General features: G+C 37.2%; 3 protein-coding genes across 3 annotated transcripts; 2 read left to right on the forward strand and 1 right to left on the reverse strand.

The window, feature by feature from the left end:
• Positions 1–10,756: 10,756 nt before the first annotated feature.
• Positions 10,757–19,004, reverse strand: LOC142619036 (linoleate 9S-lipoxygenase 6-like). Its single transcript, XM_075792109.1, has 9 exons — positions 18,710–19,004; positions 16,326–16,600; positions 15,673–15,913; positions 14,874–15,215; positions 14,705–14,790; positions 13,145–13,234; positions 12,403–12,701; positions 11,919–12,182; positions 10,757–11,610 (listed from the first exon to the last, which is right to left on the reverse strand). The coding sequence occupies exons 1-9, from the start codon at positions 18,909–18,911 to the stop codon at positions 10,848–10,850; spliced, it is 2,562 nt and encodes an 853-aa protein (XP_075648224.1). The 5' UTR covers positions 18,912–19,004; the 3' UTR covers positions 10,757–10,847.
• Positions 19,005–25,580: 6,576 nt separating this feature from the next.
• Positions 25,581–26,318, forward strand: LOC142619930 (uncharacterized). The gene has a single exon (XM_075793318.1). The coding sequence runs from the start codon at positions 25,665–25,667 to the stop codon at positions 26,127–26,129; it is 465 nt and encodes a 154-aa protein (XP_075649433.1). The 5' UTR covers positions 25,581–25,664; the 3' UTR covers positions 26,130–26,318.
• An 8,519-nt stretch (positions 26,319–34,837) lies between these two features.
• LOC142619397 (uncharacterized) lies at positions 34,838–36,593 on the forward strand. The gene has a single exon (XM_075792486.1). The coding sequence runs from the start codon at positions 34,838–34,840 to the stop codon at positions 36,584–36,586; it is 1,749 nt and encodes a 582-aa protein (XP_075648601.1). The 3' UTR covers positions 36,587–36,593.
• The last annotated feature ends 35,496 nt before the right edge of the window (positions 36,594–72,089 follow it).

Below are 72,089 nucleotides of genomic sequence, written 5' to 3' on the forward strand. Positions count from 1 at the left end.
GGGTATCCAGCAACCTGGACGACCTCGTCCATAGAACGGATTCACCATTCACAGCGTTGGTGAATTCGTGCCCCGTTCCTCCAAAGTTCCGCATGCCCCACGTGGAAAACTACGACGGATCCAAAGACCCGTTGGATCACCTGGAGTCTTTCAGAACCCTAATGCATCTTCAGGGTGTACCGGATGAAATCATGTGCAGGGCTTTTCTCACCACCTTGAAAGGGCCTGCGAGAGATTGGTACGAGGAGTGACGCCTTTAATTCCATCGGCACTTTTAAGGAACTAGGCGCACAGTTCGTATCACACTTTATTGGAAGTCATCGACACAAGAGGTCTATTGCATGTATACTGGGTATTAAGAAACGCGAAGGCGAGACATTAAGGTCTTATATAGCCCGCTTTAACAAGGAATCCCTCTCGATTGACGAAGCAGATGACAAGATACTTGTGGCAGCATTCACGAACGGGTTACGAGAGGGTAAGTTCTTGTTTTCTCTATGCAAGAATGACCCAAAGACAATGTCCGATGTATATTACAGGGCGACGAAGTATATGAACGCGGAGGATGCCTTGCTGGCCAAAGACGACTATAAGCCAAGAAAAAGGGAAAGACAGGAAGATATGAAACCAGATAATGGACGAAAAATGGCAAGAACCAGAGATCGACAAGAAGACCGGAGATCCAAACCACCTTCAGGGAGGTTTACAAGTTTCACCCCCCTCACAGCCCCAATTGACCAAGTGTTAATGCAAATCAAAGATGAAGGAAGCTTGACGTTCCCGGGCAAGTTGAAGGGAGATCCGAACAAGAGGCCAAGAGATAGGTACTGCCGTTTTCATCGTGACCACGGCTATGATACGACGGACTGTTATGACCTGAAACAACAGATCGAAGCCCTTATAAGGCAAGGAAGGTTGCAGAGGTTCGTAAGGAAGGAGAGAACGGATCAACCCCAGGAGCAGAATCCTAGACGAGAAAATGAACGTCCTAGACCACCGGTAGCAGACATACGGATGATAATAGGGGGCAGTACTTCAACGGAATCGTCCAAAAAGGCTAGAAAGACCTATTTACGGACGGTACAAAGTGTCCAGTCGAAGGGCCCTTCACTAGAAAGAACAGGACAGAACAACTCCCGTATCGAGTTTTCTGAAGAAGAGGCCCGACGCCTTCACCACCCCCATGACGACGCGCTTGTTGTTAGTATACAGGTAGGAGACTTCAACATCCACCGAGTCTTAGTGGATAACGGGAGCTCGGCGGATATCCTTTACTACCCCGCGTTCCAGCAGATGGGGATTGCCAAAGAGCGCCTGATTCCGACATGCACGCCCCTCATTGGCTTTGGTGGAACTCGGGTCTATCCTTTAGGGTCCGTCACATTGGCAGTGACAGTAGGAGACTACCCGCAGCAAATAGTCAAGGATGTTTCCTTTATCGTGGTCGATTGCTCCTCGGTGTATAACGCCATAATCGGGCGACCCACCCTTAATGCATGGAGGGCCGTCACTTCTACCTACCATTTGATGATCAAGTTTCCCACCGAATATGGAGTTGGAGAACTGCGCGGAAATCAGGTGGCTGCGCGGGAATGTTATGTTGCCATGATGGAGATGGATGACCATGTACAAGCAATGAACATCGAAGAACAGGGAGCAATAGCAGAACCCGTGGAGAAATTGGAAGAGGTACAACTGGATGATTCGAAGCCCGACCGGACCACCAGAATAGGGACCTCGGTCAACCAAACGGTTCGACATGCGCTCCTACTATTCCTCAAAGAGAACCAAGACGTGTTTGCATGGAGCCATGACGACATGCCGGGAATAGATCCAGCAGTCATAGTTCATAAATTGAACGTATCACCTTCCTTCCCTCCAGTTCGACAAAAGAAGCGCGTGTTTGCCCCCGAACGGGATCGAGCCGCAGCAGAGGAAGTGCGGAAGCTACGAGAAGCGAACTTCATACGAGAGGTGTACTACTCAGACTGGCTGACAAATGTGGTAATGGTCAAAAAGTCAAATGGGAAGTGGAGAATGTGCGTTGACTTCACGGATCTGAATAAAGCGTGCCCTAAAGACAGTTACCCGCTCCCACGCATTGACGCCTTAGTGGACTCCACCGCAAGACATGAGTTGTTGAGCTTCATGGACGCCTTCTCGGGGTATAATCAGATTAAGTTGGAGAAAACAGATCAAGAGAAAACATCATTTGTGACGAGCCAAGGGCTTTTTTGCTACAAGGTGATGCCATTCGGGCTCAAGAATGCAGGAGCCACATACCAACGATTAATGAACAAAATGTTCGCGCACCAGATTGGCCGGAACGTCCAGGTCTACGTAGATGACATGTTGGTGAAAAGCGTAAAGGTGTCGGATCATCTGAGGGACCTCCAGGAGACTTTCAACACTCTTCGAAAGTACAAAATGAAGCTGAATCCAAGCAAATGCGCATTTGGAGTAACCGCTGGAAAATTCCTAGGATTCATGGTGTCCTAGCGGGGCATTGAGGTCAACCCCGAGAAAGTGAAAGCAATTATGGAGCTATCTCCTCCGAGGACGGTGAAGGAAGTACAAAGCTTGACAGGGAAGATAGCAGCCCTAAACAGGTTCGTATCGAGAGCAACGGACAAGTGTATACCTTTCTTCAGAACACTAAGAAGATCTTTCGAGTGGACGGACGAATGCCAAAGGGCATTTGAGGAGTTAAAAGCATCTCTCTGCCCTGCCATTGCTTAGTCCGTCCACGCCGGGGGAGGAATTGTTCCTGTACCTTGCCATCTCATTAGTAGCGGTAAGTGCAGCTCTCATCAGAGAGGAAGGGAAGATACAAAAGCCCGTGTACTTTGTTAGCGGCGCTAAGAGCGCAGAGAGGAGAGATACCCATGGATGGAGAAACTTGCCTTCGCTCTTGTTCGGCAGCTCGAAAAGCGAAGCCCTATTTTCAAGCACATACTATAGTCACGACGGATCGGCCCTGCGGAGGGCAATGAACAATCCTGAAACTGCCGGACGGATGGCTTTATGGGCTGTCGAGCTGAGTGAGTACGATATCCAATACCAGCCACGAACAGCTGTGAAAGGACAAATATTGGCAGACTTCATCGTGGAATTCACTACACCCGAGGAGCAGGGGGCAGAAGAGACGCCCACATGGAGAATTCACATAGACGGATCCTCCAATAAGCAAACAGGAGGAGTCGGAGTTGTACTCCACACCCCGGAAGGAGATAAGATTAAATGCATGATCCGTCTGGAGTTTCCTACTACGAATAACGAAGCGGAGTATGAGGCCCTGATGGTGGGATTGGAGCTTGCAATAGCGGCTGGGGCCAGGAAGGCAGTGGTCTACTTCGATTCCCAAATCGTAGCTAGCCAAGTTAATGGGAGCTATGATTGTAGGAGTGAACGAATGAGAAGGTACCTCGGAGAAGTGAAGGGTCGAACGAGTGAACTCCAATTCACGATAGCTCAGATCCCGAGAGAAGAGAATCAAGAGGCGGATCGACTCGCAAAGGCTGCTTCGGCCGAACCTATGATCGTCCCAGAGCAGGTATTGTCCTTCGTCCAACATTCATCGCTGCTAGATAACGTTCGAGTGCAGGAATTAAGCACTAAAGACGATTGGATGGTTCCAATTGTGGCGTACCTAAAGGACGGCAAGCTGCCAGACAGGAAGGAAGACGCAAGGAAATTGAAGGTTAGGGCTGCCCGATTCGTATTGATAAAAGACGTCCTCTACAAAAGAGGATTCTCCTGACCATATTTGAGATGCCTTAGCCATGACGAAGCAAACTACGTGATGAGGGAAGTTCATGAAGGAATTTGTGGAAACCACTCCGGATCAAGGTCTCTGGTGCACAAGCTACTCCGAGCAGGGTACTATTGGCCGATAATGCAGAAGGATGCCCACATGTACGTTAGAGCCTGTGATAAATGTCAACGGTTTGGCAATCTTATTAGACAGCCAACGAAGGAACTCACAACCATGACGGCCCCATGGCCGTTCGCACAATGGGGGTTAGACATCATGGGTCCATTTCCAATAGCGGCAAGACAACTGAAGTTCTTGGTGGTTGGTATCGACTACTTCACCAAGTGGGTGGAAGCAGAAGCTCTTGCTACTATCACGGAGAAAAACATTCGCAACTTTGTATGGAGAAGTATTATTTGCCGATACGGGATCCCGAGAGTGCTCGTTTCAGACAATGGGAAGCAATTCAACAACGATGCATTCCGAGACTTTTGTTCTCAGCTGGGAATCAAGAATCACTACTCGTCGCCCGCTCATCCACAGGCCAACGGACAAGTTGAAGTCACGAATCGGTCCTTGTTAAAGATTATCAAGACCCGGCTCGAGGGGACAAAGGGCATATGGCCAGACGAACTACCAAGTGTGCTATGGGCGTACAGAACAACGGCAAGAACGCCAACAGGATAGACACCGTTTCGATTGGCGTTTGGTGCAGAGGCCTGCGAGCGAGAAGTGGGATTGACGAGCTACCGCGTGGAAGGCTATGACGAGAGTAAGAATATTGAAGCATTACGTCTGAGCTTGACCTTGTAGATGAAGTTAGGGCGAGCAGCCCGGCCAGTCGGCACGGTACCAAAACATGATGGCAAAACACTACAACTCCAAGGTCCGGAACCGAGACTTCAAGGTTGGAGATCTAGTGTTACGAAAAGTGCTTGGCGCTACGAAAGATGCATCATTAGGAAAGCTGGGTCCTAACTGGGAAGGCCCATACAGAATCATCTCATGGCGCAGGAAAGGAACATACTACTTGGAGACATTAGACGGAAGGAAGTTGAGCCACCCATGGAATGCAGAGCACCTGAAGAAGTACTACCAGTAGTACAGAAGTCATCAGACGGATGCCTATCGCCTTATTTTTAGTTTAATTTTAGACAGTCATGGTTTTTACTTTTTAAAACTCAAGTTTTCTTTTCCATTGACAATTTGGTTTGTTGAACTTATGAGAGGAATTTTTATTTAGACGAAATGCATGCTGTTGGAAAATCTATAAGTCCACAAAATGGACGGATCATCCAAAGGATGAAAACCTACAAGTCCACAAAGTGGACGGATCATCCAAAGGATGAAAACCTACAAGTCCACAAAGTGGACAGATTGTCCCCAAAGGGATGAAAACCTACAAGTCCACAAAGTGGACGGATTGTCCCCAAAGGGATGAAAACCTACAAGTCCACAAGGTGGACGAATCATCCAAAGGATGAAAACCTACAAGTCCACAAAGTGGACGGATCATCCAAAGGATGAAAACCTACAAGTCCACAAGGTGGGCGGATCATCCAAAGGATGAAAACCTACAAGTCCACAAAGTGGACGGATTGTCCTAAAGGGATGAAAACCTACAAGTCCACAAAGTGGACGGATTGTCCCAAAGGGATGGAAACCTTCAAGTCCATAAAATGGACGAATCACCCCAAAGGGATGAAAAATCTAGTTCACTAAGTGGACGGGTCTTAAAAATACATTTGAAAGTCCAAGTCCGAATAAAGGACGGATGCCTAAAATTTTCTTTGTAGACGGGTTATCTGAATGAGATAAACGAGCATACAATATACGACGGATAATAAGCAACATGCAATAAAAGATTTGATAAGTTAAATTTAATAATTACAAACGATGGTTCAACAAAGTTCTCTTACAACGGTAAGAATTTTTTTTTACAAAAAAGAAAAGTATCCTACTCATTCTTTGGAGAAGAGTTCCCGACCAATGGACCGTCGTTTGGCTGACTAGGAGAAAGAGCTTCACCTTCGTCAGCTGGAGCAGTGACGGCAAACACTTCGTCTGTACTTTCTGAGCGGACGGACTGTGCAAGTGTTTGCCCTTGAGCTTCAATGGATATGTGGGATACGTCCAGATCAGGATACAATGACTTCACCTGACGGATGGCGTCATCGAATCCGTCAGCAAAGGAGCTCCTAAGCTCCGTCAGAAGGAGTTCAGAATCGCGATATTCCTGGACAGCTATCTCTTTTGCGTTGTCGAGTTTGGACATTGTCTCCGTCAACTGCTTCTCCTTGTCCTTCAAAATCTCGCGCAAATGCCCATTCTCCTTTTCCACCTCACTTCTGACTTGCTCCGAGCACTTGACCTTTCTGTCCACATTGATCTTGTAAGTTTTCAGCTCGTAAAGCTCATCCTCCATCGTCTTGTTTTTCTTTCTCAGACGGTCCATGGTTGTCTCGTGATTGAGACAACGGCCAAAGAGCCCTTTCATCATCACCATGGCCTGGAAGCGAAATACAACGTCATGATAATGACGGGTGTGAAGGAACTTAGCAACACTAGTAGACGGATTCAAAATTACCTGTGCAAGGGTGAAAAGGCCAGTCTCACCCATCGCCTCTGTTGAATGGTTGCCAAGGTCTGCGTAGTCGTCAGCTGTCAGGATAGACGATAGCTTCTCGAGGGCATAGCTTGAATCCTCCCGGAAGAGAACGGGTGGTTTCTCCCCGGAGGGTACTGGACCCTTCATCAAGCCTTTGCCCTTTCCATGCTTGACGGGCGTTTTCTCTGCCTCCAAGGCCACGACGGGTTCAGTGGTGGTCTTTTGCTTCTTTGGAGGACGGTCCATTTTTTCATGTTGAGTTCGTTTTGACGGTACAGGTGGGACTGTCCCCTTTGTTTGACCCCCCTCTTGCTTTTTCTTCGCTGCCTGTTGTTTAATGAAGGCTCTCCTCTTGGCGGCGTCCATCTCTGCAAATCAAAGACGGATGTGAACGGAAAGGTAAGGTAAAAAAAAAAAAAAGAGAAGAAAGACGGGTAGAGTTTCGACGAACTTACGTTTTCGAATTCTGTTATCGTATCGACGGGCAGCGGATAAAGGTTCGGGTCCGTCACAATACCAGTGTAGAGTATCAAGTGTGACGAGTTGAGCCCAAGTCCTCTCTTGCAGTTTTGTCTTGTTAAAAATTTTCTCCAGAAAACTCCACTGCTCCAAGTTAACTTGTGGACGGTCCCGAGCTGCAGCAAAAAACGGTTAGACCTTAAAAAAATAAATCAACTCCGAAGACTGACTGGACGGAAACAAAAGGGATACATACCCGACGGAGGCATTATGCCCCATGTTGTGTCGACGGGCATGTAAGTTATATCTCCTGGACGACACATCCATTCGTCCCCTTCCAAAAAGAAATAACGACTCTTCCAGTCTTTGTTTGAGTTTGGAGTATCACTGACGAGCCTCAATAATGGGCTTCTAGCCGCAAAACTATACATCCCCTTGGACTTGACAATCTCCGTTGGATGATAGCAATGGAAGAATTCTTCCACCGTCAACCTTCGGGCATCGTCAGACATTGCCCCATACAAAACTTCAACCCCAATGAACACCCTCCAGGCGTTTGGGGAGATTTGGGTGATGGACAGGCCAAGGTACTGAAGAAGGTGACGGTGAAGAGAACTTAATGGAAATCTGAGCCCCGCCTTTAAAGCTTGCTCGTAGATCCCAACACCGTCTACCCCCCTATGGTAACATTTTTAGGATTTTTCGGGAAGATGTAGATGGATGTTGTCTGGTATTTGGCACTTGGTCCTAAGTGTGTTGAGTTGAGATTCAGTCATAGATGACCTAAAATCATTTACCGTCCAAAGAGGTAGCATGACGAACTCTCTAAGGCCATCTGGGCCGATTACTGACTGGAGGGGGGGATCCACACCGTTCAAGCTACTACTTGACGACTCTGAACTCTCCGTCTCCAGACCACCATCAAGGGAAGAAGAGGTACTGGACGGATTCCTCTCTTCACTTGAAGTGTCAGGATCTCTTGGACCTGATGGAAACTTTTCATCGTAGCCCGCCTCCTCGCGGACAAACGACTGGTTACTTGACGCACTAGACATTACCTACATTTATGACGGTATAACCTGAGACACCGACGGATCTAAAGAAAGCGCATATATGTGAAACAATGAAATTAAAAGAAAGACGGAGAAAGGTTTGGAATACATACCGGATCGAGATGGTTTCTGACGAGGAACGACTGACGGATTTGCTGAACGACAGGAAGGCACGATAGCTGTGACGGTTGCGCTCTGCTCACAAATTTTTGATAAGAAGAAAAAATGAAGGGAGAAATGTCTGGCTTTTTATAGAACAAAGGGCGCGGGATACGAAGCGACGCCTCGTTTTGGGGAAATAGCCAATCCACAAGGACCACGTGTTCTTCGTCAGAAATGCAGGCCACGTGTCATCCGTTATGGTATACTAAGACCGTCCCCTCTCAATACATTGCTTTTAGTCATTCCATGAATCCGTCAGGTTTCAAAGACGGATCCAAGGACTGAAGGGGATAAAAATAGGAGACGGGTATTCCCATAGAACACGAAGGGACGGAGGGCATGTAGACGGATCGACACCGTAGGTGACGCAACTATGACGGTTAAATTTAACTGAGAATCCGTCATGTACGAATTAATTGAAGATTCCAGGTTGTGTGTCATCTGATATGCTTTAAATCAACTTTTGCTTTATTCCCACGCAAGCGTGCATACTTGGACTTCTTGCGACACACGTTTGAAAAGATTCCTATATGGAAAGGAACTTGAGGGGGAAGTTGTATCCTAAAAGAAAGGCAATTCTACCCAATATAAATACCCCAGAAACCCTAGATATGAAGGTACGCACAATATTCTTAACTCTGGCACTCTAGGGTTAAAGAAACAAAATTCTAACTTGACCTTCGGAGGGTTTTTGGCCGGCACCACACCGGTGCTCTCTTTTGGGTCTTTTATTTTCTTTTTGCAGGTATTGCTTTAGTTTGAGGAGTGCTAGCAACTCACTGGTGATATTTTCGGCATCATCAACCTATATATTTGTTATCTTTTTCTCATGTTTTTTATTTTTGTATTGGACAAAGGCTTTCACATTTGTTGTGAGCTTTAAGGTTGACTCTTTTACACAACATAGGGTAATTGAGCCTGGTGTAATCAGATGGTGATTTTATGATAAGTTGCTACCATATGCATTTAGTGGACCTAAAATGGATGTATCAAATTGCAAATATGGCAGTCCTGCTTTCCCTCTTTAAACCTCTCTTCAGAAATATAAGGGTCTGCAATATGAATTGTTGGTTCTAAATTAAATTTATCATTATTATCATTTGGGACAAATCCATGCATGTCACCACTAATCATCGATCCAATTTCTGTGTTTACAGGAAGCAGCCAACAATTTGTAGGGTTCAGCTCTGAAGTGGATGAGTCAATCACTAATCATATATGGAAGTGGGCTGGGGAGGTTTTTTTTCCAAAATTACAAGATTTTCCCCTTTCATGTTTCAGTAAGAGCAGAAAAGTGAGAATAGGGTTAAGACCTTACAGTGAGTCCCAATATCCCTCAAAACCTTGTCAAACAGAAAAATGTATTTTAAATAGTTGAGTTTTGGAGATGCTGTCGGTCAAAGAATCAGTTGGAAGCATTGCTTCTTCGTATTCTGTTTGATTGGTCCTGTGTGTAGGGTCTTACACTTAGTAACACTTTTTTTTTTATTTATAGATTTTACAGTATTGCTTCTATTTTGTGCATAATTTTGTTGTAATTCTTTTAGGTTACGGAATGCTTGTCATCATGAGCATTAAGTAATCAAGTTTATTAATCAAGACTATATATATAAACATAGTTGAGTTTGAGGATTTGAAATGACATATAAGATATTCCTGTTCAGTGCTTGATGGAAAGCCAGTGATTGGCTCGGTGCCTGGCTTGTCAAATGTGTTCCTTGCAACTGGGCATGAAGGAGGAGGACTTTCAATGGTAAAATTCACTCTCTCTCTCTCTCTCTGGGTAGTTAATTTTCACTCTCTTATTCTGCTAAAAATTTAAAGGAAATCAAAAAAATTGCAGAGGAATAAATTGCCCTACTATGCATGCAGGTCTATCCACATTGTTGGTGGGTATTGCCAAAGTGATTAATCGTGTGTTAAAAGTTAGACTCTATTTAGCAGATGCCATAATTTATTGCGAGTTCCATCATGTTTGAAAGCAACATAAGAACCATTCATTATTTTTGTCCAATTTCCAGGCTCTAGGGACTGCTGAAATGGTTGCTGATATGGTGTTGGGAAATCCTGGGACAATTGATCATGCACCCTTTGTCGTTCAAGGCCGATGTTGTTGAGAAAATGTGTCAATCAGGATAAACATTGGAAAATTTGTACATCAGCATACTGGTTCATTTTCTGGGGCAGTTGTATAGTCACTCCTTCACAGATGCGCAGTACATTTCATGTGTTATGTACAGTCATATCTGCCTGCAGGTTGATGCTCAGTTCCCATGTTTACTGTGTTTCTCTCAGTCATCATATTTCGGTTAAGCATGCTTGTTTCTTGCTTTTGTATTTTAGCTTTAGTTATTAACATATCTGCAGGTTTCTTACGGTGGAGTGCTTCTTGTGTGGTCTAAATGATTAAAAGTTACAGAAGCTCCCCCCTCACACCCCAAACAAATAATTTTTTATTTAACCCAAAGGTAGATTTTATAGTGATTTTAGGAATAATATTGAGACTGTGCAGCTAACAAACTAATTAAATGAAAAACTGTGATTCAGTTGGAAGAGAAAAAAAGAAAGAGAGAGGGAGAGAATCGGTGTATTACACACAAACCTGTAGAGCTGGGGGCAACTCTTTTGCAGGAAGTGGAACTTTCACTCCTGTAGCATGAGGTATTGATCGAATAAATTGTAAACTAATACATATTAGCTTTACCAAGCAAGTTCATGGTATTAAGGTAATCTACTTATTAAAATAAATAAGAAAGGATCATTTGCAAGGTAATGCTCTTTGAGTCGATATGGTATAATGTCTCAAAACATTTCAAATAGATATACTGTTAGGGATTCCCTTTCCCGTTATACCCTCTTTGGGTCCATTACTGGATGTGTCAGGATACAAAAGTTGGTATGGAATCTTCACAGGACCGTATCTGTTCTTAAGCCTGGGATCTTTATTCCTCTCCATGATTTTTCTCTCTATCTTTTGAAGTTCAGCATTGAACTTGTCAAATTTATGCTTAACCTCCTCATTGTCTGTCCACTCTGATGGCCTCTGACCCAAGTACACTTCATCTGATGTGTGCTGAGAGAGGACCTCTACTAATGCTACAGTAAGGCTCATCTCAAATCTTTCAGGCAACATCTTAAAATAGTATTTGTCTGGATCCTCGAGGAACTCGGCATATTCAATAGTTCCTTCCTTTGGAATAAACTTTCGACATAGTGTGGGACGGTTCAGAGGGTAACCAGCATATGCATATTGCCCAAAGTTCACTGAAGCATGGAGGGCAGATGCAATCCATATGAGAGTTGTCAAAGCCTCTGTTAGTTCTGAAAATTCTTTCATTTTGTACCACCATGTCTCATTACGCTTATCACCATGACCCGTATTTTTTATTTCTGACCACCATGCTTGGAGTTCAATGTCAGACTTGACAGAATTATCATCTTTATAGAAGATTGAGCAAAAATCTGTGACCCAGGTCTTGATGGCGGTCCATATCTCAAGTCCATCTGCTCCATAGGGATAGTCCTCAAAGAGGAGCCGAACTCCAGTGGGATTTGAATCTTTTATGGCCATGCCTCTGGAGAAATTTTGCCATGAAGGTCTGATATCAGAATATGATAGTGTAGAAGTTACTGTGTATCAAAATACTTGTAGCTTTTTCCCATGGCATTCATAGGTTGAAAAAAAAAATACTTTGAACTTCGATCTCATAGATATTTAATTAGACTCACTAGAATGTTAACAAGAAAGAAATTCAGCAAACAGATATCAAACCTAGGAGGTACTAGAAAAACAGAGTTTTTGGGTGCTATGTCCCAGTTCTTGTAAATTTTCTTGCAAATTAAGCTTGCACATATGTAAAATCAATATAATTGTATGAAATACCTCTTGATTAGATCCTCGGGAAGGCCCTGCTGATCAAATCTCCACTCCTTGTAAACTTCAGAAGACAGCTCCATGGAGATATCACCAGACAGCAATATTTTCTCAAGGATTCCTCCAGAGTTAATGAGGATACTCCGAGCCAATGCATTTATGTGCATGGTGTCTTTGAAATGAGGATCTAGTAATCGGTGGATTGGATGCATCACACTCAATTGCCTCCTAGTGGCAATGATGAAGGGTTCAACTACTGCATGGGTTTGTAACCTAAACAATGCATCACATAGCAACTACTCACTATTATATGGTCATAAATATCTTATTAGAAATATTTGGCACCAGCGTACAATGAAGGATAAAAAAATATATGAACCATTAGCTGTGAATAGCACTGCACACTATGCGGATGGACAAGCATAAAAGTAGGAAATATATCATGAGTTTTCTGAAATTTGGATTACAGAGTAAACAGAATTGTTCAACTCACCAATGGCTGATTAGTTGATGATGAACAGAGTCATTAGCTACAACATGAGCTTTAGCAAGTTGCCACAATGCTGCTTCGTTGCCATGACTTGCTGGAAGAAGCACCATATTAATTTCACTGGCATAAGAGGAGCCAGGCATGCTAAGTTCTATTGCTATTGGCTTTAGTGTGTCATCACTTCTTCGGAACAGTAGCGTTCGAGATGCATAGGCACAAACACCCTTTGTGTTTATTCTGTTTAAAAATGGCATCAGGTCGTCATGATGATCCAGGATGAGTATCTTCCATCCGTTCATTGCCTGTGACACATTGGAAGTCGAAAAGAATAAAGTCAATGCCTGAAAATTTACTTGAAAAGTTGATATAATTTTCTGAGTCAACAATTATTCTCTATTAATCTGCTATAATTTTACTTTGAAATAAACTCAGTAGACTTTTGAGACATCAGACCTATTCTTTGAAGGCTTTAAGCCTTGCTTCAAAGGAAAGATGCTCCAAGCAGTCTATCTGCTCTAATTATAAGGTTGGCAATTTGGCATGTTACATTGTCTCCTATTAGTATGTTGAAGAAAATTGGATGGAACCCTTGGTATTTGTATTGCTTTCTGTGAAATAGTAGCTAGCTGCCTCATCCATAACATAAATAGGTTGTGTTTATCCATTGATCCATTAATTTGACAGGCAGACTGGTCCCATGCAGGGGTGGGGGGTTAGGAGAAGAGAGCCAAAGTGATGTTGGTACCTCAGTAAGACTCAGGCCATCGAGGTTGTTCTCTATGTCTGATTCCTTTATTGAACTACTCACTCCATTTTTGCACTTTGGTGGAAACACCTGCAATGTAAAAGTCATATAGAATATTTCAAACAATCAGGCATACTTATAATGCAATACCCAAGAGTGGTAAGAATGAAATCAATCAATTTAACCAAATTTTGAAAGCCAAGAGCCTCGTAGCTCAACTGGCATAGCTTAGTGTTTTCAATGGAGACGTCTAAGATTCAAATCCGCCCTCCCCCTTTGTGACTATCATATTATCAAAAAAAAAATACCCAAGAGTGGTGAGAATGCCAAAGAGTATGGTTGAGATACTTCTAGCCTCTAGAAATTGTTACAATTGTATAAATCTAAAACAAGCATAAATTTGATAGAGGTTTTTTTTTTTTTTTTGGAGATGGGAGAAAAGATCTTAGTTTGATCTTTGATGGCTGAATTGGCATAATAGAAGAATTCTTAGTAGTTCACACCTTAATTCACGCACCATTCTTGAGGAAAAAATGTATGGAAGTGTAGTTAACCTCCTTTTAAGTGTTCATTCCCAATTAAGGAGAGTTAATAAATGTTTTGTGGGGATTCAGACTAAGTTATAATACCTAGTGTATTGCTCCCGGTAAAATACTTTGGACAGCTGAGGAGTCCTTTTTTATTAACTTTTCTCTTCAGCTGTCCGACCAGAAAGATAAAGTAACTTTTTATTGTTTTTTGCATAATCAAACGGGCTGAGGAGTCCTTAGCCATCCATATGTATTGCATCAAATGCAATACACCAGGTATTACAGCCGATCTAGGTCTGTTTCTTGGACATTCTCAAGGGAAAGTAGACTTTTATTTAGCATATATATTTTTTGACAATGGTTATTAGAAGTAATTTAACTTTTTATTTTCAGACTCAGAAATCTTAATATTAGCAAGTAAAAAGTTTAAGAATGGATTAAATTTTGGCTTAGACCATATATATATATATATATATATTTTTTTTTTTAATTTTTTTCTTTCTATAATAGAGCTCAATAGATCAAAATTTCATTAATTCAGTTGACAGAAAAATTATCAGATTTTTAAGGAAAATGGTTTCATAAGAGTATTTTTAATTGATAAATTTGTTCTCAAAATTTCCTGCGTGAACCGTTTTCATGCAATGAATTTCCTAGTAAAGTATTCAATTGCATATATAGGTTCACTCCATGTATGTTAACTATTCTGATGTGTCTTGACACAATTTATCTTTTCTATTGTGTGCAAACTGATTTCCTCTATTATGTTTCAATTATTGGCTGCACTACTCGCTCCCATTTTCTGGTTGCTTCCTTTTGTGCTCTCTAACTGTTAAAATGATCTTGAAAAGAATTAAGTTCCAAGCTTAGTTTTTTGCATGCAATTCATTCCCATTGTAACGATATCCCTTCTTCCTTATTAATATTTTTAGGGCAGGTAAGTGTGGGTGTGACATTGGTGGTTCTGACCTAGGCCATGACCTGAGCTTACAATTGCTCAAACTTTGTCCCTAGAGGGGGTAGAAGGTACCTCCAAGCACTGGATTTTTGCTGGATTAATTCCTGCAATCATTTGTCGCCCAAACTCTTCGTCATCCAACCATGCCAATTCGTTTTCTGAAAATAGAAAACAATATTTAATGAAAAATGAAGTTTAGTAATTGTGCTAGCTTATAAATTGTGACAGTTATGTTATTCACCTGCAATAATTTGAGGCAATGGAAATTTTACTGGGTTTTGATTGCTTGCATGAATTACTTCATTGAAAAGCTTTTCTGGTACCATACTCTTCAATACCTCTTTAACCTGTCCCTCCACCACTTGGTTTTTATTGCCGGAAAAAAAGCTACTTGTCTCTTCAAATGAACGGAAACTACCAGAATCTTTTCTGAACAGTAATTTTGCTTCAGGGATAAGCAAATGTACAGTAGCCTGGATTGAATTTGATATAAACTCAGATAGTTTCTTCGGGCTGAACCGCTCATCCGGAGGAACATATATGTCTAAGTTGATTTTTTCTGGCCGGCTCTCGGTTAAAGGATCTACAGATTAGTCATTTAGAAATTGCAACATAATTTTGCATTAGAGGAGTATCTTATTACTGTGAGAAAGGGAAAAAAAAGGACATTGGGTGTCAAATTTTGACCCATGGTAGAGATAGAGCATCAATATCTGAAACCTTGCCTAGAGTTGACACAACAATATTGTGCATCCTGAATTCAAGAACCCTCTTCTCCTTTTTTGCCTAATATATTCATGTACAAATTAGTTCTCCATTGATGCTAATTAGAATACCTGGAATACAGACTTGGTGACCTTAAACATTCCAATAGACAGGGTAGTTTTGGCCTAATGACAAATGATAGCACTATGTAGCAGTTCAAATCCTATTGTTTAACAAGGGAGGTAATTAAAAAGCAACATGCATTTCTCATGCTTCACTTTAGTTAATTCAATGCCTTTTGCCAACCCTGAGAAGAATTATGAAGTAGTGTATACCTGCTTTGCAAGGAGGACGACCTGTTCTTCCTCGACGAGGATATGGATGTGATCTAGACCCACCCAAGACAGGTCTCACATGTTCTCGACCTTTATCAGGATTGCCCAGATCATTGTAAATGTCATAGTCGTAGATTCGGTCCCATTCCTTCCTCTCTCCAGTTTTATTGCCCCTCAAGCTTTTAAGTTCCTCCTGCCTCAAATGTCTTAGACCACCTGGTGTTTGGTTTGGAAGATGACTCTACAATAGCAACATCATTTTTTTTTTCCATTACTTATTAGTACCTTAAGATGATAAAGCAGTCTGATAAATGAAAGGTAAAAATTATACAAACCCCACGTGGTTTCTCTTTAAAACACAATTCTCCCTAAGTTTTTAATGTAAAACTTAACCTGTGGTATTGTTTTTTGTGTAAACCGGTAAAACATCTGTGAAAATAAAATGTGAGTGGTTCATGTGATAAACACTTGTCCATAGTTAGTGTTGCATCTTTTTCATATAAACCAATACATGCAGTTTTTGTGTTATACTCAACAACTCCAATAGGAATGTTATATTCAGAACTTCAATGGGGTTTTGTGTTTTACGGAGAAACCATAGAGGGGTTTTGTATTTTTTTTTCCCCCTAAATTAAATTTGTTCCATGACTTACTGTGTTTGAGAAAAAAACTCGATCAGCTTTGGTCAGTTGGAAAGGGTATATCCAAGAGTTGCAGTGGAAGTGGATCTGATGCAAAGTTTGGAGAGTTGCAGACAGAAGGAAGAATTTTTGCTTATTTTGGCTTTTAATGACTAAAGCTCCTGGAATTCCAAAATCTAGCTCAACCCGGAACTTAATTCTGTATTTTGTGGCTTTCATGCCATTAAAATCGTAGCTCTTTCCACCTTTGAGGCTCCTCTGTTCACTCATCTTCCCTTTGCCAGATCCTGTAGGATGCCATATGAAGTAAAAAAAATTAAACTGTCATGTGAAAGAGTAAAGCTGTGTGTGTATTCAATAAATTTGTTTTTTAACGACAAAAATTCACTTGTAAGTAAAATTTAATTAGCCCAATGCTGCAAACCAGCTCAAGACTAGCCCAACAGTGCACAATACACTTGTGAAGTGGGGGAAAAAAAAAAAAAATACCAGCCAAGAATAGGTAGCTTGTTAGAAGATAGCAATAAGTTTCTTAGAGCACTTGTAGCAGTGGAGCTAAATAGCTATATAGCTATTTTAGCTCCACCAAAACACCAAAAAGAAGCATTGACGGTTTAAATCTATATTTTTTTAAATTCATTGCTACAGTGCACATCTATAGATAGATGTGCACTGTTCATGAGAGCTAAAAAAAAAATTAATTTTTTATTTTGTGTTCACATTACCTTTTTTATTGTAGTGTTTTTATTGTAGTGAGATGTATTATTTTATTGTGGTAGATATATTATTTTATTGTGATGTTTATATTGTTTTATTGTATTGAAAGCTAAAATAGATCCACTGCTGCAGCATGTGTGTAGGTAAAATAGATAAAGTAACTTTTAGTGGAGCTAAATTGCTAAATTTTTAGCTCCACTGCTGTGGATGCTCTTAGAGAACAATTGCAACTAAATGTATCTTTTTCATCATAGTAATGAGCACTGAAAAATCTTGGTTTTTCCTTAAAAAAAGAAACAAAGAATAGTTAGTTTGTTTATAAGGTGCTGTAAATGTCGTTAGTTGGATAAAGAACCAATCTTCAAAGTTCTTTTTTATGCTAGCCTTGTAAAATCTGAGTATAATACTAGACACCCGAGTATTCATTCTCATTACTCATAATTGAACTTGATGTGATTTTCTCGATTTCCTATTTAAGTTCTCTTTTTAGTCCCTCTTTCTTATTCTATAGAGGGTGACTACCTTGAAGAGCTCCAGACACTAGAGGGAATAGTGAGGAGATCAAAGAGGCTCTAAACATATTTTTTAATTCCACAAAAAAAGGGTCAATTTTCCTTATCTTCCATGCATTTACCCATTCCAAATCAATCATGTTCTCTTCCCCATCCTTAAACCATAATCATGTTTCTCATAGAATTTTTTAGGAAGAAACTAGGATAGGAGGGCATGTCATCAAAGTGATATTATGGGTTTTTTCTCTTCTAAAAAGTTCATAAATGAATGAAATGAAATGTGTAAATTATAAAGAAATGAAAATGAAAACAATAGAATGAAATGTATTAAAGTAATGGAAAGAATTGGAATAAAGAAGAAAATTAAGTAATCTTATTTGGATGTTTTAAAATAAATGAATTGAACTCCGATCCTTATCTCTCACATCTTACAAGTATTTATACTTATGAAAGTATTTCAAGTCTTAAGATTTTTTCTTTCCTCTCTATTTTTCTTATCTTGCTCTAATAAAAAGTCTTTAACTTCTTTTTTTCAACAAACAAATACACACATACTTGGTTGTCAAGGAACGTATCCCAAATCAGTTATGGTCCCGTTTTGATGTTCAATTCTCAATTAAAACATTTTTAATCCACATAAACATATAATAATGCAATATATTTGCCTAGCTAGATCATGGAAATTTATTTTTAAAAAGGAAAAAGAAGATATCTGCCTTGGAGAAGTTGATTTGTTTGCTCAGCAACATAGACATTTCTTGGGGTCCTTTTGACATAATAAATCACAGCACTGTAAGTTGATATTTGGCCAAATTAAAAGTTCCTAAGATCCTTTCCCTCCATTTTAATATAAATAGGATTCATTTTGTGGTTAAGAGATAATATTCACATATTTAAGGATGGTGCTTCATCATTTAAAATTCTATTATGCCAAAATAACAATGATAAATAACTTATTTTAAATTACATGTCACCATAGAAACTCTTAAATTCCAAAAAAAAGAAACTAAATCATTACCATAAAATAGATTGTCTCCATCCTAAAAACAAATTGAGAGGACTCTTTTATGATACAAAAAAGAAGGCATTGTTTTCCATTGATTTCTAAAAGAAACAAATGCAGTCATTTTGAGATAACATATAGCCTAATGATTAAAATGAACTTACCTGGCTTGTCCTCAGTGCAACTACAGATCTGAACGAAAACTGATTTTTCAGGATCCGATTCCCCATGACGGATGATAACAACTTCCCCCTTGATGATGGTAGTCGAAGATTTAGTTTTTCCACTTGACTCACTAGTAACTTTGCCTCTAATAGCACTTACATAATCTTGTAAACAAGAGCATAATAAGCATTTGCTTACCATGTTGTTTTACCTGGTTTAACACAATCTTTCTAGTTGGGGTGTCTCTCTCAGAATGAGTTTTTGTATTAACTCTGGAAGAATTTGTGATGTGGGGAATGACTGCATGGAAAAGTTAAACATGTTCTTACCTTTGTTTTTTGGCTATGCATTTGATTCTATACCTTTCTTGCGTGTGTGGTTTATCCCAAAATGCCTAAGATTTTAAAAACATTTATGGACAGGACTAAACATGTTATATTGTAGTTGGTACGGTGCAGAAGGTTTGTGGTACAACTTTTTGGGCTAGTTCACGTGAAGTCCTCTTTTACAGAATTTGTCTGAAACTCATGTTGATTGGGAGGGGGGTATATACAAGCAAACAAAGAATACAAACATCAGTCTCACAGTTGAGGTACTGCATCATATTTCAACAGTATAGTTTCTGATAAGGATAATTTTGTAATTAGCCCGTGACGAAACAAAGAGCAACGGATATAATAAGGTCGTCAGCTTCACTCCTATGAAACTACCTTCTTGCAAAGTCTACAGCTTCACCTCATACTTGACAGCTGCATCTTGGGCATAGTAAGCTTACAATAGTAAGTTGAAGGATAAGCTGAAGACATCAAGCTGAAGGTAGTAAGCTGAATGGGATACATGAATCTTCGATGAGTCTGACGTCGAGCCCAATGATTCCGTTGGGCTTGCTTGCCGCGAGGGACTGCATCTCAAAGTCTACAGCTTCATAATAGAGGAGATGACTTTAATTATAAGCTGACGACCCTGAAAATGGACGATGTTCTAGGCTGATGAGAATAAGCTGAAGAGGTCAATTAAACTTCCATCCATAGCCTTACTTGATCTCCACACATACGTGTATAAGGAGAGTTCTTGCGCTACACATCTAACCCTAATTAAGAAGATTCCTATAAGAAAAAGAACTCTAAGAGATACACAAAATCCACGAGTTACTCTCCTAGAAGGAAAGAACTTCTTGACCAATGCATGAATTTCGGCCCTACACTACTATAAATACCCCAAAACCCTCACAAAATAAGGTACGCATGATTCATCACAGCTCTGGTATTCTAGAGTTGTGAATAAGAGATTTCTCTAACTTGACTGTCGGAGGGTATTTGGCCGGTACCACACCGGTACACCTCTTAAGGTCTTCAGCTTTTGTGTTGTGCAGGTTCTAGTCAAAGACACGTGAGGACCGTGTGGCTTACTGACGATTTTCGGCATCTTCAGTTTCTATTAGAGAATTATTCTCGTACGAAATGTTTGTGAGTGTAAGAAAGAATGATTGTGAGAAAGAGGAGTGAACATTTTGTTTGAGAGATGTAGTGAAGCTCAAACATAATAATATATGGGAAATGTTAACAAGCACCTTGTGGTGCTTGTTAACATTTTTCTTAATAGGTTGTGTTAATAATAAAAAAGACAAAATGTTATTAAAAAAAATTGCTAAAAAATGATCAAAAATGACAAAAAGCTATAAAAAGTATAAAAAAAAAAAGACATGTAAAAAGCTGTCGTTAATGGGCACCATAAGGTGCCCATGAGCACAACCCATAATATATATGTCTTCCTTTTTGTTTCAAGGCTTGCTTGTGGATGGCTTTTTTCCTTTTCTATTTTTGAGTATGCTAATCAAGATTGATGGGGCTTAAGTTTCTTGCTCGTGCCCCCATTTTCTTTTTTAAAAAAATTGGTATTGTATCAGATGATGGTAGTGTACCACAGTTCATATATACCATTTTCGCCTTGTTCGCAGTAGCTCATGGTAGCTTATAATTTACAGCCCATAATGATACTTCCATGAGCACACCAAGCATATTTGAGATTACTTGTCACTTCATTTGGCATCATTTTGAGCAGGGTAGTCTTCACTTGCACTCACCTTTGTTGATGTGTTCACCAAGTCATATCCATTGGAACTCCTTTGTGATCTTATCTTCAAACTCAAGATAGCATCATCCATGCAATCTTGAGTTTGAGAGGAGATATTAGTATTAGTATATCACATGTATTTATCATGTTCAACACAGGTTGATATTTTTAATTGAGACTTATTGTAAGGAATATTAATTGTCCTTAATTTTAGTCTGATCAAGATCCTCTAGGCTAATATAGACCATAACTATATGCAGGGACGGAGGCAAGCTTTGACCATTTCCACAGACGGCACCAATTGTGTGCACCCAAAACGGTCTCCGCCAAAGTAATGGGGTCATAATTTATTTATAAGTGGGATCACTCTCAATAGTCAATCCTATGACTTAGGCCCAAAACATGCATTGATTCCTCTGTGTTTCCCCCAGTGTTTCCTAGTATTTTCCCTCTCTATCTTCTAACACTCTTACCCCCCATCAGTTTTTCAACCCCCATTCCTCTTACCTCTTCTCCTTCTTATAGTCTTTTCTTAGTGGGATTGCGATCATTATCTCCCCACTTATACACATGTTCTTATGTTCATCTAAATCCTAATGGATCCTCACAAATTTAGAGGATTCCTTTGGAACTTATTCCACAAAAAATTTTAGTATATATTTGGGTATTAATTTTAGCAATTTTGTTCTATAAAATTACACTTTGTCCCCCTTTAATAATATCATTAATTCTTTTAAGAATAATGCTATTGCCACAAATTTTTTACAATATTTTTACAAATTATTGAGATAAAAAATTCATATTAGTTCACGCTTGGCCCACTGCTTACACCCTTTTTTGACTTACCAATAACCACTCACTACATTAGCAATTTGTAAAAAATTTGTAGCTTTAGCATTCCTCCTCGTAAAGACTATAAAAAAGTCAATAGATCTAAAATCTAAAACAAAATATACAAGCCCAAAAAATTAGCACAACAACAAAAATTTCCAATAGTAAATCTAAAACAAAATAAGCCCAATTAACCAATTTTACCCAACACAAAAAACCCGGCCGCCCTTTAAAAATTTTAAATAAAATTATTTTGTCCTTACCCAATCTCAAAGTCACACACACCAAAAACAAATTCCTCAAACAGCTAAGTAGTAGTAGAGCCAAAGGTTGGAGCCGCCGCACATAGCCAACATCAGACCCACCCCCCTAACTCTAAGTCCTAACTACATCCCTGACTATATGTGCATTGTTTTATAATATTATCACCAGAAACTGGATTACAGTTAGTTTAATTAGTAAATTTTTTGATGGTTAAATAAAAAATTTGGGGTTCAATTTTCTTTTACACCAAAAATCAATTGGTGTCTTGGTCTGATGATAAAGAGCATCATTAGGAGCGGACGTCATAAGTTGAAATTCTTTCAAAAAAAAAAATTGTCACCAGAAAATATATAGATTCTCTTTCATCCTTTTTTTTGTTAGTCTACTTGCAATTGCTCATCGTCTCCAGACTCCAAGCGAAGGAAGGCCCCAAATTTTAACCCATAGAGATGCTATGGATATGACAAATTTTATAACACAGAGCTTAGAGATTAATGTGTTGTTTATTTTAAAATAAAATTCAAATATTTATTTATTAGTTACTTGAATCTAACCGATCACATTTATTAACATGTCAATTTGTCAACTTTATGTAGTAAAATATGTAGCAGCTTTATTGCTTTAACATTTTTTTTGAAAAAAAAAAAAATTCTTTTTGTTGGATGTGCTTCTAATCCTTCGTTTTCTCTAGAGAATTTGTAAGACTTTGAAACTTATTAATCTCCCACACAAGAAACTGAAAAATCACAACAAAATAAAACTGAATTCAAACATCCAAAAAAATATTTAATCCTAAACCTCAATTTTTTTGCCACAGATCACTGGAAATTTTGACACTCTTCATTTAAAGAATAAAAAAGAGATTTTTATTTTTTTAAAAGCTCCTTTGTAGCTGCTACAGTTCAGACCTTCTTCTCCAATTAGCATTGCGTCCGTTCTTTAAGGTTTGGAATTGGCACTTCTTTAAAAGCTTTGTTTCTTCCTTGCTTTACTTTCTCAATTTCTCTTTGCTTTATCCTTGGTACTTTGTTTAACTTTCTCATTTTTTGTTCTTTATACTTTCTTTACACTCCAGACAAGCACAGGAGTAAGCTCATTCTTGTTCTTTCATCTAAAAATTGGGGTGGGAATGGAACGGGGCATAAGGCCTTTTTTGCTATTTATTTGATTTTCACAAACAATTTCTTTAAGTAGCCTCAAACGAAATTATTTCATTATGTAATCTCATTTTGAACCTAAGTTTTTTTTTTTTTTTGATGAAGAACCTGAGTTAATATATATATATATATATATATATATATATATGTGTGTGTGTGTGTGTGTGTGTGTGTGTGTGTGTATGGAAAAATTATTAAATACCTTGGAGTACCATAAATGCGTACTCTCTCCTCTTACATGAATTGTGGGTCTCACAATAAATTTAATTAGTGAGACCCAGAGTTATGTAAGAGGGGAAACACATATTTATGGTACTCCGAGAATACTTTCGGATACTTGAGTTCAATTGAGATTACTTAGCAAAATAATTTTGGTTGAGACTATTTAAAGGAATTATTTGCAAAAATCAAATAAATGGTCAACAAAAAAAGGCCAAGACATATAGTAGCATAATAGCCTTTTTGTTAAACTTTTTAAATAAATTTTTACTTTCAATTTTTCTTTTGTTTCTTTATATATATATATATATATATAGAGAGAGAGAGAGAGAGAGAGAGAGAGAGAGAGAGAGAGAGAGAGAGAGAGAGAGAGAGAGAGAGGGTCTATGTTTACAGTTCTATATATTTCTCTATTTGGTTTTTTTTTTTTTCTTTATATGTAATATTTTAGTAGCTAGCGAAAAAATAAAATTTTGTGAAAATTTTTAAATAAATGTATAACTAATTATTAGTAATTAAATTTAGGAAAAATTTTAGTTATAAAATTGATTGTAACCTTAGACTAAAATCTTACTCAATATCTTTTTATTGAAGGTAAATTTTGACAAATCTATAATTGGATTACATCTTCTTTTTATATTCTCCATGCTTGTAAAATTTTTAAAAAATTAAAGATTAATAGTTTTGTCATCAATAAATTGTTTAAAATTATGTATAAAATATAAACTTATAAATCATATAGTAAACAATATTTGATTGACACAAAATTTGACATGTATTAAGAGCATAAGTAATATGCAATTCAACGGTTAGATTTTCAAAATAAGTAGTAATGTTTGTTTTTATTGAGTAAGATTGTAGCCTTAGGCTACAACTAATTTTGTAACTGAACTTTTTCATTTTATTTATAATCAAAATTATTTAGAGATATAAAAATATAATTTTATTAAAAAATTTCAACCATAATAGTTAGTTTGTGGTTGCTTAGCCTAATAAATAGTATTTTTTTTTATATAGTTATATTATATTGATTTATCTAATTTATTAAGTAATATAATGGATTCGTATCTCTTAAGGCAGAGACTATCAAATACTTTTATGGTTAAGTAAAGTTGTATTGAATTACTTTATCTAGTGCATTCATAATCACAAGTAAAGTTGTATCAAATTACCCTGAGTTTTGGGTTAATGCTAACTAGGTCTTAGAAATTTCAAAACAAACTAATTTGTTCCTTAAGACAGAGATGATAAAATGACTAACGAGCCTAATGGCATTTAGACCCTTAGGGACTAAATTGGCATTAGGGACTAAATGTCTTGGATCTAGTTTACATTAGCTAAAATATTAAGGTAAGTTAATAGAATTTACCCAAAATCTTAATGTTATTGTCTTAGGCCCCATAATATATTGAGCTGACCTTGACTACAAAACCTTGATTCCAACACCTTATTAAAAGCCTATTTTCTTCAAATTTTCAACTTTTTGCCAATAGAGTAAGTGAGCAAATCCGACCAAATATGTATGGGTTGAGTTAAATCGGGAAAGTTATGCGTGTTGGACGATACATAGGTCATAAAATTATAGCAAGAGTCTTGTGGTTGAGTGTTATTGTTGATTATTTATTTATTTATTAGAAACGTTATTGTTGGCTCTTTAGAGGAAAACCAAGGTTTCAATTGCCACCTCTATAGTTGTAACTATCAAATTATTAAAAAAAATGATTTTTTTTTTTTATTTCTAAAGTTTTGAAGAAGTTTTTTTTTTTTTTTTTTTTAACTTTAAAAAGTTTTCTTTTATCACTGGCGAGTGTGATGTAGCGGTAAAAATCTCTCCAAAATACTTATCACTTCGAACAAGTGTCAAGAGATAGTGAGTTTAAGTTATTGACTCACACTTCTTAATATCCAAAAATTATGGTAATGGGGTTGAGTAGTGGCATGTTTTGATCTGCATTAAAGGCCATCAGCTTATCAAAAAGCCCAAGAAATAAAAGTTTTCTTTTTGTTTTTCAGGGATGAAAATATAAATCCAAGTAAAGTTTAAAATAAAAATAATATTAAAAAAATAGCAAAAATGGCCAAAAACTTCGAAAAATTCTTTTTGTACTCAAATTATATATATATATATATATATATATATAAATAACTTTCTTTTTTGGTTTTGTTTTAATAGTTTAAGAATGAAAAAAAAAAACCTTATTAAAGTATAAGAGTTTTCAATAGTTTAAGAAAAAAAAAAGAATTTTTACAATTTAAGGATGAAAATAAAAATTCATAAAAATTTAGGTACAAAAACAATATTAAAAAAAAAAAAAAAAAAAGGAATAGCAAAAAGGCCACAAAAACCGAAAACTCCATCAGGAGAAAAGAAGCCATTTTTCTCACATTTCTCCCCCAAACAAACACAACAATGGCGATGACACTGATGAGATCAAGCCTTCGTCAAAAACTCTCCTCCCAAACCCACCTCTCCAAATCTCTAATCCCAAACTCCCATCTCTCATTCTCTTCCAAAGTCTCCGATCGCATAGTGAAGCTCGCAGCGCTGGACCCAGATGGGAAAAAGCACGAGGTGGTGGGTCTAACTGGTCAGACTCTTCTCAAAGCCTTAACCAACACCGGTCTCATCGACCCTGCCTCTCACAGGCTCGAAGACATCGACGCTTGCTCAGCTGAGTGTGAGGTCAACATCGGTCAAAAATGGCTCGACATGCTCCCACCTCGCACCTACGATGAGGAGTACATCTTGAAGAGAAGCTCGCGTACACGTATTATGAACACGCATTCTCGTCTTGCTTGTCAGGTTGTTCTCACTCCTGAGCTTCAAGGTATGATTGTGGCTGTCCCTGAACCAAAGCCTTGGGATATTCCTTAAGGGGAAAAAAAATGGTTGAAACTCAGATTTGGTTCTTGCTGTTTTCTGTTTTTTTCAATTCAATAATTTGGAACAAATGACTTAGACTTTGGAATTTCCATCTGGGTTTTTTGTATTATTGGTTAAAGATCTGTCATTTCAAGAATTATGTGAAATTGGGTATTCCAAGTTTGATTATTTGTTGTGTTTTATGGGTTTTTTACAACTTTACATTTTGTAATTACTTGTACGTTTTGGAGAGCAAATGAGTTAGCTCAACTATTAAAGTCTTTTATCATTGAATTAGGTGCCTAGGTTCTAGTAAAGTTTCTTATAATTGAATAGGCTGGTTGTGAATTTTGCATATACCAAAGAAAACCCTCTTTGGACATTATTATAGAGTGGACATCATAGGTTTAAATACTATCGTATCTATAAAAAAAAAATTTCTTGAGGAATGGTACTTAGACATGGTTGTTCTTTCTCCTGAGGTTCAATGTATGGTTGTGGCTGTCCCTGAACCAAAGGCTTGGGATATTCCTTAAAGGAAATGGGTTGAAACCCAGATTTGGTTTCGTGTTGTTTTTGGTTTTTCCATTCAATAATTTCAAACAAAAGATTAAGACTTTGAAAATTTCCCTCTGGGTTTTTTGCTTTTTAGGTTGAAGAACTGGAATTTTGAGATTTATATGAATTTGGGTATCTCCAAGTTTGATTATTTGTTCTGTTTTATAGGTTTTTACAACTTTGCATGATGTAATTACTTGTATGTTCTGGAGAGCAAATGAGGGATGGTATTGGGTTCTAGTTAGCTTAATTGTTAAAGTCTTTGATTGTTGAATTAGGGACATGGGTTCTAGTTAGCTCAATTGATAAAGTCTCTTATTGCCTATACCAAAAAGAACCCTTTTGATTTAAGAATTATCATTTCAAGATTTTTATGAATTTGGCTATCTCAAAGTTTGGTTATTATTATTATTTTTTTCTCTGTTTTATGAGTTTTTTTCAACTTTACATGATGTAATTACTTGTACGTTTTGGACAGGAAATGAGGAATGGTATTGGGTTCTAGTTAGCTCAACTTTTAAAGTTGCTCAAATAAGGGATTTGGGTTAGAATTCTACCTATATGGGGGAAAAAATGCTATTGGTGTCTTTGCCTGACAATAGAGAGGAAACTTGATTGTGCAGATGTCATAGGTTCAAATACTATCATGTCTATCAAAAAAATGAGGGATGGTATTTAGACATGGTGGTTTATGATGTGCTCCCCAATGGGGTGGGTTTAGCTCAAATGGGGTATTTGTTTTTTAGTAATTGGATGGAGGGTGAGGTTATGAGTTCAGGACTAGTGGGTGCATGCGTAACTTACCAATAGACTAAAGGATTGTTGTTTGTTTATGATGTTTTATGTCATTGCTTGGGGATTGTAAGAGTTGGGTCAGAGACTCAAGAGTCATATTTTAAAAAATTGTTATGGGACCTGAGTAGATAGAGAGAGGGGCCTCCATTCACTTCAAGCTTTATTTATGGATGGAAACTGCTTGATTTGAAAATCTAACTTATAGTCATATTTTAAAAAATTGTTATGGGACCTGAGTAGATAAAGAGAGAGAGGCCTCCATTCACTTCAAGCTTTATTTATGGATGGAAACTGCTTGATTTGAAAATCTAACTTATAGTTAGCATAAGAAAATTTGTTTCGCTTCAATGGGCTACAAGTATGGCTGCAAATCTCCAAATTATATGAATTCATTCCATTCAAACATTTCTGAGGATTTTTCCCCCAGTTTAGTGTTAAAATATAGGCTAGTACTATTAAATATTGGGTTTTGTTTTCCTGAAGGAGAATCTAGGTTCTAATCACAATAGAAGCGAAATGTGATTTATGATTGCCTTTTGTCCATGATAGGTACTTTGTCAAACTGCTTAAGAATGATAGTGGAGTTTCTAAATTCTAATACTTAAATAGAAGCAGTTTTTTTCTTTTAGAAGATTATTGAGTGGTTTTTAAGATTGATATCATATTGTAATTCTATTTTGTAGTCTTGCTTGTGTATAGAATGAAAATTCAAACAAGATGAGGAAACTTGAAATCTACTTGTGTTAGAAAGTCTGGGAGTATATACAAAATGGCTTTTACTAACGTATATCCTTAGGGCATACATTAGTAAACCATTTTAAGAAACCTTTTATGGGAAAATGAATGCCCTAAGGGCATACATTAACTGGACCCATACAAAATTAGGTAATGATGTTCTATCAATGCTAATTTGGTGTCCACAACCCAATGTATACTTGTTTGCAATTTTTTCCCCATTATTGATTATAAAAAGTAGTACTACTAGGTTAGTTGACATGCACACACATACACGCGCACGCACACACACTATGTGGAGCCTGAATTAAAAAATGAAAGCTCCTATGAAAATGAGGTGTGTTCTTGAGTTGATTTTCTAGGACCTACCTTCTCTTTGTTTATCTGATTTTCCATTGAGTTCTTTCCTCCACCCATTGTGGGGGAGGAGATGCCCAGTGGTTCAAAGACCATTTTGTACAGCAGGTTTGTCAACATGGTGGCAGGATTTAACAATGCATGAAATTAAGCTAATATAAATCTGGACAAAGAGATTGTTTGGTCACACTTGGAAAGTAGCTTAGATGCATGTTCATGGTAGGTATGTGGAGCAATAGTGACATGAGGTAGTGATAGTATGGTCTTAGTCCCACAATTCACTCTGCCTGAAGATATGTGCAAAAGAGAAAAACCTGAAAGCTTGTCTTTGTGGTTATGATGCCAAACAGTAACACAGATCCACCTTTGGTAGCGGTTTAATTGTTGTTCAGGTGTGTCTGAGCTAGTTCCTGAGGATGTAATAATACTCATCATAATTGTTGTTAGTTATTTATTATCTGGGAAAGGCCCACTTAAAAGAGTACTTTAAGAAATTGAATAAGAGACGAATTTGATGCTTTAAAGTTTTGAGCCTAGGAGTTGGTGCTTTGCTCTATGTTAGCAATCCTTATGAATCCACCAAGCACAAAGAGACATCAATGCACTTGACAAGACTTGGGACATGTTGGAACTTTGAAGTGAAAGAGGGAGAGAGTTATTTATCTGTTCCTATGAGTCACCTCAGGGATGATATGATGATCAATTGGGTGGTTGTTTTCTTCTCCCTAAATTTTATAGTTGGCCAAATTTTACCCCTATTCACACATTAGGTTGTTCGAATCCTTAAAAATTACTTGTTCACACTAACTATTTCTCAAAACATATATTCACACAAAAATCTCATCTTGAGCAAGGTTAGAGCCCAGAGTCAGATATTGACTTTTAAAAAAATATAAAATCTATTTCTGAACTCTGTTTGATTTACTTCTGGAGAAACTCTTGAAGTCTGTTGGAGATAAAAGTTATGATTTTTTTTTTGTGACTTCTTGTTTGTTTTATCAGTAATAATGCTTCATTGAAAAATGAAAATTTTAAATTTGGAAGTTAGATTGTCTTGTCATATAACCTGCACAAATATATATATGCTTTTTCCATAATTCTGTGGGAAGACTATCCAAATAATTTTTTAGCTCATCTATTGGGGGTAGTTCTATTGGGATGATTTGGCTAGGCATGGACCTTATGAAGCTTTGGTTTAAAATTGGGAGCATTTGGATTTGCCTTTCGTTTAAACCTAAGCTCTGGATTTGGTTAAAAGATCTCTACACAAATCTTCAGTAGCCTGTATGAATACCTCAAGAAACACAACCAGCAAGCCTGTCTTGCCCTCCACTAATGTCTTTCGCTTCTCTGAATGTTTCAGTTTTATTCCCAAACTCAGTTACTTTGATTTTTGTTTCATCTCCGTCTTTCTTCTATCTTTTTGGTGCGTGTCCTCTTGACTGGATCTTGGTTGTTAGTAAGATCCAGTCAGTTTAAACTCGTGTTATCCAACTCACTACTATCATTTGTCTTAACTTGATCATCATTCTGATTTTAGGTCCTTTGACTGCTTGTGCTGGCACATCTTATGTTAGTATTTCTTTTCTTTCTTTTCAAATTTTTCCCCAGTCACTTGGGGGCATTATTCTTATATTAAGTGACTTCTTTAAAATTTTGGATAAATATTTGTTTTAGTATTGTTTGAATTGATGATAGTTGTCCATTTGGTGCTGTTATTTTATTCCTTTAGTTTGTGCATAAACCACATAATATGATTTGAGTAATGTCGTTGTATGATTAGCAAACGCACTTGGTCCATTTGGAACTGTCTTTTTGAAAATGTTCCGAGGCAATTTCCTTGTTTGTGATGTTAATGAAATTCTGTTATAGATTCTGTACTTTAATTTCCCAGCCTATCGACCAATGCTCTATTAAACCATTGTAATTGTTTGGTATTATGGTTATAATATTATTTTCAGAACAAGATATGATGAGCTATGGAATTAGCATAAATAAATATGATAACTCTGGCCAAATGAACTTTTGCTCACATGATTGACCTCCTTCCTTTATAAGACTGAGATTGAGGAGGATGAGATCATGAGATAGACACGTGCATATGTTTCATACTTATATGTGAGTGTGAGAGATTAATCTGTTAAAGCAACCACATCAGTCCATTTATAATATTCTAAAATAAAAAAGTACTAATTTTACACATTTTAACCCAAAAAAAATTCACATCAGTCTTTGTAAAAATGTGCAAATATACACCATGACCGTGTATATGAACAATAACCATGCATATATGCATATGCACGGTTATTGTTCTTGTTCATCGTGTAAATGACTTTTTTATCCTTTTTTTCTCCCTCCTCTCTCTACCTCTGACTCACCTCACAGTGTAAAGAAATGTGTATAATATTTTATTTGAATATTTTACACTGTTCACTGTGTAAAGAAATGAATATTTTATTTGAATAAATGTGTATAATAGATAAACTGATATAAGTGTTTTGTAAAAAATGGTGAGTAAAATAGAAAAAGTAGGTTTTAGACGTGCAAAATGGAAAAAAATTTCCACATGGATGCTCCCATGGAAATACCCAGTTCATCTCCTAGACTTAGTTTCATAATTAGTGACCCAAAAAGACATGCAATGCAAGCAAAAGTGCAAGACACGAAGTTTTCCTTAACAGTTATTTGCCAATTTAATTTGCTCAACCTTGTTCGGCAATCTCTTGTTAAACCAATCATTTTACAAAGCAATGTTTTGGCCTAGATTTAAGGTAACAAAGTGAGTGATATCAATGCAAATTAGGTGCTCTTTGAACTCTTTGCAACAAGTTGTGGAAACAGTGTCTTCAAGCTTGAGTGATGGTTTGATGGTAATTTGATGTTCTGGCTATAAAACCAAGAGTCGTTTTGTGCACTTTCTGTTTACAAATGGAATGTTTGAGCGAATTTATTGTGTCAAGGTACAAACACAAAACGAGAACAGCGCATAGGAAATCAAATCTATGCTTGCTGGGTGATAGTCATCATGCCAAAGAGAAGTAGATATCGAACTTCAGAAAACACCTAGCTACATATCCTGATTCAAAAAATTGGCTGGACCTTGCAAAGTTGAAGCAATAGATTAATATTTTGCACCCCAAGACTGAATTCTTCCTGCAATCTCTTGAAGAAAGGGTCTACACTTGTGCATGGTTAATCTTCCAAGGATCAAAGGCATTCTAAGATATCATTATATTTGACAATAAATATCTTAGTTTTCCTTTTCCCATTAACGCCTTACTTTTTTCAATATTTATATGTAGGCCATACATTTCTTTTTTAAAAATCCCCTCCCTAAAAACTTTCATGAAATGAATTGAAACTGATCTAGGCTGTTACCAATCCAACGACAATAACAATAAATTTAAAGGAATAAATATATAAAATAAATAAAAAAAATCTAATCCTCTTATGACTCTTACCGTCACCAATGTTATGGACCATTAATTACAACTTATTATCTTGGCAAATTGTTCAATGAACATCTGGGGTAAAATGATTAAAATATGCATTTGAGCCTTAAGCCTGATTTGGTGGAGTAAGCCTATCCAAGCAGAGCATTTGAGGCTCGCAAGCCAGTTCATGCTACAAGGGTTGGAGGAGTTGTCCGAGGAGGAGTATCTCCTCTGATGGGTCAAGGAAAAGTCATAGGACATGTCATGGTGTTTGGAGAGAGAATTTCGGGAGATCTGTTGGGTAAATGCGTAATCCACACAGTTATTGGAAGGAAGAACGTATGAGAAATATCAGAGGAAAAATGCTGCTACCACCACATTAAAAACTCTGCACCTACCTCTCTAGCCGCATTAATGGAGAAATAACCTCTAAACAGTAATGTTTAGCCTTCCAGCTAGTGTTTGAAGATTTCAAGAAGGTGCTGGATGAGACAAGTATCTAATTGGAAGATCTGTGTTATACATGGAAGAAGAAAGGAAGAATAACATGGATATAAGAGAAAAAGAGAGGTATGAAAAAGGGGATCGCAGAAGAAGAAGAAGGAGGAGGAGAGAGAAAGGGTTGAATACTTGAACTGTAATTGTAATTGTAATATTTTCCTTAAAGAAAGAAAGGCAATACAAGTGGTCCTCGGCTTACGTTCGAGGAGAGTTTCTTTGCTATTTTTATATATTGAATACGTGGATAACGGCAATCCAGCCTGTTTTTCCCTTTATCTAATATCCATAACTTGAGTTTCAAACTCACACTCTACAAATTTTATTGTATAAGGCTCTTTGGGTCTGAGTCCGTCTAGTGATTGGACCGGTACAAATTGTGCACTTACAGAACATATATAAAAGTTTCATCTCCTAGGATTTATCAAAACAAAAATATATAGTTTCTTCTATCGGGAAGGAGAGGCTAATGTTGATTTGGATTTTGAACTTTATTTGCTTAAAGTGAAGAAGAAAATGGCTAAAAGTTAATAAACTATGTGAGTTTGGATTAGTGGGTTTTTTTTAAAATTTTTTTATTTATGTATAACCATATTTTTCCAACTTTCAATAAAAGATAATCCAAGTACACACAAAAGCAAACAAACTATAGAAACTTAAGCCAATTAAAACAATTTGATGGGTCCAGTTGATCTATAGCATCCATTTAGAAACCTGTAGTGTTTTTTTTTTTTTTTTGTAGTTTATTTGCATAATATTCATCAAAATATATAATTTTTAGTAACTTTTTGATGTTAAATGTATGAAAACAAAATCTAAAAATTAGCTTTATTTTCAAAAAACTGGTTTTGCTATCTTGTTTTACAAAGAAAAGCTGAAATAAAAAGCAAAAACCTAAAAATTAAAAATTAAAAAATTTCGGCCAAACGTACCCCTAGAGTGAAAGACTAATTATACATCAATTATGATTTACCACTACCACAAATTGTGAAAAAAATATTGGCTTTTATTGGATTGAATACTAGTAATAAAAAAAGGCTTGCTTATTTGGTATAATTATTTCCAATTGGTTCATTTTATATAAAAAATACAATTGATAAAAATACAACTATATGTATATAAAAAATATTAAAAATTATACAAAAGATAAGCCCAATAAAATCAAGTCTTTCTTGGGCCTAGGACTAAGACAAAACCAGGCCATGCCGAAATGACAAAAACACCACTTCCTAATCGTCAACTTTCCGACGACTAATTATTAGTTAGTTGAAGGGAGAAAATATCAAATTAGCCATAATTTCCAAACAATATAATTAGTAGTTACAGTTTACAAACTATATTTTTTATTAACATCTCGAGTCTGAAAGACTCGATTTTGGGGCTATAAATCGAGTCTTTAATGCTCGATTTTTATGGTCTGATTCTGTCCGATGTGGCATTTTTTCCATGTGACGATTACTTAGAAATTGAGTCTCTAAGACTCGATTTACAAGCCAAAAAAAATTTGATCTAAGTCCATCCATTCCCAGAGCAAAACCCACCACCAAAAAAAAAAAAAACCCCACCTGAGTCACGCTGCCTGGGTCGCGCGACCTGGGCGTGTTGCCTGGGCGCACGACCTGGGACCCAGGCAGGCCACGCGACCCAGGCAGCGCGCCCAGGTCGCGCGCTCGACCCAGGTGGGCTTTTTTTTTTTTTTTTGTGGTGAGTTTTGCTCTGGGAATGGATGGACTTAGAGCAAATGTTTTTTGGCTTGTAAATCGAGTCTTAAAAACTCGATTTCCAAGTAGTCGCCACGTAGAAAAAATGCCACATCGGACAGAATCAGACCATAAAAATCGAGCATTAAAGACTCGATTTATAGCCCCAAAATCGAGTTTTTTAGACTCGAGATGCTAGTAAAAAATATAGTTTGTAAACCTTAACTACTAATTATATTGTTTGAAAATTATTGCTATTTTACTATTTTCTCCTAGTTAAACAGTAAAACTCTCTGTCCTCTCATAGTCAGATCTCAGATCCCACTAATTAATCTTGTTTAGCTTAAACCCAAATAATTTTCCACACAAAAGCAAGTTCCAGCATCTTCAAACTTTTGACGTTGACTTTACCAAATCAGCAAGCGGTGGAGATCACTGAAGACTTTTTCATTTTGTGAGGAGAGTTTGACTTGTGCTGCCATAATCTATAAAGGGTATGTGTCCAATCTCCAATTATTTTGATCTATATTTTGATTTGGATTTGGATTTTGGGTACCATCTAGCGTTCTATAAATAAATTCCTGTTCTTTTTTCTAAACAAATTGGGTGTTGTTATATCTTGTTATATGTTGATGTGATATAGATGGACATTCAACATTTTTGCCACGATCAGCATCCCTTGGTCTTCAATAAATTCGAGAGAAGAGGATCTCCTTGTTGGGCGTGCGGGAAACTTGTATTTGGTCCTAGCTACAGTTGTATAAAATGCACTGGGTACTACCATCATAAATCATGTGCGGAACTACCCCGTGAGTTGCAACATCCCTTGCACCCAAAACATCCTCTTATTCTCTTTGACGAATCGAAATTTTATGAAGACGAAGAATATAGCAAATGCAAAGTTTGCAAAGAATATCGTGAGGAATACACTTATGGATGTTTCCGTTGTAACTTTAACCTTCACAACAAGTGTGCTTACTTACCGCTCACCTTAGAATCTGAAGTCCACGACCACCCATTAACTCGCATTTGGAAGTTTATGAAGTTCACTTGCGACCTTTGTGGCAAAGAAGGCGATTTGCCCTTTCTTTGTGCCCAATGCAATTTCTGTATTCATAAAACTTGCGCTTCTTCTTATCTACGCAGAGTCAAAGCTGTACGTCACAACCACCCCCTCCATCTCACCTATTCTTCTCTTGAAGTACCTCAATCTGATTCCCCATTTTGTCAACTCTGTGTTCGAAAAGTGGACATAGACTACGGGTTCTACTATTGTTCGAGTTGCGATTATGTTGCCCACCTTGATTGTTCTATGGACGAGAGAAATAGGGAGGACATAAATTTGCTTGAACTTACAGATGGAGAGTCCAATGAGCTAGAAAATGAAGATTTAGAGCTGGATGGATCTGTTGACTTAGCAACTTACATAGTCAAAAAAATCAATGTAGGTGAGGATGGAATTGAAATTCTCACAGAAATCAAACACTTCAGTCATGAGCATGATTTAAAGCTTTCTGACGAGGTTGAGAATAACAAAAAATGTGATGGGTGCGTACGAGCCATTTTCCCTCCGTTTTACAGATGTGCCAAGTGCAATTTCTTTCTTCATAAATCTTGTATTGAATTACCTAGAAAAAAGCGACACCCACTTCATCAACATCTACTCACCCTCCTCGCAAAGGCACCTTGTTGGAGTAAGTCATTTGAGTGTGATGCTTGTGACCAGCTTTGCAATGGCTTCACCTACTGTTGTGAGGAATGCGACTTTGATCTTGATGTTCAATGTAGTTTGATCTTAGAAAGCCTTTCCCACAAAGGTCACGAGCATCTTCTTCACCTCTCCACCACAAGTTATGCTCAGAATTGCAGTAGTTGTGACTATGAAAGTTTCCACCTCTCCACCACAAGTTATGCTCAGAATTGCAGTAGTTGTGACTCTGAAAGTTTCCAAGACTCTGAAAGACTCCAAGACTCTGAAAGATTCCAAGTATTACGTTGTATCACTTGTGAATTTGCACTGGACTTTAAATGTGCTACACTACCACTAACTACAAGGTACAAACAACATGAGCATCCCTTTACTCTTAGTTATGCTGTTGAAGATGACTCCGGTGACTATTATTGTGATATCTGTGAAGAAGAACGAGACCCAAAGCATTGGTTTTATTATTGTGCAGATTGTAGCTATCCTGCTCATCCTGAATGTATTCTTGGGAAATACCCAAATATTAAGTTTGGAGGTGCTTGTACTTTTGACGGTCACCCACACCCACTCACTATCATTGAGAAAACTAAAGACCACCCTGAATGTCACAGATGTGGTGAGCCTTGCAAAGAGTTTTTCTACCAATGTGCCATGTGTAATTTCAGCTTTCACATAAATTGTTTCTGAAAATGACAGATGTAATTTTCATTTTGTACTACACTTAGGCCACATGATTTTTGGTCTGAGAAATTCATCAAATGAGAATGCAGTAGTTATTTTCAATGCTCTTTCATGGCATCATGATTCATATAGGAGATAAATACATTGAACCAACTCATGGTTGTTTGTGTCTGGCTGTACCCTCCCGTGTCCTCATTCCTTAGAAATAAGAAGTGTGTAGATTATAGGATTTTCCAATTTTTTTACTGTTTTAGGGTACAATATTTAGAATGGGAAGTTAGCGCTTAGTGCGGAACATTGAGTTCAGGGATGATGAACAATAATGGAGCTAATAGGCAAACTTCAGGTAATTATTATCAATTGTGTAGCACTCCTTTTTCCTTTCTTTTCTGTTTCTATACAATTCAGACTCCATTCATTTTGCTTGATCCCATATTGAATTCTCCATCTCTTCTTCTCCTATATTAGGTGGGTGGCCTTTATTTTGAAGAGATAAATGTGCAATTAGATGCAAAACATGAATGCAAAGATTCAACAACATTTTAGGTTATTATATATTTACATGTTTATCAACATCTATTATGTCATTAGTTTTAGTTATTGTTATTATCATTGTTACAATTATTTCTATGAAAGCGCGATTATCCATGATTAAAAAGTGCCCTTCTCTTATCATATATGGTGAGTTTCTTTTCTTTTGTCTTTTCTCAGCATAAATTTTCTACATCGTCACAATAAGAATATTGGCTTGGTATCTTAATTCGACGGCACACTACATACTTTGTAAATGTTGATGTTAAGAACTTATTGACTAGGGAGTAATTATTGTTAATAAATTGGCTGGTTGAGTTATTTTGTCTAATTGAATGTACTCCTAGGTAATCTTTAAAGCCTTGCTAGGCATAGAAACTACTTCAACTCTTATTTGATAAGTTAAGGGTGTAGTTTAGAAAATGTTAGTCGAACCTTCCTTCTTTGAGCAATGCCGTTGTTGCATAGCACTTCCAAAATTTCAGGCTATTGTTACTTGTAATTTTGAAGTTTTTGTTCTATAACATCCACTCTTTATGTCATTTTTTATCATACTTGTAGAATTTTTTGTTCAATAACAGAGGTTTGCAAGTGTTGCAACTGTAGTATACACATAAGGTTATGTTATAGCTGTTGGGGTACTTTTGGGGCAGGAAAAGAAAATGAAAGCTGTTTCTTTCACTCGGTCAGGGGTAATAGTGATTTAATTGACAGTTTTTTGGCAACCTTGTTGTAGAACAAAGTTGTTCTTGATCCTTTCAATGGGCTGCTAAACAAGACAGGTATAGATATCGCTGATTCTGGCAGAGAGTATCTCACATTCTGGTTTTTTTTTACAACTTTTAAGAGTAAGCTGACATGCAATTCATTGACACAAAATAACATTTTGAGGAAATGGTAATTAGACATGGTGGTTTAGGATGATGTAGCCAATGGGGCTTCTTTCTTGCATAACCATGGGATGGAAGGCAAGATCATGAGACCCAGGGTGGTGTGTGTGTGTGTGTATAAGTTACCAATAAACTAAAGAATTGTGGGATTATTGTGTTCTATATCATTGCTTGTGAATTGTAAGAATTGGTTCTGAGTCATATGTTGAAAAATTATTTTGGGACATGAGTAGAGAGAGGCCTACATTCAGTTCAGCTTTATATATAGATGGAAACTGCTTGATCTGAAAACCTAACTTATGGTTAGCAGTATGAATTCATTTGACTTCAATGGGTTACCACTACAGCTGCCAATGTTATAAGTCAGAACTGTATGAATTCATATCTTCAGCAGGAAAATTAAAACCCCAACCTTTCTGAGATTTCTTACCCTAGTTATGTGTTGGGTTATAGGTTAGCAGTATTAGAGTATTGGAATTTGTTTACTAATGGAGAATCAATTTTCAAATCACAACAGAAGGGAAATGTGATTTGATGATTGCCTTTTCCCCATAATAGGTACCATGTTACATTGCTAAGAGTGAGAGCTGAGTTTCTAATACTTAATTAGATGATTTTTTTTTTCTCTTACCAGGTTATTGGGTGGTATTTAAGATTCATATTATAGCGTAAGTCTATTTTGTAGTCTTGCATTTGTGTGAAATGAAAATTTGAAGCATATATGGAAACTTGAAATATTCTTGTGTTGGAAAGCTTTGGGAATATATGCAACATATAGGTAATGATTTTTGTGTTCTATCATGCTAATTTGATGTCCAAGGCCCACAATATTTTTTTATTTGTTTGCATTTTATTTAAATTGAGGGGGATCCCGTTAAGTTCTTTCCCCCTGTCCTTGTGATATGTTTTTTATTGGTTTTCACTTTATTTGATTTGAGGGGGATCCCATTGAGTTCTTTCCCCCTCCCCCAATTTGGTTGAAAGACTAGTTTGCAAAGTAAATTATCCAACATGGTGTCAGGATTTAACAACGAAAAAAGCTTATGTAAAGCTGGAAAAAGAGATAATTCACTCACTTGAAATGTAGCTTAGATGCATGTTCATGGTATGTTTGTGGAGCAATAGTGGCATGAGGTGGTGATAATGTGGTCATAGTGGCTGTTACTATGAAGCACAACAGATGAATGAAAAAGGGGAATTTTGAAGCCTTATATTAACAATGATACATATAAAATATGTACAATTGAAAGTTTGGAACTTCTTTAATCCTATGATGGAATGGAAGGCAGGGTCATGGGTTCAAGATCCAGGGGGTGTGTGCGTGTGTATAAGTTACCAATCAACTAAAGAATTGTGGGATAATTATGTTCTATGTCATTGCTTGGTGATTGTAAGGATTGGGTCTGAGTCATGTTGAAAAAATGTTTTGGGACCTGAGTAGAGAGAGGCCTACATTCACTTCAGCTTTATATATAGATGGCAACTGCTACCTATCAAAAAAAAAAAAAAAAAAAATAGATGGCAACTGCTTGATTTGAAAACCTAACTTATAGTTAGCACTAGGAAATTCCTTTCGCTTCAATGAGTTGTTAGTATGGTTGCCAATGTCAGAACTGTATGAATTCATTCCTTGAACAGGGAAATTTAAAGAAGAAATCCCATTCGAACGTTTCAGAGATTTTTTTACCCCAGTTATGTGTTAGATCATGGGGTAGCAGCATTAGAATATGTGCAATTGAAAGTTTAAACTTCTTTAATCCTATGATGCACTCTTTTTTAAGATATATACTAAAGAATAAAATTCTAAAAGTTTTTCTTTGTGGTTGTAATGCCAAAACAGTAATATAGATATGCTTTTGGTGGTGATTCAAATTGTTGTTCAGGTGTGTATTTAACTAGTTGCCGAGGATGTCATAATACAGTCATAATTGTTGTTTGTTACTTTGTTATCATCTTTGGAAGGCTCAGTAAAAAGAGTATGTGAAGAAATTGAATAGGAGAGTAGTTTGATGCTTTAAAGCTTAATGTTGAGCTTAAGAGTTGCTGCTTTGTTCTATGCTGGTGGCAATTCTCATGAATCCACCAAGCACAAAGAGGCATCAATGCACTTGACAAGACCTGGGACATGTTGGAAGCAGAATTGGGATGGAGTATTTATCTTGTCCTATAAGACACCTCAATGATGATACAATGATCAACTGAGTGGTTGTTTTCTTCTCCCCAGATTTGTCATGGGCCAAATTTTACCCATTTTCACACTAGGTTGTTCAAAACTTCAAATCTCTAACATTTATATGCACTCTCTAACTATTTTTTCTAAGCATCTTTTCACACAAACATCCCACCTTGAGCAAGGTTAGAGCCATAGTCAGATGTTGACTCTCTCTCTCTCTCTCGTATATATCTGAATTCAGATTGTTTGATTTATTGTTGGAGAAAACTCTCGCAGCCCGTTAGGGATGAAAGTTTTGATTTTATTTTGACTTATTGGTTGTTGAAAGATTTAGCAAATGAAGAATAAAAACCTTCAATTTGGAAGTTAGGTTGTCTTGTTATTTGATCTGCATGGGGATATTTGCTCATTCCTTAATTTTGTGGGAATACTGTTCAAATAATTTTGTAGCTTAACTATTAGGAGTAGCTCCAGTGGAATGATTTGGATAAAAAAGACATGGACCATATTAAGCTTTGGTATAAAATAGGTAACATTTGGATTTGGCTTTGGTTTAAACCTTAGCTCTGGATTTGGTTAAAGACCTCTACACAGGTCTTTGGTACACTATTTAAAAACCTCAAGCTCTGGATTTTGCTTCTCTGAATGTTTCAGTCTCTTCCCCAAATCCTCTTACTTTCATTTCTGTTTCATCTCCATTTTCCTTTTCTATATTTTAGGTGTGTGTATGTGTGTCTCATTCTTTGAAGTAAAATAACATGGAGTGAAGAAATCAAGGACAGCCTCAGTGACTGGATCTTGATTGTTTTTACAATCCAGTTGATTCAATACAAACTTGCGATATTCAACTCGCCAGTATCACTCGCCTTAACTTGACCATCATTCTGGTTTTTCAGGACCTTCTTATATTGTTACTTCTTTCTTTTTAATTTTTTCCCAATCACTTGGGGGCACTACTCTTACTATTAAGGATATGTTTAAATTTTTTGAGAAAAAATATGTTTTAGACTTTTAACAGTTCTCCTTTTGGTGCAGTAGTTTTATACCTTTAGTTTGTGTGACCGCATAAAATCATTTGGGTAATGTCTTTGACTCTTTGTATCATTAGCAAATGCACTTTGTACCAGAACTCTCTTTTTAACAATGTTCTGGGGCTATTTCCTTGTTTGTGATATTAATGAAATTCTGGTATATATATATTCTATACTTGAATTCCCAGCCTATCGATCAATGGACTATTATTCACTAACCGTATTGGGACCAGGGTTGGGTACATAATACTATCACAATATATTCTCAGTAGACATAGTGCCATCACGAATGTTTAATGCTTTTGTCAAATTTCTGGTGCTTATGAAGTCTGGTAGCAAGGTTATGATATTTTTTCAGCATAAAACATGATGATCTATGGGATTAGTATAACTAGCCGCGAACCCACATGTTTCGCGTAATAATAATTTTTATGGCGGTTTTATTAATTTTTTTTACAATATAAACTAATTTAATAAAGAATTATGTATTTTATAATCATATTTTTATTTATTATAGGAACAATAAAAAATGTAATATAGGAATAATCATAAATCATAAATATAAATCTTGTTGTACTAAAATGAAAACAATACGATTTTTCTTAGAAATTCAAAAGGCAAGTTAATGAAAATATTCATTTTTTAATAAAAGTTATTTATAACATTTTGTGAATTATTAAAAAGAATATAAAATTTAGAAATTATTCTTTTAGTTTTAAAAAATCTTTCTCAAACCTTTTTTTTTTTTTTTTTTTTCTGCCTACAATCCAAAACACCGAAAAACGTAACTAAGAAAATTAATAAACTTAACAATGATTAATTGGACTAATTAGGAAAAACAATTTGTTGTTGATAATTTATTATTTTTATTTCTTTGCAATAATAGTAATTTCAACCACCCAAAACATATTATCAAATAAACTATTATTAGCAAAATTTAATAATTAAATATCTATATATGCATTGTTATAAATTAATAATAACAACTAAAGTAAAATTGTAAAAGTTGAAATTTGTCGCCCATATGATTATTTTCGTTTGGCTAACCTTTGCTTTTCTCTAAATAAATGGCATTATAGAGTATTTCTAATACAATTATTAAAAGTATTTTGTCCACAAAAAATTATTAAAAAAAAAACAAAAATTAAGAAAGTCTCATAGTTTAACATCTAAATTGATCATTATAAAAAATCATGATGTGTAATAGAATAAATACCAAATTATCCAAATCATGTTATATAATAGAATAATATTATATTTTAATATGCTATATTTATAATTTAATTCTTTATAACATAATAGGATAAAATTTAACAATCAAATAAAGCCAAAAAAAAAAAAAAACAATCAATACCAAATTATCCAAAACATTCTATGTAATAGAATAATATTATATTTTTAAATGTTATATTTAATTCCTTATAACACAATAGGATAAAATTTAACAATCAAAGAGAAAAAAGAAAACAACAACTTTAAAAATAAAGCTAAATCGCATTAACCTAAAGTAGAGTTTTAAAGAATATAAAAAATTATCAACCTAAAGCAGAGATACAAGAAAAATAAAAAATTCACCAAAAAATGAGAGAGAGAGAGAGAGAGAGAGAGAGAGAGAGAGAGAAAAACCTTTTTTTGTGAGGGAAAACTTTGCATAGAATGGAAGAGATAGTGATGAATTTATAGTAATAAGGTGTGAATAAAAACAGACAAAAAAAAAAAAGGAAAATGAAGGAAAAGAGGAAGAATGATATTAACGTAGAGGGTAGCGGGAGATGAAAAGGTAAGGGAAGAAGAAATATTGAAGAAGTGTAAATATTAAAAAAAAAATATTAAAAACAATTATAGGAAAACTGAAAAGAAAAAAAGATAATAACATGGACGCTGATGTGGCTCAATTAGAGCATAGCAATAATAAATGCTATACTTTAGATTTTAGATATATATAGATATAGATGTAGATGTGAATAAGAATAGACAAAAATAATAAAAGATGAAGGAAAAGAAGAAGAATGATATTAATGTAGAGGGTAGTGGGGAGATGAAAATGTAAGGGAGAGAGAAAGGTTGGAGAAGTGTAAATATTAAAAAAATAAATGTTAAAAAAAGTTATAGGAAAACTGAAAAGAAAAAAGATAATAACGTGGACGCTGACGTGGCTCAACTTGAGCGTAGCAATAATAAATGCTACGTTTCAGTTTTTAGATATAACTAGTATTGTGCCGGTGCGATGCATGGCTTAATGAAGAATCATCTGTATACTAAAGAAAATATTTTATTAATTTAATAGCAATTATATTAAAATAGATAATAAAACTAAAGTAAAGTTTTTCTATTAAAAAAATCATATATAAGTCCAAAATTAATTGAATGGAAGATGGTTGATAATTATATAACTAATATAACAGGAGATCCAAATTGAAAATAACTTCATTAGCATTTAGATATGATGAAAATTAAGAAGTGATACCTTTTGGTAAAGTTATGCATGCCCAAAATATATATATATAGTTGAGTCTCCAACCTGCTAGGAAAAGGTTATAGAGTATAAACCATATATTAGGGCATCTGCTCCCACCAATATGAATCAACATAAATCATAGCTAACATATACTAAATTTGCAAGACATTGAAATTTAAGATTCGAAATATAATGGGAAAGTCGTTATAGACTTGCATGTTTTCATGATATTGGTAAAAAAAATATATGAAAAAAATACCTAATCCCTTGATGCATACCAAAATTTTTAAAAAGTAAAATGTTCTCATATAATAGAAGTGTAGAACATATAATTTTTAATTAGACGTGAGATGTACGGATATATTAGAAATAAATATGTAAATCGTGAAGAGTTTAATCTAAATATTTCTAGAGTTATTCATGTGAGGTCAACAACAACAATCATTTAACAAAATATCAAAATAATCATGTGATGTTGCAACAATCACTTAACAAAGTACTTAGAAATAATCAAGGAATTCATTTTTAAGAATATACCCTAATAAATTAATCTATTTTTATTGATAATAAATAAATGAAAAACCGTGTATATACTAATATATAAACTTACTAAACGTAGTGTTGGTCCCTTGGTGGATGGAAAAAGAAGTGAATCAATTGATTGAAGAATTTTTATCAAAAAAGATAAGAAGGATTGAAGTAGAACGTATGGCAAATTGATAAGTACCCAGTTTTTTTATTAATTAAGATTTTTTTTATCAACTTCTAACTTATATTAATAAAATGATTTAATGAAGAATTTGGATTGTAATCAAATTAAGATTTTTATTAATTTAGAAATTATAGGAAAAGAAAAAAAATTAATCTAATTTTTTTTAAAAAATTTATGCAATTTGGTGAAGCCACTTGGTGCAACCACGGCTTCTAAGCCCAACTTTTATTACATATAATATAATATGATATAGAATATAGATGTCTTATGGAATACACTCTCCCCACTATTGGAGAAATTATATAGTTCTTATAGTGGACCATGACACTTGTTCATTATTCTACTAAGACTCTTACTTTTTTTTAAATTGTCTAGTTAGTTTATGCCAAAAAAAAAAATTTATTAGACTTGACTACTGGTACTGGGCTTTCTCAACCCCAAAAAACAATAAGAAATAAAGAAACAACCGGGCTTTTCGTCCTTTTAATTTTTGATACCAACAAAGCAAATGGTTAGACATTTCCATTCTCTTTCTACAGAAGTCTTCATTATATGGTTGATAATACGAAGAAAATCAGTAGACTGGATGATCCGGATTTCAAAAGTAGTGCGGGGTGACTGTCTTGAAAGCCTGAAAAAGAAAGGACAATAACCAAAGGTGACCGGGATTGCCGGCCAAGAACCCTTCGATGGCAAAGTTAGTTTTCTCTCTCTAGTTTTGGAGTTCCAACTTTTTAGGAAACATAAAAGCGTACCTTTGTTTGATCTGAATGAGTGTTTATATAGTGTCTTGGAAACAGTTATTAGGCTTGTAACCTCCCTTGGATTCGAGGAGGTGCGAGGGTTCAAGGATAACTTCCACAACCGTTTAGGAGTTATATTTTTCTCATATAACGGTCACCGGAAGTTATGCGTATGTTACTGAGTGGTGATACGCACTCAAGAATTTTCCTAAGCGTCAAGGACTCGTCCAGGGGTCCTTTTGTTACATGTACCTCACTTCTAAAGGAGGTTGTTCCTCTTATGGATGAGGCCCTTCAGGACGAGGTTGATAGCCCCCTAGGACGAGTAGATGCAGTTGTGCCAAATTTGACTGCGAGTGTGCTTTTGTCTATGGACGACCGTGAATGTTTGACTCGTCCTGGTGCTTTCTTGTGGACGACTGCTGGTGTGGATGACTATAAATGGTCTGGAGTACTTTATTTTTCTTCACTCCTCATCAGTTGTCCCTTCGTCCAGGGGTCATTTAGCATATCACTAAGCTTTGGGACGAGTTTTCCAAGAACATTGTTATTATTTATGTATTATTATTATTTTATTTTTTATTTTATTTGTTTTTCAGACAGCGTGCCACGTGTCATGCTTTCATAGGTGACTGGTCACGTCGATCTACTTACTCAAGGCAGGTGCCACGTGTCGCTCTCTTGTTGGTCTCGTCATTGTGAATATTGAGACTTTTCTACCTATAAATAGTAGTTTCCCTCTCGTGCCCCTCTCATTTTTTCAGATTTTCTACTTTGACACTTCTTGTCCGTCGCCTCGTCTAGGAGTGTTCTCAGCGTCCTTAGTATCTTTCATCTAGAGCCCTGTATTCCCCTTATTCTCACTCTCGGTTTCCTTTTTAAGCTTTAGGACGTCTGAAATGGCTACCTGTTCGTCTAGCGACAGTGTAGACAAAGCCATAGATGAGTATCGTGATTCTTCTAGCTGTAGCACTTCCAGTAACGATAGTAGTAGTAGTAGTAGTGGCCATACAAAGGAGGAATATACCTCTAGTGTTTCTGAAATTCTCGTTGAAACCTTACAAGAAAATCTTGGGATGAGGGCAGCCTCTGGAGTTGGTACCTTGACGAGCGTCCCGCCATCTTCCCCTTTGAATGAAGAAGAAACTGTATATAGTTGTGCTATAGAAATTCCTTCTAAGACGGACGAGAAAAGGTTAGACGCTCTTAGGAGTTGGTTCCAAATCCTAGACGATCTGAACCCTAGGTTAGCCGTCCAAGGGGAATGGTGTTGCCAACCCCATTTAGGGATAGGTATTTTCGAAGCTTATTTGCTAGAGGGGCTTAGATCACCTTTAAATGCCTTCGCTAGAGAATTACTTACTAGGCTGGGCTTGGGAGTTTGTCAGTTTAACCGTAACACGTGGAGACTTCTTGTCTTTATGCAAATCTTATGGAGGGAGGTATTTTATGGGAACCGTCCTATTACCGTGGACGAGTTTCTGTACTGTTATAAACCCTCTGAGATAAGTCAATCTTTGGGTTTTTATCAATTCACAGCTAGGGGCAATGATTGTAGGTTGATTAAGTCTTTGCTTTCGTCTAATAGAAACTGGAAGACAGAGTTTTTCTTTGTCTCCGGTTTCTGGGCGGGGCATCCTGTTGAGGTTGGTAGAGATACATTTGCCCCTTATACTGGAGAGTTAGGGAACCTTCGTCAAGAAGGTATGTTATGTTTTTCCTTCATTGTCTTTTTATTTGTTTTGCTTTATTTTATCTTTATACAGTCGTCTAACCTTAATTTTCCTCTCTTTTCCTTAGCTATTAGATGTCTTTCTCTAAGTAAGTTTCACCGTGACCGTGTCCACAGAGCTCGTCTACATTCCAAGAGAAATTTTTACTCGTTGGTGACTCTTCGACGTTTGCACAAGTGGGGACTTGGCCCTAATCCATCTGCTAAAGCCCTTGCACACGAGCAAACTGTCCGTAGACGTGAGTGCCTTTCTTACTTGAATTTTGAAAAAAATTTTATATATTTTTTTTATATATGTACATGTATTTTTCAGGAATGACAACCATGAAAGAAAACAAAGGGAAGGAAGTGATTGATGAGACGACCAGACTTGAGGTTCAATCTCAGCCTCATTCTGCTGCTGGAGACTAAAGGAAAAGCTTGTCCAAGAACTTGGACTTGGGAAGCTTACCCAGTCGTCAAGGAAAGAAGACCAAGCACGGGTCGTCCAGGCTTGAAATTGTTAAGTCTGACCCTCCTTCCTCTTTGCCATCCATCACAGTTGTTGATGTTGACTCGTCTACGCTCGTTGACGTTACTCCGTCCAAAACCCATGCTCCCACTTCATCCGAGCCTCCTCAAAGGATTTCTATGAACTTATTGGAGAATGAGGATTTAGCCTGGGAACGATTTCAAAAGGCTGTAACAGGTGAGAACGTGGCTGCGTGCTATGATATGTCTTTGAGGGAGTTTGAGCACTCCGGTGTCCACGATCTTTTTAAGGTGAGCACCTTTGTCTTGTCTTGCTTTAGCAATGTTATCTATTGTCATTTTTATCTCTTTAACCTTTTTATCTTCTACGCAGGCAATGTCGAAGTTCATAGCCGCGTCCACATAGGCCACGGAGATGGACAAGACGAGGATCCTTCTCGAAAAAAGAATAAAGGAGAATAAAGACGACTGTAGAACTTGGGCTGAGGTGGCGAACAAGGCCAAGGACGAGGTTATAGGGTTGAACACTTTAGTGGGGGAGCTAAAATCTGATGATGCTAAGAAGGATGATTGTCTTGACCTTCTTCAAAAGAAGAACGATGAGCTGAGTTCCCTTCTCAAGAAGGCTAAAGACGATGCAGTGGAGGAGTTCAAAGCGTCCAAGGAGTTTACTAACCTGTTGGACACCAATTATGCAACAGGGTTTGAAGATTTTAGAATGGATGCTATGGAAAACTTCCCTAGAGTTGACTTTAGCACTATTAAACTCAACATTGGCGTTGCTATAAGTTCTCTCCTCCAAACAGGCTTAGACGATGTTAATATTGAGGATGATGCCACTACAAAGCCATCTCAGGACGACCCCAATATTGATGCCCCTCCTTCTTGAAGATGAAATTTTTAACTTAGAATGCTATTGTTGTTTTGTTTTTCTTTTGGTTTGGTCCATTGTTTTTTGGACCCTTATTTAGATGTATTTTAGTACAATTATCTCGTCTAGAGTATTCTGGACGAGTTTATTTACAGTTGCCTTTTAAGGCTTATTTTGTAAGGGTTTTTGGACGGTGGTCGTCTACCCTCTTTAGACTTTGATGAATATTTACTTTTATCCATTATTTATTGTATGGACGAGTTTACCCACTATTTTCATCATTAATGTCATTGGCTTTTAAACAATCTGTGTTCCAAGTGTTGAATGGTCGTCCATGCGTTTTTCTTATGGACGACCCACCTAAGCATGGACTTCTTTGTTAGCCATTTAAATCTTTCCAAGTGTAACTCGTCTTAGGACAACAATGATGACTTCGCCAGTCTTTTACCTTGTTCTTTGGGCAATTATCACTCATCTTTTTGCAAGACGCTTCTAATGTTTTATTCGTCCTAAAACATTGAGGAATCTTGGTTAGATGCTCGTCTTTGGAATTTTATGCTTTAACGTATGCCTTAGCTTTTTCTTTGCTTTATCCTCATTTCCAGGAAAGCCTAGACAAGTATGCCTTAGCTTATTTTTTGCTTTATCCTCATTTCGAGGAAGGCTTAGATGAGTATGCCTTAGCTTATTTTTTGCTTTATCCTCATTTCGAGGAAGGCTTATGAACGTTACATCCCTGCGTCTAGAGATTTTCAATCGTCTTAGGCTTTTGCCCTCCTTGTGGGTATTGTTATGGATACTAGATTTATGCATGAAATATATTGGAAACCCAAAACATATTATTATTTAAACAATGTTCACAAATATGGTACCTGCCTAGAAGCTAGTGCCTTACGAAAATACTTAGGAAAGTGCTTACACATAACCTCGTTTTTAACACAAGTGCTTGGAGACGGTGCCAAATTTTAAGAACTAGTGCACTTTTTATTCTTATATCACACCATAATAGCAATAAGAACACAACAGTAGATATGAGTAAACACATAGGCCATAGTTGTAACTGTCCATAACATCAACCTCGTCTTTTCTTCCCCTCGTCCCAGCGTATTACTGATAGTACCTCCTCAGGTGCTCCACATTCTAGGGATGCTCTAACTTTTGTCCATCCAAAGCTTCTAAGTAGTACGAGCCCTATCTTTTACAGTTAATTACCCTATAGGGTCCTTCCCAATTGGGTCCTAATTTTCCATGGGCTGGGTTCCTGGTTGCCAAGGACACCCTTTTAAGAACGAGGTCCCCGACGTTGAAACGCCTGGGTTTTACCATGGCATCATGCTGCCTAGCCATAAGATTCTTGTATCTTGCTGTTCTTTGCTCCACATCCATCCTTACCTCATCAACGAGATCGAGGTTAAGACGGAGTTGTTCCTCATTTTCACTCTCCTGATATTTCATCACTCGATGATTAGCCATATGAACTTCTGCAGGTATGACTGCTTACTCCCATAGGCTAGCTTGAATGGGGTTTTTCCTGTTGGGGTTCTTACAGTCGTCCTGTAGGCCCAAAGAACACCAGGTAACTCGTCTGGCCATATCCCCTTTGCCCCCTCGAGCCAAGTCTTGATGATTTTCAGCAGGGATCGATTCGCCACTTTTGCCTGTCCGTTCGCTTGTGGGTGGGAGGGCGAGGAATAATGATTCTTGATTCTGAACTATTCACAAAAGTCCCTGAAAGGTGCGTTGTCAAACTGTCGTCTGTTGTCAGATACTAATACCCTAGGTACTTCAAACCTGTATAGAATATTCTTCCAAACAAAATTCTTAACGTTTTGCTAAGTAATTTTTGCAAGAGGTTCGGCCTCCACCCACTTGGTAAAGTAGTCAATCCCTACTACCAAAAATTTCATTTGTCTCGTTCCTAGGGGGAAAGGACCCAGGATATCCAGTCCCCACTGTGTCAAAGGCCATAGGGCCATCACTGGGGTCTGGTACTTTGACGGCTGTCTAGGGACGTTGCTATAGCGCTGGCACTGATCACACACCTTGAAATAAGCTTTAGCATCTGCTTGAATTGTAGGCCAATAATAGCCCACACGGACGATCTTATGGATAATGATCTTGCTCTTGAGTGATTCCCACATACTCCTTCATGAACCTCCCTCAAAACATAGTTTGACTTGTCCGGTGCCAGGCACCTTAGGTAGGGCTGAGAAAAGCCTTGCTTGTATAGTACTTTGTTTATGAGGACGTATTTGGCAGCCCTACCCTCAACTTTCTAGCCTCGTCCTTCTTCTGGGAGCCTTCCATCCTGAAGATAAATTACTATTAGGCTCATCCAATTTTCTCCTCCTCCTATTTGTTGTACGTCTAGGAGGTCTATACTCGGCATGTACTGGATTCTGTCGTACTTGTCCATAACTCCTCCTGAAGCTGCTTTCGCCAAGGCATCTGCTTCCATATTTTCCTCCCTTGGGAGTTAAACAAAACTCACTTTTGTAAACTTTTGGGCAAGCTGCCTCACTTTGCTGAGGTATTTTTTCATTCGATCTTTCTTAGCATCACACATTCCATTCAATTGGTTGATGACTAGCTAAGAATCTCCTTTGACTATTATTGACTCCGCCCCTAGGGACTTAGCCAATTCCAGCCCTTTGAGTAGAGTTTCATACTCAACCTTGTTGTTAGTGGTTTGGTACTGTAGACGGGCTGCATATTCCAACTTATCACCCTCTAGGGACTTGAGTATAACTCCAATCCCTCCTACATATAGCGTGGTTGATCCATCTACACTGATAACCCACTTTTCAACACTGTTGTCTTTATCCAGCTCATCCTGGCTGGGGGTGAAATCTGCAATGAAATCCGCCAACGCTTGTGCCTTTATTGCACTTCTTGGCTAGTATCTGACGTCAAATTCATTAAGCTCCATTGCCCATTGAATAAGTTGCCCTGCAACTTCCAACTTTTTCATTGCTTTTTTTAGGGGATGATCCGTTAAGACATTGATAACATTTGCTTGAAAATAATGCCTTAGCTTCCTAGAAGCCGTGATCAAGGCAAAGGCTAGCTTTTCCATCATCGGATATCGTCCTTCCGCCCCTCTTAATGCGTGGCTTGTATAGTACACCGGTTTCTGAACTCGTCCTTCTTCTCTAACCAAGGCCGAACTCACAGCGTGCGGAGACATTGCCAAATACAAATATAGTTCTTCACCAGGTACAAATGGGGTCAGCAAAGGTGCTGTAGTGAGGTAAGTCTTCAGGTCTTAAAAGGCCCTTTGACACTCGTTCGTCCACTCAAATGCCTTCCTGAGGACTTTAAAGAATGGCAAACACTTGTCAGTGGCTTTCGAAACAAACCTGTTGAGGGCAGCAACTCGTCCGGTAAGAGACTAGACTTCTCTGATGTTCTTCGGTGGTTCCATATTTAGTATCGCCTGAATTTTTTTCGGATTTGCTTCAATTCCTTTGTGTGAAACCATAAACCCCAAAAACTTTCCCTACGAAACTCCGAAAGCACACTTGCTCAGATTTAATTTCATGTTATACCGCCGAAGTGTATCAAAGGTCTCTTGAAGGTCGCCTAAATGCTTTCCCTCGTCCAGGCTCTTCACCAGCATATCATCCACATAAACCTCCATATTTTGCCTGATTTGAGAACGGAACATATGGTTAACCAGTCTTTGGTAAGTCGCCCCAGCATTCTTCAAACCAAAGGGCATTACCTTGTAGCAAAATAACCCTTGAGTAGTAATAAATGAGGTCTTTTCTTGATCTGCCTTGTCCATCTTTATCTAGTTGTAGCTTGAGAAGGCGTCCATGAAGCTCAGCAACTTGTGACCTGCCGTCAAGTCCACTAGCTGGTCAATACGTGGTAATGGATAACTATCCTTGGGGCAAGCCTTGTTTAAGTCGATAAAGTCCGCGCACATTCGCCACTTGCTGTTGACCTTCTTTACCATAACTACATTCGCCAACCAGTCTAGATAATAAACTTCTCGGATGAATTCCCCAGTAATCAACTTCTGGACTTCTTCTTTGATGGCATTGTCTCGCTCAGGAGCAAAAACCCTCTTCTTTTGATGCACTGGTTTGGAATAGGGACACACATTCATGCTGTGAGTAATAACACTTAGATCAATACTAGACATGTCTTCATGACTCCATGCAAAGACATCGAGGCTTTTCTTTAAAAACTAGACCAAAGCATGCTTTGCCTCTTCTTCTATGCTCACCCCAATTCTAGTGAACTTCTCAGGTCTGCTCTCGTCCAAAGGGACGTCTTCTAACACCTTAATGGGTTCTACTACGATCCTTCTATCGTCTATACTTATTGCCTGTATATGCTCGTCCATCGCCAGTATGGCTAGGTAGCACTCTCTGGCGGCCAACTAATCTCCTTGTACTTGGCTCACTCCGTGCTCGGTCGGGAATTTGATGGACAAGTGGTAGGTAGAGATTACCGCCCTCCAACTATTCAGAGTCGGTCTTCCAATAATAGCATTATATGACGATGCATAATCAACAACAAGGAAATTTACCTCTTTGGTTATCTGCTGTGGGTACGCTCCAACCACCACTGGTAATGTGATGGTGCCCACTGGTTGCACCTTCATTCCTCCGAATCCCACCAATGGCGAATTCACTAGTCGAAGCTAATTTCGTCCTAGTCTGATTTTCGGACTCAGCATTTTCTCCTCCACCTTCCTGACTTTGGGCTTGTCATTCCGCGTGCCCATTATGGCGCTGCCTCTTTAGATTGATCTCCCTGTTCAACTCTTGATTCTGATGAGTCAACTCCGCCATAGCGGCCGCCATGGACTATATATGTTGAACAGAAGGCGGTTGCATGACAGGCGCTGATTAATGATCGCGGAGGGGATTAGAAGCATCTCTACTCTCCTGATGGCCTGGGCTAGTAGCCCTTGATCTGGTCCAAACCATTCAGTATTTTGTCATGAAAAGATAAATTGCGAGACAATCCAAATCTCCTCATTTTCCCACAGACGGCGCCAACTAATGATGCGAAGAAAATCATTAGACTGGATGATCCAGATTTTGAAAGTAGTGTGGGGTGACTGTCTTGAAAGCCTGAAAAAGAAAGGACAACAACCAAAGGTGACCGGGATTGCCGGCCAAGAACCCTTTGATGGCAAAGTTAGTTTTCTTTCTCTAGTTTTGGAGTTCCAACTTTTCAGGAAACATAAAAGCGTACTTTTTTCTAATCTAAATGAGTGTTTATATAGTATCTTGGAAACAGTTACTAGACTTGTAACCTCCCCTAGATTCGAGGAGGTGCGAGGGTTCAAGGATAACTTCCACAACCGTTTAGGAGTTATATTTTTCTCATATAACGGTCACTGGAAGTTATGCGTATGTTACGGAGTGGTGATACGCACTCAGGAATTTTCCTTAGCGTCAAGGACTCGTCCAGGGGTCCTTTTGTTACATGTACCTCGCTTCTAAAGGAGGGAGTCCAAATCTTCTGTCTCACATTTCCTGCTCCACTCTATACTCCACTAATAAAAACTTGTCATGTGTTCACCTAATTAATTAAATACTATCATTATTGACTTATTAATGCTACGGTTATTAATTAATAGTAGTATTTAATTAATTAAGTGAACACGTGGCAAGTTTTTATTGGTGGAGTATAGAGTGGAGCTGGAAAAGTAGGACAGAAGATTTGGACTCTAAAGGAGGCTGTTCCTCTTATGAACAAGGCCCTTCAGGACGAGGTTGATAGCCCCCTAGGACAAGTAGATATAGTTGTGCCAAATTTGACTGCGAGTGTGCTTTTGTCTATGGACGACTGTGAATGTTTGACTCGTCCTAATGCTTTCTTGTGGATGACTGCTGGTGTGGATGACCATAGACGGTCTGGAGTACTTTATTTTTCTTCACTCCTCATCAATGGTAAATGCCCCAATTCTTAAAGTTTACACCTGGTCAAATTTTTTATAAAAATGTATTTATTTATTATTATTATTTTTTTTTAATGCGTGGCGTGACTGCCTTTTTGAAGAGCTTATTGACCGATAGACTTAACAATTCTCATTTTTGTTTATTATGTACACTTGGCCAATCAGTCAAAATATAAAATTGTCCATAGAATATGTTTTTTTTTTTTTCCTGTGGGTGTAAAATTATATAATATATGAGGAACAAGTCTTGAGCAATGCACATGCACATGTGCCGTCTAGGAATTCTTAATAGAGGTTAAAATTACAAGGTCAAAGTCATCTTGCCCTATGGGAATTGCTTAGAGTGTATGTGGTCATGTATCTAATGAAAATCCAAATCAAAGAGCTATAAGATACTGGTCTTGCGTCTTGGACTATGTCTTCTGGGCATTTCTTTAACACATAATACCTTCTCGCAACGTGCATTAGCATTTATCTGGTGAGTATATATATATATATATATATATTGGAGAAAGTAACAGAAATGGGATGTGAAAATAACAAAAGAATTTCTTCTCACTCTGTCGAAGGAGAGTTTTTCTTTTTGTTGGTCGTGTGTTTCTTACTTTGAAACAAAAATAAGGAAGTGAAAAAGGCAAGTTAAAGCTTCTTGGTTGGATATGGAATTTACCAAATCGGCTAGCAGCGGAGATTATTGAAGACTTTTGTGGGCAGAGTTTGACTTGTGCTGCCGTAATCTATCAAGGGCATGTCTCCTTCTCCAATTATTTTACCTCTTTGATCTATATTTGGATTTGGATTTGGGGTGCAATCTAGCGTCCTATAAATTCCTCTTTTTCTAAACAAATTGGGTTTTATATCTTATATGTTCATGTGATAGAGATGAAAATTCAACATTTTTGCCATGATGAGCATCCGTTGGTCTTCAATGAAGAGGAGAGAAGAGGACCTCATTGTTGGGCGTGCAACGAGCCAATATTGGGTCCTAGCTACAGTTGTATAAAATGCGAAAGATACTACCATCATAAATCATGTGCCGAACTACCCCGTGAGTTGCAACATACCTTGCACCCAAAACACGATCTTATTCTCTTTAACGAAATGAATATTTTTTAAGGACAAAAAATATAGCAAATGCGAAGTTTGCAAACAGTATCGTGGCCAATAAACTTATGGATGTTCTCTTTGCAACTTTAACCTTCACAACAAATGTGCTTCTTTACCGCTCACCATAGAATCTAAAGTCCATGAGCACCCACTAACTCGCATTTGGAGGTTGATGAAGTTCACTTGCGACCTTTGTGGCAAAGAAGGTAATGTGCCCTATCTTTGTGTCCCATGCAATTTTTGTATTCAAAAAAGTTGCACTTCTTACCCACGCAGTGTAAAAGCTATACGTCACGACCACCTCCTTCATCTCACTTATTCTTCTCTTGAAGTCCATCAATCTATTTCCCAATTTTGTCAACTTTGTGTCCAAAGAGTAGACACAGACTATGGGTTTTACTATTGCTTGAGTTGCGATTTGTTGTCCATCTTGATTGTGCTTTGGACGAGGAAAATAAGGAGGACATAAATTTGATGAAACTTAAAGATGGAGAGTCTAGTGAGTTGGAAAATGAAGATTCAGAGCTCGATGAATCTAATGAATCAGCAACTTATGTAGTCAAAAAAATCATTATAGGTGGGGACAGAATTGAAATTACCAAAGAAATCAAACACTTCAATCATGAGCATGACTTAAAGCTTATTGATGAGGTTGAAAATAACAAATAATGAGATGGGTGTTTAAGAGCCATTCTCCCTCCATTTTATAGTTGTGTCAAGTGCAGTTTTTTTCTTCAAAAATCTTGTATTGAATTACCTAGAAAAAAGCGACACCCTCTTCATTGGCACTCACTCACTCTCTTCCCAAAGGCACCTTGTAGGTCTATGTTGTTTTGGTGTGATGCTTGTGGCCAGCTTTGCAATGGCTTCACCTACAAGTGTAATAAATGCTATTTTGATCTCGATGTTCAATGTAGTTTGATCTTGGATATTCTTACCCACAAAGGTCACGAGCATTGTCTTCGCCTCTCTAGCACAAGATATAGTCAAAGGTGCAGTAGTTTTAACTTTGAAAGGTCCCAAGGATTCTGTTGTATCACTTGTGAATTTGCACTAGACTTTAAATGTGCTACACTACCACTTATTGCAAGGTATAAATAGCATGAGCATTCCTTCATTCTTAGTTATGCTGTTGAAAATGACTCTGGTGAATATTATTGTGATATATGTGAAGAAGAAAGAGACCCAAAACAATGGTTTTAATACTGTGCATATTGTAGTTGTCCTGCTCATCTGAAATGTATTCTTGGGAAATATCCAAATTTTAAATTTGGAGTTTCTTACACATTTGGCTGTCACCCACACCCCCTTACTATGATTCATAAAACTAAAGACCACCATGCATGTCACAAATGTGACGGTCCTTGCGATGAAGAGTTTTTCTACCAATGTGTATCATGTAATTTCAACGTGCACACGTATTGTTTATAGAAAAGACAAATATGGCTTTAATTTTTATTTTATACTAGCCGCGAACCTGCGCGTTGCGCATGATATTTATTTTTATGGCAATTTTATTAAATTTTTTTATACAATTTAAACTAATTTAATAAAAAGTAATGTATTTTATAATTATATTTTTATTTATTATAAGAATAATCATGAATGTAATATAGGAACAATCATAAATCATAAATTCAATAATTTTTCTCATACTAAAATGAAAAAAATACAATTTTTCTCAAAAATTCAAAAGGCAAGTGTGGACGACTAAATTTCTTGGTTCGAAATAAATCAAACAAGTAAAATAGTTTCACAAATGTGAATTTGTATTGATGAATGTGTGGTACAATTCTCTGTAATTACAAAAGAGTGATCTTCTGATTCGATCTCCTTGAAAGATTTGTTGATTGGGATTGTGGTAATGTGATTTTGATTTGGACACCGAATATACTTCAATTTTGGCTGAAGAATGGATCGAAGATCTCTGAAACAGAATTACAATGAATCTCTGGCTATGAGCTTGTTAGAAATTCTTTGTTCTTTTTGTGTTCTTCGTGTTCTTCATGCATTCTTCGTGTTCTTCGTGCGTTCTTCGTGCTTGAAGGTTTGTGGTGGAAGTTCTTTGGGGCTTTAGAGGCTTGAATCCGTAGAGCTTCACTGATTCGTGGTTTGTTGAGGTTTCTAGAGGCTTTTGAACTTGATTCCAATGAACTTTGAGATCTAGGAATATGATTCGGATGATTCCTCTTCGAATGTTCTTCGTATTTAAAGGTTTGTGGTGGAAGTTCTTCGGGCTTTGGAGGCTTGAATCCGTAGAGCTTCGTTGATTTGTGGTTTGTTGAGGTTTCTGGAGGCTTTCGAGTTTGATTCCAGTGACCTTTGAGATCTAGGCAGGTAGTTTGGATGATTTTGCTTCGAATGTTCTTTGTAATCGAGGTTGAAGTTCTTGAAGTTCCTGGAGGCTTCAGGGCTTGATTCCAGCAGAGCTTTCGTACTTCTGAATTTTCTTTGATGCTGGTTGTGCTCTAGATGGCTTGGTGTGTTCAAATGCCTTAAGAAGGCTTCTATTTATAGGAGTTTCGGGGTAGGTGAGCGATACGTGGCAGAGTCTGATTGGTGACACATGCCACAGCTTGATTGGTCTGCTTGTGTCATCGCTTACACGTGCTGGATTGCTTGTGTCATCGCTTACACGTGCAGGGTCGCTTATGTCATCGCTTACACGTGCCTATGTGTGATTAACATTTTGCATGCTTTTCATGTTTTTACTTTAATGAAACTTGGCAAATTTCTAGATACAATACATGATGCTTTGTAACTAGCCGTATTTTGTGGACTCGGTAGCATGATGTGTCAGCTTGTGATAAGGCGAGAATTTTCCCTCTCTACAAATGCCCCCTCGAGACTCGTTCACATACACAGCTTTAGAGTGTGGTGAGGGAATGAGTCTCGAAAAGAATGTATTTTGACACTTGACTCTTCAAGTGTAGCGGCTGAAAGTGGTGAAGCTTTCAGCAGCATGAAGTAATTTCAGAAGAGTAGACCCACCCATATGAAAGGCTTTGATGAGACCAAAAAGAGGTCTGCGAGTATTTCAATGTATTCGCACGACCTGGCCTTCTCTACAGAGGTTAAGTTGAAGTAATTTCAAAAGAGTATTTTGGATCGTTGGTGGCAATCACAGGGTGTAGAAGATGGAGAAGAAGTGAGAATGTTGGCTGGGTATAGCATGTAGAGCTATGGGGCTAGCCTCCCATTTTTAAGAAGTCCAGGCAAAGTAATTTCCGAAGAATATACTTTGGATTATGGCGATGACATGTGGGAGAGTGGTTGAATGCGCATGTGTTATTAAATCACTCAGGTTAAGTTGAGGTAATTTCAGAAGCTTATGTATTTTGGGTCTACTGGTGGTGATGGTGAAGAAGATGGAGACGAAGCAAAGTGAATGGGTGAAATATATGACACCATGGCGTTGGCCCTGTATATTAGGGACCTTCTGGTGTAGATGTTTTTGGGAAGTACACCTTGGGATATGGGACTGACTGCATGCTGAATGAGGTCCCGCAGCAAGTCGTTGAATGTGCTTGTGTGACGGGACCATGCTAACGGACATTAAGTTGAAGTAATTTCAGAAGTATATTTTCTGAAATTCTTCAAGCTGATTTTAAGTTGGAGTAATTCTAGAAAGTGTGTTTTGAGGTACCAGCAACGATGACTTTCGGGCCCCACGCTGGTGGGAACATGGAATGAGGCTTTAGCGACCATTTACCGACACCAAAGGCTGATTTCTGATGAGTTGGTACCTTGAAGGTCATCGTAAGTGTTGGATGGGAGACAATTTGTAGGATATCCCAACACCTTTTACCACCTTCACCTAATGCCACTTGTTGGCAAAGCACAAAAAAAATGAAAGGTGGAGTTAACTTGTGATCCTTGTTTTAGAAACCAGCCAAGTTGCAGTTTGTTCTGAATCGCTACTTCTAATGGGAGACCAAGTAGTTGGAGAGAGAGACTACGGGAGCCCAGATTTTAGGAATAGGCGTCTCTGCTAGGCTTAGATTTCCTAGCCAACCAAATCCAAGGAAGCATGGAACGACGATACCAGCCTTGTTATGAATAACTTTATGGACAATTGAGGTTGTTAAGTGGGGAAACAAAGTTTTTTTGGATCTTTAAAACAGCGATGATGTTATGAGAAGGGTTTCTACTGAACCATGAGAAGGTTGAGTTTAAGCTGATTACAAAGCAATATTGGTTGCTAGGTATTGAGAATGATGAGGCTATAGTGAGGAATGGCTGTGAGAAGGAGGAATTAAAAATTTGAAAGAAGCAAATCTTCATTTCATGATTCGGTGTGTTTTTCTTGATGAGTTTTCGACGAATCCGACCCTTCTATTTATAGCAGAGAGATTAAGAACGGTAGTCGGGTAGTTGAGAATGGCGAATGAGACTTTTTGGTGAGAAAGGTGGATGAGAACGGTAGGCACCGAATGGGAATGGTAGGTTGGAGACTGGTAGTGACTCAATGCAATTTCAAGTTCGAGACATACTTGTGAGAGTTCGTTTGTTCTTTGAAATGGAAGCTTTGATGAAGTCTGGAGGATAATCTTGAGGGAATCCAGACCAAATGGATGAACCTCAAATTTTGATCTTAGGAGCTTAAGTTTTGGACACGGCTAGTACTTTAGAGAAGTGGGTAGATTGGTGGTTTCCAAGTTCAAAAAAAATAAGCGAATTTCAAAATCGGAATCTTTGTGAAAATTTGAATAGGACAAGTTTTGCTCGGACATCTTGATTCTTGGTCAAAGTTCACATCAAAGCCAACAGCTATAGAATCATATTGTTTCAATAATTTTGGATTCTCAACTAAATAAATAGACCCCAAAATTGGAATCTATGCGAAAAACTAAGCAAGATAGGTCCCTCTTGAAAATTGGACGTTCGTGCAATTTTCGAGTTTCAGATGAAGAAACGGATCCTAAAATTGGAATGTACTCCAAAAACCGAGTGGGATAGGTCCATTTTGAAAATTTTGACTTTTTGGTCAAAGTCAAAGGTCCAACTTGGTCAAAGCCCTTCTCCTTTTTTTTTTTTTAAAAATTTTATATCAGGCGGTTCGGATTTGGGTAGCGTTTCGGGTCAGTCCGGGTCAAACCGGTTAGTGGAGGATGACGTCATCGATGACATCATGGGGGCGCGTGTGAGCGCGTGGTCTCATCTAGCGGCGCGTGGGAACGCGTGCAACTGAAGCTATGATTACCGGATCTTCTGGTGGCACGTGGCAACGTGTGGCTCATCGTTTGGGCTTGAAATTTTCAGGTTTTGTAGATCGGTGCTTGCTGGATCAAGTGGCAATTTCTGTTTTCTGAATTTGCATAGAAGTGAAGGAGGAGCCTACGATCTTCGAAGCTTGTGTAGGCACGTGGAGGCGCGTGTTTTCCTCGGCGAGATTGAGATTTCTTGGGTTTTGTCGATTTTTGTTGGTTTAAGATCTCTGTGGATTTAGTTTTGTGAAATGAGGTCTGGATTTCCACGAGTCTAAAAGAGAAGTCCGCTGGCATTGTTGGACCTATAGTCTTCTTGGTCTATTTTGGCGGTGGCCATTCTGACAGCATGTGGCAACCCAGGCAGGATGTAGGTTTAGGGTAACCACTGAGTGCTTCTACTGTTCTCAAGGGTTGGTGGCACAATTTCTTTGAACAATATGGTACTTTTTGCTGGCCTAGATCTTCCTTCAAGGTCTAGTGCAACAATTCTTCTAGAGGATATGTTACTCTTTACATACCTATAAGCCTTCTCTAAGCTCTAGTGAGGTAATTTCTTTTTGAAAACATGATCTTTCTACGACACTTTCTCTCTTCTTCTTTTTTTTCAAGGTTTGGTGCAATATTTTTTGAAAGTTTGGTTTACGCATCTTTTTCCCTTTGTCCATTAGCTTCCAAAGACCCCTATATAAGGGGCACCCAGAGCATGCCTTAAGTTGCACAAATCTATCCTCCAGTGGGTAACATAATACGTAGAGAAATTATGCCCCCTTTTCTCTCTTTTTTTTTTTTTTTTTTTTTTTTTCATTCACATGCTTTGTTTGCACTAACTGTCTTCTTCTTTTTTTTGATAGGCTACAGATTAAAATTGAAACTCTCTCTCTTTGTCGATTTTTTTTTTAGCTGTGCCATGAGATTTTTTTCTAACAAGTTCTTTGTTGCTTGTTTTTGTTTTGCAGCACAGTTTCCTTGGTCTTTGGATTTTGACATCAAACTTCACACTGATGTTCTCGTAGAAGTTTTTGCCTTCATTTGGTGACTTTGTATTTCATTGATAGCAACATTCTTGCTGTGACGTATGCCTTCATGTTGTCACATTCTTTCCCTTGACAATGAAGCTGCCTCCGTATTTTTCTTTGCATCGAAATCATATCACCACTTATCTTTGTCTATTGACGCAATATTTGCACTTGCATATGCTATGAATTCGCATCATCATTTGCCTTTGTAATGAAGTTGCACTAGCACTCTTTTTTTGCCATAAAGCTGCCTCGACATTTTATTTGCATTGAAGCCATGTCAATATTTATCTTTACCATGAAGCCACGTCAATACTTCATTCGCACTGAAGCCGTGCCAACATCCATTTTTGCCATGAAGCCATGACAACACTCCACATTAGACATTAGCACTTGCACTCACCTTGAAGTTGCACCAATATTGATCTTTATAATAAAGCTAAAACAACACCAATTTTCAGAGGCAACATAGCTCAGACATCGAGGATGCGTAACACTGTAGCTAGACATCAGGATTTCAAAGATGCCAACAAGATGTTGAAGATGCAAGGAGTCCCTATCAAGATTTTGAAGATGCAAGGAGTCCCTATCAAGACTTTGAAGATGCAACAAAGTGCCAACAAGACCTTGAGGATCCGGGAAAAAATGACACCAATACTTTGAAGACGCCAGAGTACGCTGCTAAGACTTTGAAGATGTCAAAACATGCCACCAAGAAATCAACATTGCACAAACATGCCCACAGAGGTAAGGTGATGCAACACCGACTTCAGATACATGATCTATTATCATTCTGGAGGAAGTTGACATCGACTAGATTTCAGAGACATGATGTGAAATGACACCACTCAGAAGGGAGATGATGTGGTTCCAATTTCGGAGCTATGAAGTGGCACAACTTCATAAACGTGGGAGAATGTCCAAAGAAGATGGGCAATGCCTTGCAGACTCTATTTCTTGCAAAACAAGTTGAAGAATTTATTTTACTCCTCAACCAAGAAACAACTTATATTTATCATCATTTCAAGGAAAGCTAAGCAACGTCAACTCCTTACAGTCTTCATTTTCTATTACAACGATCTTTGAAAAACTCCTTAAGCTAGACTGGCAATCCTTCTTCTTTTCATGTGACTGAACTTAGTGAAAAGTACTAAGCTGGCTACGTACCCCGGAGAGGGATCAAGTCATTAAAAGTTCAACAGATTTTTTTTTAATTTTTTTTTTGTTTTTTGTTTTTACAAAAAGGGAGGGCTCACGTGTGTAATCCTCGCCCCACACCCCATGAAATTTCATGGGTACCAATTGGACAATAGTGGGTATCACCACTAATCGAACCTGAGACCTCGGCTTCAAGGGCGACAACGACATCCAGCCACTACGCCACACTCGCAAATGGTGACATAGAGTGGGATTAATTTCTCTTTATTTGTATGCTTTCAAAGGTAATGGGAAGACATCATGTACCCTTGTAGCACTGCAGTGGGCAGTTTAAACTCTTACCGAGGAGCAGTCCTCGGTTTTCAAGCATAGAAGTGTTTGAGGAACTTCCCATTGATAGAGCCGATCCTTATGCCATCATCGTCAACCAATTTGTAAGCCTTGTTGGTATTTGCCCCTTGCCTGAGAATCGGAAGTACATCACAAGCAACGGTCACATGGTTTGACCCAACAACTTCATCAAGGTCTAGATCAATCTTGTTTTCTTTGGCAAGCTTCATGATTTGTTCTTTGAAGACGAAACATTTTTGGATTGGGTGGCCAATGATGCGATGATATTTGCAGTAGTTAGGGTCATTAACTTTTCCCATGTCTTCTAGTCGCTTGCATTCTAGCAATTCAATCAGCTTCAATTACAATAGTTGTTCTAAGATGTTTGGCACATCTTCATCGGGGAATGGATATGCTTTTTGCTCACGTTCCTTAAAGGTCAGACGACGCACTTCGTTCTTTTGCCATCCTTCAAGCTGTTTTTCATTTGCCTTTGCTCCTTTTCTTGGAACCTTAACTACAGCAGTGTTAACAACCACTGGGTTTTTGAGATTTCTTTTTGCATTCTTGTCATTCCTCCTTACTTCCTTTCTCATTTCCTCAGGTATGGGAGGGCTTGTATTCCCATGGCTAGTAATGCTCAGCTCTATGTCATGTGCACGAGTTGCTAGCTCTTCAAATGTTCGAGACTTTATCCCTTGAAGGATGTAGAGAAGTCCTTAATGCATGCCTTGGATGCATATCTCTATAGCAGAAATTTCAAAAAGTCTATCCTTGCAATCCAAACTCAAAAAACGCCATTGATTGATATAGTCAACAACGGGCTCATCTTTCCACTGCTTAGTATTGGTAAGCTCTATCATGCTTACCGTGCGACGCGTGCTATAGAATTGGTCAAGAAACCCTCTTTCAAGTTGTTCCCAACTATCGATTGACTCGGGTTCTAAATCTGTATACCAATCAAAGGCATTCCCCTTGAGTGAACGGACAAACTGCTTTATAAGGAGGCCTCTTTGAGTCCTTGCATTCTCACAACTTTCTACAAAGTGAGCAACGTGTTACTTAGGATTTCCTTTGCCATCAAACTGTAAGAACTTGGGGGGTTGATACCCATTTGGCATTCTCATGTTGTCGATGCGCTTTGTGTAGGGTTTTGAATATGTGAGAGAACTTGTAGAAGAACCTCCATATTGTGCTCGGATGGTATTTTCTATCATGTCTTGTAATTGTTGAACTGATAACAAAGCAAGTGAAGTAGATTGTTCTTGTTGAGGAGTGTCTTGATTTTTTTTCCCTTTGTCATCTTTTGAAGAAGTGAAGCCAAATGGGAACTTAGGATCATGGCTTGATTCACCAAGATCTTGTATTTCAAGTTTATTCATTAGAGTTGCGATTTGGAGGTCCTTATTTTCAAGTGCTTTTGTGAGAAGGACGACCTTTTGCTCCATTTCAGCCATCTTTTCTTCCATGGTAGAGGTGTTAGTCATCATGATTGACACAACTTCCCAAGATGATGGAGAAGGAAGTGAATTGAAGTGAGCACGTGAAATCTCATTTTTTGGATTCCCTTTGATGGGAGAGAAATCATGCGACCAACTTCTTGTGAAGGAAGAAGGGGATTTGCCTCATACTTAAGGTGTTCCAAGGTGGAGTTGTTCTCGTTGATGACCTTGTTTCTTGTAAGAATGTCTAAGGAGATGATTGTCTGGACCTTGGCTTCCTTGGTTGATTGAGATTGAAGTTGATTATGAGCTTTAGGTTGGCTACAATTGATTGTACCAATGCAGTTTATGGTGGTAGCCATGCCAAGTCTAATTGAAGTAGCTATTGTTAAAGCTTGAATTTTTATACTAGAGGCCATTGAGGTTGGTAGCAAGATGATGAAAAAAAATTTCTTTGAAGGAGAATGAGATGAGAGGCAGAGATGTCCCACCGGGCGTGCCAGAATTTGTGGACGACTAAAGTTCTTGGTTTGAAATAAATTAAACAAGTAAAATAGTTTCACAAATGCGAAATTGTATTGATGAATGTGTGGTATAATTCTCTGAAATTACAAAATAATGATTCTCTAATTTGATCTCCTTGAAAGATTTTTTTATTGGAATTGTGGTAATGTGATTTTGATTTGAACACCGAATATACTTCAATTTTGGCTGAAGAATGGATCGAAGATCTTTGAAACAGAATTACAATGAATCTCCGGCTATGAGTTTGTTAGAAATTGTTTGTTCTTTGTGTGTTCTTCGTGTTCTTCACGCGTTCTTCATGTTCTTCGTGCATTCTTCATGCTCGAAGGTTTGTGGTGGAAGTTCTTCGGGGCTTTAGAGGCTTGAATCCGTAGAGCTTCACTGATTCGTGGTTTGTTGAGGTTTCTAGAGGCTTTTGAGTTTGATTCCAATGAACCTTGAGATCTAGGAATATGATTTGGATGATTCCTCTTCGAATGTTCTTCGTATTTGAAGGTCTGTGGTGGAAGTTCTTCGAGGCTTTGGAGGCTTGAATCCATAGAGCTTCATTGATTTGTGGTTTATTGAGGTTTTTGGAGGCTTTCGAGCTGGATTCCAGTGACCTTTGAGATCTAGACAGGTAGTTTGGATGATTTTGCTTTGAATGTTCTTCGTATTCGAGGTTGAAGTTCTTGAAGTTCCTGGAGGCTTCAGGGCTTGATTCCAGCAGAGCTTCAGGGCTTGATTCCAGCAGAGCTTCCGTACTCTTGAATCTTCTTTGATGCTGCTTGTGCTCTAGATGGCTTGGTGTGTTCAAATGCCTTAGGAAGGCTTCTATTTATAGGAGTTTGGGGATAGGTGAGTGATACGTGGCGGAGTCTGATTGGTGACACATGTCACAGCTTGATTGGTCTGCATGTGTCATTGCTTACACGTGCAAGATCGCTTATGTCATCGCTTACACGTGCCTATGTGTGATTAACATTTTGCATGCTTTTCATGTTTTTACTTTAATGAAACTTGGAAAATTTCTAGATACAATACATGATGCTTTGTAATTAGCCATATTTTGTGGACTCAGTAGCATGATGTGTCAGCTTGTGATAGGCTAGGAATTTTCCCTCTCTACAGCAAGTTAACGAAAATATTTTTTTTAATAAAATTTATTTATAACATTTTTTGAATCATTAAAAACAATATAAAATCTGGAAATTATTCTTTTAGTTTTAAACAAACTTTCTCAAACTTATTTTTTCTACCTACATCCAAAACACTGAAAATAGTAACTAAAAAAAATAATAAAACTTAGCAATGATTAATTGGACCAATTAAGAAAACAATTTGTTATTTATAATCTACTAAGGTTATTTTCTTTGTAGAAATTGTAATTTCGGCCATCCAAAACATATTATCAAATAAACAATTATTAACAAAATCTAAGAATTAAATTTCTATTTATGCATTGTTACAAAATAATAATAATAATTAAAATAAAAATTGCGAAAGATAAAATTTGTCTCTCATCCAATAATTATTGTTTAGCCAACCTTTGCTTTTCTCTAAATAAATGACATTATAGAGTACTTCTAATACAATTATTACGAGTACTTTTTCCACCACAAATGATTAAAAAATAAAAAAAATGATTAAAGTCTCATAGTTTAACATCTAAATTGAATTATCAAATTAAATTATCCAAATCATGCTATGTAGTGAGATAATATTATATTTTTATATTTAATCTTTTATAACGCAATAGGATAACATTTAACAATCAAAGAAAAAAAAAACACGACAATTAAAAAAAAAACTGAATCGCATTAACCTAAAGTAGATTAAAGAATATAAAAAATTATCAACCTAAAGCGAAGATGCAAGAAAAATAAAAAATAAAAATTCACCCCAAAAATTGAGAGAGAGAGAGAGAGAGAGAGAGAGAGAGAGAGAGAGAGAGAGAGAACCTTTTTTTTTTTTTGTGTAAGGGAAAACTATGCATAGAATGAAATATATAGTGACAAATTTATAGTAAGAAAGTATGAATAAGAAGAGACAAAAATAGAGGAAGATGAAGGGAAAGATGAAGAATGATATTAATGTAGAGGGTAGTGAGGAGATGAGAAGGTGAGGGAAGGAGAAAGGTTGGAGAATTAGTGGGGAGATGAAAATGTATGGGAGGGAGAAAGGTTGGAGAAGTATAAATTTGAAATAAAATAAATTAAAATAATTATAAGAAAATGGAAAGAAAAAAATAATGATGTGGACGCTGACGTGGCTCAACATGAGCGCAACAGCATCAAACGCTACGCTTTAACTTTTAGTAATATATAGATTTAATCATTTATAACACAATAGGATAACATTTAACAATCAAAGAGAGGAAAAAAAAAAACCACAACGGTTAAAAAAAAATTGAATCGCATTAACCCAAAGTAGATCAAAGAATATAAAAAATTATCAACCTAAAGTGAAGATGCAAGAAAAATAAAAAATAAAAATCCACCCAAAACTTGAGTGTGTGTGTGTGTGTGTGAGAGAGAGAGAGAGAGAGAGAGAGATGACCTTTTTTTTATAAGGGAAAACTATGCATAGAATTAAATAAATAGTGACAAATTTATAGTAAGAGAGTGTGAATAAAAAGAGACAAAAATAGAGGAAGTGAAGGGAAAAATGAAGAATGATATTAATGTAGAGAGTAGTGGGGAGATGAAAAGGTGAGGGAATGAGAAATGTTGGAGAAGTAGTGGGGAGATGAAAATGTATGGGAGGGAGAAAGGTTGGAGAAGTATAAATTTGAAATAAAAAAATAAAAAAATAATTATAAGAAAATGGAAAGAAAAAAATAATGATGTGGACGCTGACGTGGCTCAACGTGAGTGCAACAGCATTGAACGCTACGCTTAAGCTTTTAGTAATATATAGATAGATATAGATTTGAAATAAAAAATATTAAAATAATTATAAGAAAATGGAAAGAAAAAAATAATGACGTGGACGCTGACGTGGCTCAACGTGAGCATAGCAGCATTGAACGCTACGCTTCAGCTTTTAGTAATATATAGATATAGATTTGAAATAAAAAAATATTAAAATAATTATAAGAAAATGGAAAGAAAAAAATAATGACGTAGACGCTGACATGGCTCAACGTGAGCGCAGCAGCATTAAACACTACGTTTCAGCTTTTAGTAATATATAGATATAGACTAGACTTAGTGCACGTAATTTCTAGTGTGAGAAATTCGTCAAATGACAATGCAATAGTTATTTTCAATGATAATATGATTTTTTTTTTGACTTAAAAGGCAAAGATAATATGAATTTTCAGTTTTTTTTATGTTTAATGGTACAATATTTAGAACGGGAAGTTGACCCTCAATGTGGAACATTGATTTAGGGATGATGAACGATAGTGGAACTATATCTTGTTCTTTGTAGCCTTGTAGGACTATATCTCTCTCTTTTCTGTTTCTATGCAATTTAGACTGCATTCATTTTTCTTGAGCTCATATTAAATTGTCCATCTCTCTTTTTTTTTTTTCTTTTTTCTTTTTTTGCATTAGGTGGGAGCCTAATATTTTGATTAACAAGTGCCCTTACTCTTTTATTACTGGCATATTTTTTTCTTCATAGAGATTTTCATTTCTGTGAAAAATGAAATTTTGAGTAACATATTTGTAATATGTTAGCAAACACACTCTGTCCCTAAACTGTGTTTTTACGAATGTTTTGAGGCAATTTCTTCGTTTGCAGTAGTAAGAATGAGATTATGGTATATATTTTTTTATGTGCTAGAATTTCCCAACTTACTTGACCAATGGTCTATTTTACACTGACCTTATTGGCACATTGTTTGGATACAAAAATAAATACTGTCACAAAAAAGTGAATTCAATCGATGTTTTGATCTGTGATTGAAAAACTAGTAAATTGGGCATTTGTGTTAAGAATTTTGATGATAAGAAGAAGAAATGCATTGAATTGATTAAGAAATAGGATGAAATGGATTGCTATTGATCTTATCATTTGTAGGTAAATAATTAGTTAGTTTTCATAAAACTAACTTATTGAACTATTTTTGGTTTAATAATCCATTAAACATACGGAAATAACCAGAAATTCATGAAAAATTTCCTAAGGCAAATTTGGACCAAGGAAAGTAGTTGAAAAAGAGGAAATTCTAAGAATAAGCCCCTGATTTCCTGAAATGCATATGGAAATGCACTTTGTCACTTAGTTGAAATGCCGATGAGGGCCAAAATGGTCATATACCGCTGTTTGAGAAAATATGTATAGATCTATGGAACTTGGGTACTATGAAAAACTCGATTTTCACAAAATCGAGTTTCAAAAAAGTTGTAAATTGTTAAATATTTCGCAAACAGTGGTAGATTGCAAAATATTTTCAAAAAAAGTGGTATTTGGCCATTTTAGCCTGCCAATGAGTGTGAAATATTTTGTGGACAAGTTTAATACATAGGAATGTTTTTATTATTATTATTATTATTATTTTGTGGCCTGCCGACGAGTGTGAAAGATTTTGTGGACAAGTTTATTTTATTATTTTGTTAAATATTATTATTATGAGTTTTTACAACTTTACATGATTTAATTACTTGTATGTTTTGGAGAGGAAATGAGGAATGGTATTAGGTTCTAGTTAGCTCAACTTTTAAAGTTGCTTAAATAAGAGATTTGGGTTAGAATTCTACCTATATGAGGGAAAAAAAGCTATTCGCCTGACAATAGAGAGGAAACTTGATTGGGCAGATGTTGTCTATAAAAAAAATAAGGAATGGTACTTAGACATGGTGGTTTATGATGTGCTAGCCAATGGGGTGGGTTTAGTTCAAATGGGGTCTTGGTTTTTTAATAATGGGATGGAGGGTGAGGTTATGGATTCAAGACTAGTAGATGCATGTGTAACTTACCAATAGACTAGAGAATTGTTATGGGTTTATGATGTTTTATGTTATTGCTTGGGGATTGTAAGAGTTGGGATAGAGACTCAAAGTCATATTTTAAAAAATTGTTATGGGACCTAAGTAGATAGAGAGAGAGAGGCCTCCATTCACTTCAAGCTTTATTTACGGATGGGGACTGCTTGATTTGAGAATCTAATTTATAGTTCGTGTGGGGGCAAAAGGTCCAGGGCTTGCTCTTGGGCCTTGGGCTTGATCCGAGGGTATTAACTTGTCCGAGGAGGGTTTGGTGGCAGTAACGATACCGAACTTAAAAGCCCATAAGCAAATTGTTGCAAAAGAGGCTGTTGGAAATAGTCTGAGGAGGGGCAACTCCTCAGCTAAGTGAAGTGAAGGTCAGATAGTACGTCATGGTGATAAGAATGATATTCTAGAAGGTCCTATGGATGAAGATGTGTTCCACAAGGGCATAGAGAGGAAGAATGAATGGGAAATATCTTAGAGAAAACTGCTACCATCGCATTAAAGACTCTGCACCTACCTCTCTGGCTGCATTAATGAGGAAATGACAACTGAATAGTGGTGATCAGCCTTACAGCTAATGTTTGAAGACTTCAAGAGGGCAGTGGATGAGACAAGTATTTTGATTAGTGATCTGATCCATACGTGGAAGATGGAGGGAAGAAGGAGGATGATATAAAAGGAAAAGAAAAGCATTCAAGAGGGGGGATTGGAGAAGAATAGAAAAAACACTGTACATACCACCACCCTTAATTGTAATCTATTTGTGGAATAAGGAAATATAATACAAATTGTCCTCGACTTGCGTTCGAGAAGAAATTTTGTTACATAAAAAATTTTATTGCAGGTGACTTGGTAATCTAGGCCATCATTGTAGCTATCTAGCATCCCTAGAACTTAGATTTCAAGCACACTCTCTACAAATTTCATTGTATTGGGCTTTTTGGGCCTGTTCCCTTCACATTATTGGGTTTGGGTGCAAATTGTGACCTTACAGTTAGCATAAGAAAAAAAATTTCACTTTAATTTTTGAGGATTTTTTCCCTAGTTTAGTGTTAAAATATAGGCTAGTACTAATAAATATTGGGTTTTGTTTTTCTGAAGGAGAATCTAGGTTCTAATCACAACAGAAGCGAAATGTGATTTGATGATTACCTTTTTTCCATTATAGGTACTTTGTCAAATTGCCTGAGAATGATAGTGGAATTTCTGTTGGAGCATTTTAATATTATATAATTAAAATTGATTTATTTTATAACATAAATGTAAAGATGGAAGAGTTAATATGAAAGATGAAAAATTAGTGAAAATATTTAATCCCACGTTAAAAAGGAAAGAGATTATTTTATTCCTTTTACTTGTGGTAATTGATGGGCTAATATAAATTGATTAAGATATTGGGGTAGATACGTGCGCAAGGGGGAGGAATGAAAGCTCCTATGAAAATGAGGTGTGTTCTTAAGTTGATTTTCTAGGACCTACCTTCTCTTTGTTTATCTGATTTTCCATTTTGAGTTCTTTCCTCCACCCCTTGTGGGGAAGGAGAGGCTCAATGGTTCAAAGACCATTTTGTACAGCAGGTTAGTCAACATAGTGGCAGAATTTAACAATGCATGAAACTAAGCTTTATAAATCTGGACAAATAGATTGTTTCATGTTCATGGTAGGTATGTGGATCAATAGTGGCATGAGGTAGTGATAGTGTGGTCATAGTCCCACTGAAGATATGTGCAAAAGAGAAAAATCTGAAAGCTTGTCTTTGGGGTTATGATGCCAAACAGTAACACAGATCCACATTTGGTAGCGATTTAATTGTTGTTCAGGGGTGTCTGAGCTAGTTCCTGAGGATGTAATAATACTCATCATAATTGTTGTTAGTTATTTATTATCTGGGGAAGGCCCACTAAAAAGAGTACTTTAAGAAACTGGATAAGGGAAGAATTTGATGCTTTAAAGTTTTGAGCCTAAGAGTTGGTGCTTTGCTCTATGTTGGTGGCAATCCTTTTGAATCCACCAAGCACAAAGAGACATACTTGACAAGACTTGGGACATGTTGGAACTTTGAAATGAAAGAGGGAGAGAATTATTTATCTGTTCCTATGAGTCACCTCAGGGATGATATGATGATCAATTGGGTGGTTGTTTTCTTCTCCCTAGATTTTACAGTTGGCCAAATTTTACCCCTTTTCACACACTAGGTCGTTCAAATCCTTAAAGATTACTTGCTCACACTAACTATTTCTCTAAACATCTTTTCACACTAAAAT

The sequence above is a fragment of the Castanea sativa genome, chromosome 12 (genome assembly GCF_040712315.1).
Source record: "Castanea sativa cultivar Marrone di Chiusa Pesio chromosome 12, ASM4071231v1".
NCBI lineage: Eukaryota > Viridiplantae > Streptophyta > Magnoliopsida > Fagales > Fagaceae > Castanea > Castanea sativa.

Excerpts from the sequence above, each read along its gene's own strand:
- LOC142619036 (XM_075792109.1), bottom strand. The coding sequence starts at position 18,911 with ATGGTAAGCAAATGCTTATTATGCTCTTGTTTACAAGATTATGTAAGT. Across the intron at positions 12,183-12,402 it reads CATCAACTAATCAGCCATTG|GTTACAAACCCATGCAGTAG; the intron begins GTGAGTTGAACA and ends TGCATTGTTTAG. Across the intron at positions 11,611-11,918 it reads CCCGAGGATCTAATCAAGAG|AGGCATGGCCATAAAAGATT; the intron begins GTATTTCATACA and ends AAATTTCTCCAG.
- LOC142619930 (XM_075793318.1), top strand. The coding sequence starts at position 25,665 with ATGGCGATGACACTGATGAGATCAAGCCTTCGTCAAAAACTCTCCTCC.
- LOC142619397 (XM_075792486.1), top strand. The coding sequence starts at position 34,838 with ATGGACATTCAACATTTTTGCCACGATCAGCATCCCTTGGTCTTCAAT.